At 39.0% G+C, this 72,089-nt stretch overlaps 1 protein-coding gene and 1 long non-coding RNA gene across 11 annotated transcripts; one reads left to right on the top strand and one right to left on the bottom strand.

The window, feature by feature from the left end:
* Nucleotides 1-16,268: 16,268 nt before the first annotated feature.
* Nucleotides 16,269-17,083, top strand: LOC116801225. Its single transcript, XR_004361860.1, has 2 exons — nt 16,269-16,762; nt 16,820-17,083. It is a non-coding gene; the product is annotated as an uncharacterized LOC116801225 (long non-coding RNA).
* Nucleotides 17,084-19,118: 2,035 nt separating this feature from the next.
* On the bottom strand, nt 19,119-54,180 carry LOC6620693. 10 transcript variants are annotated; one of them, XM_032717833.1, is made up of 9 exons: nt 54,048-54,178; nt 52,488-53,300; nt 52,260-52,432; nt 36,650-37,019; nt 36,422-36,594; nt 20,820-21,189; nt 20,592-20,764; nt 19,875-20,074; nt 19,727-19,817 (listed from the first exon to the last, which is right to left on the bottom strand). In XM_032717833.1, the coding sequence occupies exons 2-8, from the start codon at nt 52,883-52,885 to the stop codon at nt 19,947-19,949; spliced, it is 1,785 nt and encodes a 594-aa protein (XP_032573724.1). In that variant the 5' UTR covers nt 52,886-53,300; nt 54,048-54,178; the 3' UTR covers nt 19,727-19,817; nt 19,875-19,946. The 10 variants fall into 10 exon arrangements, with proteins under 10 accessions (XP_032573731.1, XP_032573727.1, XP_032573732.1 ...); XM_032717831.1 differs by lacking the exon at nt 19,875-20,074 and having other exon boundaries at nt 19,122-19,817; XM_032717832.1 differs by lacking the exon at nt 19,875-20,074 and having other exon boundaries at nt 19,122-19,817; nt 52,488-52,857.
* Between the last annotated feature and the right edge of the window lie 17,909 nt (nt 54,181-72,089).

Genomic DNA, 72,089 nt, shown 5'->3' with positions numbered 1-72,089 from the left:
CGGCTGTCTGCCCGCCAGTTGCCAATTCTTCGTGTTTCGGAAAAGACCAAACTTACGCAATTATCGCTATCGTAAAAGAATAACAATTCGCAAAATAAAAAATTGTCGTAATAAAAACAAACTTTCTTCGGTTTTTTATTATTCGCAACAGCTATTGAAAAAGCTCAATAGCTAAACATTTGGTGACCCCGACGTGATAGTGTTAATTTGCATGCATTAATTAATGCACTTATCCCGTTTATAAATAAATATAAATACATTAAATCGCAATCGGTTGGACAAGTGAGTGGAGATTTCGGTGATAGTGGCTGTGTTTAAGCGAGCTAGCATTGCATATATACATACATTGCTACATATATCGTTGCGTGCATTGACCTCGCTTGCATTTTCGGCATCTATTTTGTGCTCATCTTCCCGCTGAACCGAATCAAAGGCGATTTGTTGCTATGCCCGCTGAAGGTGAAAAAAACAGGGTGACCTTTTTAAAGCGCAAAGCCAATGCGCTGTTCAGCAGGTTGCAGAGGCTACAAACGTCGCTGTCTAATGAGACGCTAAGCGAATACGAAGAACCCACTCTTACGGTGAGGCTGGAGCAGATTGATGAGCTGCAAAGTGCCTTTAATGTTCTGCATACAGAACTGGAGGAATTGGACTTCGACGAAATTGGCAGTGAAATGAGCGAGTCTTTCGATGAATTCATCGTTGAATTCAAGGCTAGTGTGCGCGCGGAAATAGCCAAACGCAATGTGCATTTCGCGCCGCACTCAACGCTTGCGGAAGTTGTTGTGCCACACCAGTGTAGTGGTCCTCAAACGCAGCCGCGGCCGAGGCCGATGCCGTTGCCGCCTGTGCAGCTGCCAACGTTTGGCGGAGGCTACGCAAACTGGGCTGATTTTTACTCCATGTTCACGAGCATAACCGAAAGCCATCCGGACCTCTCCAACATTGAGAAATTTCAACATCTGCGGTCATGTTTGAGGGATTCAGCGCTGGAAACTATCCGATCATTGGAGATTTCAAACAGCAATTACGAAGCGGCTTTAGAGTTGCTTCAAAAAAGGTTTGATAATCGGCGTCTCGTTTTTCAGGCGCACATCACCGAGATTCTGGGTTTAAGGGTAGTACGGAATGGTTCAGTGGCATCGCTTCGGGAATTGTCGGACAAATTTAACGCTCACATTCGTGCGTTGAAGGGTTTGGGCACCACTGAGCAAATCGCTGGCTGCATCATAGTTCAAGTGCTGCTGCAAAAGCTGGATGCGGCGAGCCAAGCTAAGTGGGAGGAGCGCTTGGAGGATCCGGTCTTTGCCAACCTTATTCCGTCGTGGGAATCGATGGCTGCATTCCTGGAACAGCGATGTAGGACTTTGGAGGCCGTGGATTGCGCCATGGCAACCTATGCGCCAGGCGTTCAGGTGGGCAGAAATCGTTCGACGCTAGTTGCTACCACCCAAAATTCTCTTGGTTGCATGCTTTGCCATAGTGCAGAGCATGCCATATATTATTGCCCGCAATTTAGAGACTTAGCGCCAGTAGATCGGCTGCGCGAGGCAAAGAGACTAGCACTTTGCCTAAATTGCCTAAAGGCAGGTCATCAGTTACGGCAATGCAGCTCGAGCCGCTGCCGCACCTGTGGAATCAGGCATCATACGCTGCTCCATCTGGATGGTCCGCCTTCCTCGCAGCCACATGTTCCGGTGTCTTCAAGCTCCCACACTGAGCCTTCTGACCCGCTTTCGACTTCTTCTACTCTAATTGCCCAGGATCTCGGTAGTGACCTTGTGCTGCTAGCCACTGCAACCGTTCTAGTGCAGAATCGGTCGGGACTGTTCGTTCCCTGCAGGGCCTTGTTACATTCTGGCTCTCAACTGCACTTGGTCACCTCTCGGTTTGCAAATCAACTGCAACTCAAAAGGTCGAGGTCGTCCGGCTCCGTCACTGGAATCGGGGATTCCAATTTCGCGACTGATGGATTCTCGGTAGAAATTGCGATTCGGTCTGTCGCTTCGGATTTCTCAACGAGCATAACAGCAGTTATCGCTCCCAATATCACGGATCGCCAGCCAAGTTTTAATGTGGACATTGGGGACTGGAAGATTCCAGAAAACCTGCAGCTCGCCGACCCGCATTTTTATAAAGCTCAACGTGTTGACCTGTTAATAGGAGCTACCCTGTTTTATGAGCTGCTGTGCGTAGGTCAGATAAAGTTGTTACCAGGACTGCCTCTGCTTCAAACAACTCGTCTGGGCTGGGTTGTGTCTGGAGGCTGCGCGCCCCCTTGCGGTAGCGCCTTAATAGCTTCACGCGATCCTTCTTCAGCCAGCAAGGAAAACAGGATTTATGTTGAACTTGATTCACTTCTGCAGCGCTTTTGGGATGTAGAAAATTGTCCCGGCCCAATAGTTCAAGCCACTAAGGAGGAGCTAGATTGCGAGGCGAGGAGCTAGATTGCGAGGAGGCACCAAACCAGCCTCCTTCTTGTCCGTGAGGGCTATGCAGCAGTTGTCAATCGATGAGCAGGCATCGTTTCCCATTGGATCAGAAATCCTTCGGCGTGATTTCTACGTGGATGATCTTATCTCCGGCTCAGGCACGGTAAAGGATGCTATCAGCATAATGCAACAGACGGCTGGCATTCTTGCGAAGGGCAAGCTCAAGCTAAGGAAATGGTGCTCTAACATTCCGCTTGTGCTGGAGGGTGTGCCCGCCGAGGACAAGGAGTCATTCATGAAGTTTGAAGATGGTAGCGATTTCACCAAAACTTTAGGTCTCGCTTGGGATCCCGCATCCGACCAGCTATTGTTTTCGTTCTCTGCCTTTCAGTCGCCACTGAGACCCTGCAGGCGCTCTGTTTTGTCTGCGATTGCTAAATTTTACGATCCTCTCGGCCTGGTCGGTCCGGTAATTACAAGGTGTAAAATCTTTTTGCAGCAGCTCAGCAAGGAAAAGCTGTCCTGGGATGAAAGCCTCCCGGAAACTCATAACACGAAATGGCTTGATATATGTCGCAGTTTTGAAATAATAAGTCATGTGAGTTTCCCTCGGTTTGTGTTTAGCGCAGAGTCTGATCTTGAGGTGCATGGGTTTTGTGATGCAAGCATTGATGCCTATGGAGCGTGCGTTTATGTGGTTTCTAAAGGGAATCAAAGTTTTAGCCATTTGCTTTGTTCGAAGTCGCGCATAGCTCCGTTGAAGACCATAACAGTACCAAAGCTGGAGCTTTGTGGTGCGGATATTCTGGCTAAAATCATGAGGGAAATAGTTGGCTTGAAAGTATTTAAAGGACGCTACTATTGTTGGTGCGACTCGACGGTGGCACTTTCCTGGATCCGAGATGAGCCCGCCAGGTTCAACATATTTGTGGCAAATAGGGTTGCTGCCATTCAGGAGCTGACAGATGTCACGGCTTGGCGGTAGGTTCCAACAGCGTTAAATCCGGCTGACATCTTATCCAGAGGATCCCTGCCGTCTGAGCTTAGCGAATCGTCACTCTGGTCGCATGGACCCGCCTATCTTACGGGGCCTGAAAGAGATTGGCCAACAGCTGTTTGTCCTGACAAACCGGTGCTTGAGCTTCGTCGAAGTGTGTTCATCGTAAAGTCGCCGTACGTGGATGTAATTGCTAGCTCCAAATTCGCAAATTCTTACCCCTCACTGCAACGAGTATTTGCACACATTTACAAATTTTGTAATGGAATTCGTCATCCTGGGCTCACCGTCGCACACATTCAAGAGGGTACTCATATGATGCTGCGGTTGGTGCAGCGCGCGCATTTATGGGAGGACCTGCAGTCCCTAAAAACGCTCGGAAGAGTTTCCTCGTCTAGTCCCATATCATCGCCCTCGCCGTTCCTGGATCAATTTGGACTTCTTAGAGTAGGCGGTCGCCTCCGGAATTCGTCATTGGACTTTGATGACCGCCACCCGAAAATCCTTCCAAGATCCCATCTCTAGCAATTATCTCGCATTACCATGAAAGCAATCTTCATGCCAGACCTCGGGCTCTTCTGGGTGCAATTCGATCCCAATATTGGCCTATTGGGGGGAGGAAGACGGTTACCAATGCCGTGAACAGGTGCATCAGATGTTTTCGGAGTAAGCCGCGGCTGATAGAGCACATAATGGCGGACCTTCCCAAGGAGCGCTTGGAAGGATCTCATGCTTTTGAGGTGACTGGTATAGACTTCTGTGGACCCTTCTTTCACAAGTCGGATAGTCGCAACAAGCCCACGGTTTAATGCTACGTCTGCGTGTTTATATGCTTTGCAACCAAGGCAGTGCACCTGGAGCTGGTCAAGGATCTCTCGACAGTTGCGTTTCTGTGCGGACTCAAGAAGTTCATATGCACCCGGCGGAAGCCGAAGCAAATTTGGTCAGACAACGCCACCAACTTTGTCGGCGCCAAAAATGAACTTCTGGAACTTCGAAGGTTATTTCTCAGCAGCGAGCATCAAGGCTCCCTTCAGAATTTTTGCCTTTCGGAGACGATTGACTGGCGGTTCATCCCTCCACGGTCGCCCCATTTCGGTGGACTTTGGGAGGCAGCGGTGAAAACGGCCAAACATCATTTCTACCGCGCTGTGGGTACGGCGGTTCTGACCTTCGACGAGCTGAGGACGCTGGTGTGCCACATCTCGGCAGTTATTAACTCCAGACCTTTAGTTCCCATTTCAGAGAACCCTGCCGATCTGGATGTCCTCACTCCGGCGCATTTTCTCAATGGTGGTCCGCCTTCGTCGTTTGAAGAGCCAGTTGATTCCTGGCAGAGACGGCGTCGCGGCGTGACTCTTGACGCCGTGTTCGCTTGTACACTGTTGAATTCTGTTGAATTCGGTTGAATTTGCACGCCACTCACTACGAGAAAAAAACCACTTAAAAAAAAAAACAACAATAAAATTAATTCAAGAAAAATATTATACATATGTATTTAAAAAAAAATTAATAAAAACAAAATAAGAAAACAAAAAAAAAGAGAAACAAACCACAAACAACTTAACGCCTACTGTTGTCACATGTTCACTAACCTCTATAAAAAATTTACTATATTGAATACTTATTTAATTCATGTATTACAGTTAAAGTCGAAGACAAAAAAAAAACTACAAAGGTGTAAGGAAGCACAGCAGCACTACCATAACGACATACAATTAACACTAAGCACTGGGAAACAAGAAAAAGAAAAAACTGCGTAACGGACACACATTTACAGGTTTCCTTTTATTTTGGAAAGAATACACACATATAATACACATTTAAACAAATATACGTATACATAGTATCACAAAATATAATACAATATATTACTACATTAATATACAAACGAAAACAAAAAAAAAACCAAACAAACACCCAAAATTTCCCATATACAAAAAAAAAACGTTCATACATACATCTATATATATAAAAATGAAACCCGTTTCGCGTTGTCACGGCATCACGTGTGAACGGCTGAACCGATTTCGATAATTCTTTTTTTTAAATGTTTGTGGAAGTTCAAGGATGGTTCTTACTAAGAAAATCTCTCAGAAATATTGAAAAGTATATATTTAATTTTGCATAGTGTTGGCTAATGAATTTTCACCACCACATTTATGGGTGATCTTGCGACCAGCCGCGAACGGTCACACCATTGGCAAGCAAAACAAAATACGTACTTTTCTGCTAGAAGAATTACAAATCAGTTGATTCCGTTACTAATGAAGATGGAGTTGTGAATTATCCAACAGAATTTTTAAATTCGCTGGATTTGCCCTGGTTACCACCTCATAATCTGCAATTAAAAATCGGATCAGTAATTATTATGTTACGGAACAAAAACCAGCCACGTCTGTGTAATGGCACCCGGCTTGCGGTGAAGAAATTATTGAACAACGTCATCGAAGCAACAATTTTGAAAGGGAAGTACAAAGGCGAAGATGTTTTAATCACACGCATCCATATGATACCGAACGATATGCCATTCAGCTTTAAGCGTTTACAGTTTCCAGTGCGGCTTGCATTTGCAATGTCAATAAATAAATCACAAGGGCAGTCGCTAAGTGTATGTGGCATCAATCTAGAAAATCCATGTTTTTCACATGGCCAATTATATGTCGCCTGTTCCCGTGTCGGAAAACCATCAGCATTATTTATTTACGCGCCAGAACATAAAACTAAAATTATAGTGTACCAAAAAGCATTAGATTAAAGAAACAGCAGCATTAGAATAGAGAGAAAAAGTGAAGGGTATAGAGGCAATTAGTTCTTTTCTAGAGCGCGCGTGGTGTTAAGCTCAGTATTTACTTCAAAATGCCAAGTTGTTCAATAGCAATTTGTAAAAATATAAGTGGAATTACTGAATCCTATGGAATAAACTCTATTATGAAAATATATATTTTGTTTTGTATTTAATAAAATTAGGTCCTTTTCAGATATGGCGAGACCAGGGAAGTAGGGATTAATTTATATATGGAGGATAACATAGATTACAGTTTAAATTGAATAGGTACTTATACCTAAGATAGGTCAACTATACAAAATAAAGTAGTGCATCAAAGCTACGCTAAGGCGGTACGAAGTTCGCCGGGTCAGCTAGTACATAATAAAAATATACCTATTTATACCTCACATAAAATTACACATATCATAACCATACCCCAATATATAATTATTCGCGATTATTTGCAAAACAAAAATACAGTTCACGTAAAAGTTAAGGAAAAAAGCCAACACTAATAACACAGCTAGGAGCAGATTAGGGGTATGAAGCGGATTTAGTCTATCTGAGATAAGTCAAGCGACAGGAAAAGTTAAGGAAAAAAGCCAACACTAATAACACAGCTAGGAGCAGATTAGGGGTATGAAGCGGATTTAGTCTATCTGAGATAAGTCAAGCGACAGAACAGAAAGACCAGTCGGTTCAATCCCAAGTAATAATCTCACCAACGCTATGGAATCCGGTAACGCCACAGGGCCACTAAGTCCTACCGTTAATTCATCAACAAACACAAACCTGAATCTACAACAAATACTAACCCTTGTACATCAATTATCAACCTACAATCTTGATAGGTTTATAGAAATAGTAGATCATAGCCTCACCAGTGGACCAAACAACATGCGGACAGTACTTTTTTGGAACTATCCGCGACAAAATAAAAGGCAGGGCAGACGAAGCTCTGAATGTCTGCGATGTACTCCTTAGTTGGGATGACATCAAAGCAAACCTCAAGCGACTATACTCAAGCAAGAAAACAGAAGAAAGGCTTGTTAGAGAGCTAAACAATCTTCCGGACGGAAAATAGTATTACTCAGCCGGAAAAATAAGAAGCGAATTAATGACACTCACCAGAGAATCAGTCTGCTTCTAGTAGAAACTCTCTCGCGGACAAACGTGAACAATACAATGGATTCTGCCCAAATATATTATCACCGTGTTCCACACTCCAAGGGTTCCAACCGTAAATAAGGTGGACCCAATTACCATAAATCACAGGTCATTTTTAAAATTCGCTGTTCACTCCGAGTCACCTGTCCGATTAGTCTAAACTACGGCGTTTCCACTTCGTAAGTTCTACACCACTTAAAGTCTTGCCGTGGCCGGCATCACACGTAGTTGCACCGAAACAACCTCTGTTCCAGCAATTCAAGCCCTTCAAATCCTGCAAGGCCAATTTCCGCTAATCAGGCCAATTTCGTTCCAAATGAGCAAGCCGGTGTTCAAAATTATTTCAAGAGCTATCCTTCTTGGCACTGCCATAATCAATATCTCCCATCTTGGCACTAACTTTAAGGCACGCGCCCTGATCGACTCCGGATCAGAAGCGACATTCATAACCGAGCGACTGTTCAATCTAATTAAATTGCCATTCCAGGTGGTTCAAGCCCAAGTCTCGGGCTTAAACCAAACAGTAGCTGCTCAGTCCAAGAAGCTCTGCAGTTTCACCATCCGATCTCGGAATAGGCCCGCGTTGCAGTTGGAGACGACGGCCTATGTCCTCCCTCAACTAGCCGGAAATCTGCCTTCCTACCCAATTCCGCAAAATTTCCTTCGGGATCTTCCCGATTTTCCACTGGCGGATCCAAAATTCTATGAGAGCGCACAAATAGCTGTACTTATCGGAGCCGACATCCTGCCTTCGGTGCTTCTGAGTGGAGCAAAAACCAACATCTGTGGCTCTCTCTTGGGGCAAGAGACCATTTTCGGCTGGGTACTAACTGGGCCAGTGTCAGCCTCAGCCCAAAGCAGAATTTCCTCTTTTTCGACACAGATCACCCACGCGTACGATAATTCACTGGACAAACTCCTCACAAAATTTTGGGAGGTGGAGGATATACCAACAAAGTTGGTAAAAGAATCCGATTCCATATGCGAGAAGAATTTCCTTCTAACGACCACGAGAAACGAGTGCGGCAAATATGTCGTTACTCTGCCTTTTCGCGACCCAGAACATATCGGTTCCGGGCTACGGCATTCTAGGTCTTTCGCATTAGCTCAGTTCTTAAGAAATGAGCAGCGTCTAAAAAGAGATGAGGCCTTGAAAGCGAGATACGATTCGGTGATCCAGGAATATCTCGACTTAAAGCACATGCGACAAGTTCTTCCTACGCATGATTGCAATGCCTATTATATGCCACATCACGCCGTCTTAAAAAAGGAGAGCGTAACTACTAAACTCCGTGTAGTATTCAATGCCTCCAGCCCTTCATCGAATGGTACCAGTTTAAATGATATCCTTCATGCTGGCCCTGTCTTACAGTCCGACTTGACCATTCAAATTCTGAAGTGGCGCTATTTCCGATACGTGTTCAACGCCGATATCGAGAAAATGTATCGGCAGATCTGGGTAGATCCGAGACACACTCCATTCCAGCGAATACTTTTCCGTAACAATAGAGGGGAAATCAGAGATTTCGAACTGAAAACAGTAAACTTTAGAGTCAATTGCGCGCCTTTCCTGGCCATCCGAGTACTGCAGCAGCTAGCAGCTGACGTAGAACTCAGCCATCCAAAAGCTAGCAATGTCATTCGAAATTTCATGTATGTGGATGATGTTCTAGCCGGAGCGGACTCCACGGAAGACGCTCAGCTCATGGTGCTAGAGCTCCGAGACGCTCTGAATTCCGCCGGAATTCTCTCCCGCCCAGGCCACAAAAACAGAGAATTGGTCTCATGTTCAATCTGAGCATAATCCAGCAGACCTGGCAAGTAGAGGAGTTTCCCTCCAAGATCTAGCCGATAGCCAGTTATGGTGGCACGGACCGACTTGGTTGCAAAATCTACGTAACCAATGGCCAACTCAGGTCGACAACGCTCCGGTGACCGACCTGGAGAAGCGTGCTCTAAAAGTCCATCTCGCAGCTCCTTCTGAAGAGTTGTTGGCACGTTTCTCCAAGCTAGAGAAAGCTCTACGAGTCCTTGCTTATGTTTATCGCTTCATTCAGCGGTGCAGGAAGCAGACATCTCCATCTGATGTGCATCTACTAGCCACTGAAATCGCCGCCGCCGAGCGGTTCCTAATTTCAAACACTCAGCGCAGAGAATTCCCTGTGGAATATCACTGCCTAAGTGAAAAGCGTCCAGTGCCAAGTTCAAGTGCCATCCTAAGCATGAACCCGTTTCTAGATCCGCAAGGACTGATCAGGGCATGCGGCCGTGTGGCGGCTTACGAAAGCCTTCAATACAATGAACGCCATCCAGTGATTCTTCCGTATAACTGCCTGCTTTCTCGCCTCCTTGCGAATTTCACTCATCGCATAACTCTCCATGGTGGTAACCAGTTAATGGTGCGCCTCATGCGGTCGAAATACTGGATTCCGAGAATTAAGAACCTGATGAAAGCAGTAGTAAATTCGTGCAAAGTATGTGTGATCCACAAAAAGCGGTTGCAAAGCCAACTGATGGGTGTCCTGCCCAAAGAAAGAGCATCGTTCTCCCGACCATTCACGTATACTGGCATGGATTACGCCGGTCCGTTCGATATAAAGAACTATACGGGAAGAGCATGTCTTATTACAAAGGGGTATGTGTTAGTTTTTGTTTGTTTCTCCACCAAGGCCATCCACTTAGACCCTACATCTGACTTAACGACTGAAAAGTTTCGTGCCGCTTTCTCTCGTTTTGTATCCAGAAGAGGGTGTCCACCGCAAGTCCAGTCAGACAATGGCAAAACCTTTGTTGGCGCTGCCACCCTGCTTTCCCGCGATTTCCTTCAAGCCGTAAAAGAGTCGGTTACGAATGCCTATATTCATCAAGAGATGCAATGGCAATTTATTCCTCCGGGGGCACCCCTTTGGGAAGCAGGCGTAAAAAGCTTCAAGACGCTATTTTACAAATGCACTGCCACGCGAAAATACACGTTCGAAGAGCTCTCCACGCTCTTGGCAAAAATAGAAGCGTACCTTAACTCCAGGCCGCTCTCTCCTATGTCTGAGGATCCGACAGATTTGCTGGCTCTGACGCTAGGGCATTTCCTTGTCGGGGGACCCCTTATGTCCACGGTGGAACCCGAAGTAAAGGGGGAAACGAAATCCCTTCTTAATCGGTGGCAGCATATGAAGGCTCTCCATCAGCAGTTCCGTGTGCGATGGAAAGAAGAGTACCTCAAAGAACTCCACAAGCGTTCTAAATGGCAGGCCCCGTCCAAAAATCTCCGCATCGATGACATGGTCGTCATCAAGGACGACAACTTGCCCTCTAATGAGTGGCGGCTCGGCAGAATTGAGTCTGTTTTCCCAGGAGCCGATGGCAACGTCCGTGTAGTAAATATGCGTAGTATCTTTTGCCGACGGAGTCTTCCGAATCTCGACAATAATAGGCGCTCCTATCGTCCTTAGTTGTAGTTCACTAGCACTAATCATCCATTATTTTTCATTTCGTTTTCGATCTCCGTTCGACATTCGACTACGCGCATCATGGCCCCTCGTCAACAAAACGCACGCAGTGCTCGTGCCTTGGTGAGCAGACGTACCCGAGGTATTCAATCCTACCGATGCCGAGTCTGCCGCGGTATCCATCCTCTTCGGAAGTGCGCGAGGTTCCTAAAGCTCAGCGCTGAAAAGCGTTTGCGAGCAGTCCTCATTAACAAATACTGCGCCAATTGCCTCGTTCACGAGCATTCCACGGGAGACTTCCGAAGCGGTGATCGTTGCAAGAAGTGCGATCGATCCCACCACACGCTGCTCCACATGCACGAGCAGGTTAGCTCGTTGTCGCGGTCGCGAGCGCGCTCGCGTCTCCAAGCGGTGACAACCCGGCAAGCAGCTTCGGCCTCGTCCCACAGTTTCGGTCAAGTTGGAAACCGGGACGAAGACCTTCGAGACCGCAGCACTTATCGATCCGTGCAGCCCCATGAGCTGCATTGACGCTTCGTTGGCGTCAGCCTTAAAGCTTCCTATGACCAATGTTGGCGACGAGAAGGTCTGCACAACGACGATTCGCTCCAGGATCGACGGGAACACGAAGCTGGAGGTCGTGCTCAAGATCGAGCCCAGGGTGCGGATCCGCACACCAGGCCGGGCATTGAGCGACACCGTAGTGTCCAAGTAACGGGACATCATGCTGGCTGATGACGAGTTCCATCGGCCTGCTATCGTCTCCATGGTCTTAGGAGCAGATATTTATCCTAAGGTTATCCAATCCGGATTCCTGACCTTCGACGAGGGCATGCCGGTCGCTCAAAAGACCGTGTTTGGGTGGATCGTGTCCGGTGCCTGCAGCCTGCCGTAGGATGGCTATGTTGCAACCACAGTGATTTCCAGGGGGGGCGGAATGTTTAAGTTACGGAGTTTGGACTGTCACCCGCTCTCCGCTCCCTCTTACGCTCTCCACTCCCTCTTACGCTCTCCCGCTCTTCACCACAGAGTCTCCGAGGAGTCTTCGCTGCGCTTGGGAGAATTCAACTCATTAGAATAAGCTTTAGTGTAAGACTAACCACGAACAATAAAACATACGCCCGGTCGCGCCCGCGCCATTTCTACAAGTCTTCGAGTGTTTTTTCGAGTGTTCTATTTTCAGCAAACTAGGAATTTTCCAGGACCAGCAAACCCCAGCATCCTAACATTGGTTTTTCTTATATTTTTGTTTGGCAGAAATGTTTCTCCCAGTTCAACGTCTTCACAGTGTCTGCGTTGTGAGTTTTGAATATATTTCGTCTCAGGCTAAACCGCGTAGCTGCGCTGCCGGGTACGCCAGCGGCGGAGCGGCTTTCTTATGTATATCTTATATATCTAGGCTTATAGAGAGAGCGAGCTATGTATGTACTTATGTATTATGCATTTGGTCGGCGTGGGAATGCTGACCATGCACTTATACTTTGCACGAAATGAACCCGAACGCACTGAGAACGTATCTCCCAAGCTCTCCCCATTCCAAACGTTGTCAAGTTCTTTAGCTATCAGTACAGCAATCACGATATCTACTGCAACTGCACCTTTAGCAACAATAACTGCAATAACAACTGCAACAGCACCAACATCAAATCTATGCTCAAAACCGACAAAACAAAACAAAAATCTTTGTGAAACAGGGCTGGATCGCTACATCCAAATAAAGCGAAAGCTAAGCCCACAACACTAGCAGGCTGGTAATCAGCCGAAAAATAAATCGCGCCAATGCCTCCAATGACTCAAGTTCAAATAGGTTTGCACTTTTGGATGACTGCGAAGTGCAGGAGCAGGGGCAGAAGAAGATAAAGCCGCCACCAATATATATACGTGAGAAAACATCAAGTGCGCTGGTTAACAAACTAGCTGCAATTGTCGGAGAAAACAAGTTCCATGTTATACCTCTTACTAAGGGCAACATATAAGAAACGAAAGTGCAGACTCAGGATGAGTCTAGCCACCGATCAGTGACCAAGTACCTGGACGAAGCTGGGAAGAGTTACTATACCTACCAGCTGAAAAGTGCCAAAGGATTGCAGGTTGTCATTAAAGGAATAGATTCATCAGTGACATCATCCGAAATTATCACGGCACTAAAGGAGAAGAACTTCAACGCGAAAACGGTGATCAACATTCTCAACAGGAACAAAGTGCCGCAGCCACTCTTTAAAGTCGAATTGGAGCCATTTAGTCAGAAAAACAACAAAAATTAAGTACATCCTATATATAAGCTACAGTATTTACTGCACCGAAGAATAACCGTAGAAGAGCCACACAAGCGAAGGCAACTTCTGCAGTGCACCAACTGCCAAGAATATGGTCACACCAAAGCGTACTGCACCCTAAAATCCATCTGCGTCGTTTGCCGCGATGCCCACAGTACTGTAAGCTGTCCTAAGAATAAAAACGATAGTTCAATTAAGTTATGCAGCAACTCTGGCGAAAAACACACAGCCAACTGGCGAGGATGCATTGTTTACAAGGAACTCAAGAGTCGCCTAAGCAAACGAGTGGATTCAGCTCGAGATCTTTTCACATCAACAGCTCACAAAGCAATGGAACCGACTACATCTAACATCCCTTCGTCTGCCAGCCACCGAACAATGCCAAATTCTTCCTTTGCCAGTGTACTAAAATCAGGGATCAAAGAACCGACAGCAGTCACCTCCAGCGTGCAGCATAAAATTCACCAAATAAACACAAATAAACAAATAAACACACAGAACATGGAACAGCAGCCTATTGGCGTTGAAGCGATTATGCTCTCGATACAGCAAACCATGAAAGACTTCATGACCTGCAAGAAACTATGGAAGAGTTTTTAAGGAACCACAACATCCTTATTCAAATGCTCGTTTCTTCTAAAACAGGATAATGACTCCCTTAATAATAACTACCTGGAACGTCAATGGCGTTTCGCGGCACAAGCTAGAACTTGCTCAGTTCTTAGCCGACAGAAACATTGACGTTATGCTACTCTCAGAGACTCACCTTACCGAAAAGTACAACTTCCAAATACCAGGATATAAATTTTACTTTATGAATCACCCGGATAGCAAGGCGCATGGAGGCACTGGGATACTAATACGATTGCGAATTAAGCACCACTTTCTTTGTAATTGGCAAGAAGACTGCTGTACCTCTATAAACCTCCAATGCCATAACGGTGATCTCACTCTGGATGCTGTCTATTGCCCAACTCGCTTCACAATCTCTGAGGAAAAATTCATGCCAAGCACATGTACTGGGGATCCGGGATAGCGAACCCTAAAGGAAAACAGCTGTTCAACGCAATCATCAAACCGCAACACAAACTTAACTATGTTTCCCCGGGAGCGCCTACATACTGGCCAGCAGATCCCATGAAGCTTCCAGATTTTATTCCCTTTGCCCTTTGCCATCACAAAAAGGATATCCCAATCAATGATTACACTTCCAGAACTCTCATCTGATCACTGTCCGGTACTCTTTCATCTTTTGTACCAGCTACAACACATCAAAAGACCGTGCAGGCTTACAAGCAATAGGACCAACTGGGCGAGGTACAAAAAATATGTTTGTTCCCATACCGGCTTTTCTAGCCCCCTGGAAACCGAGCAAGACAGTGATCAATTTGCTGGTGATATAAAATCAATACTTGTCACAGCAGCAAAAGCGTCAACTCCACAAGACAACCATGCATGCAGTATAAAGTTTAACAGGACAAGTAGATTTATTGAACTGCTTGTGCTTGAAAAACGAAGACATCGAAGGGAGTGGCAGGAGCACAGATCACCTGGCGCAAAGAGTAAATTAAAAGCAGCTTCTCGCAGACTTACCAAAGCGCTTAAGAAAGAAGAAGCGAACGCTTCACTCCCATAGGCACTAAGAACTCGTTGTGGAAAGACCACAGGAACCTACAGGCACCAACAGAAACGTTTGTACCTCTCCGTAACTCTACAGGAAACTGGTCTCGCGGACAGAGCAAGAGTCTTCGCTGATCATCTTAAAAATCATCTTATCATCTTATGAAACGCAGGTCTACAACCACTAACCTCTTGGAGCTAACTTCTTTCGTAATACAGTGTTTCAAAAATAATCTTCAAACAGATGTCATCTACACTGATTTTAGTAAAGCATTTGACTCTGTTAATCATTACCTTCTAATAAGAAAACTTGATCTTATAGGTTTCCCTGTTGATCTTCTAAATTGGATTTCAAGCTATCTGAATGGCAGGACACAACAAGTCCTCTTTAAAAATTCTTTATCTTCTATTCTCAAGGGAGCCATCTTGGTCCGCTTCTTTTTACCTTATTCATTAACGACCTCCCCTTAATACTAAAACATTCGCGTGTACTTATGTACGCAGACGATGTTAAATTATGTCTCCAGTACAAGGACACTTCTTGCCATTTGGGCTTACAATCCGATCTAGACCGATTTCAAATATGGTGCCGTGATAACATATTAGACTTAAATGGGTCCAAGTGTAAAGTTATGACCTTTTGTCGTGCCAACCCAATACGCACGACTTACACTCTAAGTGGGTGCTCTGTGGACAGAATAACACGAGGTGTTCTGGACCCAAAACTAAAATTTTTTGAACATATTTCGTCTATTCTCAATAAGGCCAGGGGTGTGCTTGGTTTTATAAAAAGGTGGTCTAAGGAATTTGACCTTTACTTGACTAAAACCGTATTTATTTCGTTAGCCCGTCCGATTCTCGAGTGCGGATCACCTGTTTGAAGTCCACAATACGCAGTACGATACACGGCAGCGCCCCTCGGTCGGTGAAAACAAAAAGAAAAAAAAAAAAAGTATTTCAACCAAACCCACAGCCACTAAAATTGGATACTTACCTCAAAAGTGGAAAAAATCAATTATAATTATGATCCCTAAGCCTGGGAAAGACACAGCTATCATCATACAGGCCAATAAGCTTACTTACTTGTCTATCCAAGCTATTTGAAAAAGTGCTGCTGCTACGCATCAGCCCCCACCTCAAAACACACAACACACTCCCATCGTACCAATTTGGTTTTCGGGCAAAACATGGAGCCATTGAACAGGTTAACCGCATCACAACAGAAATTCGCACTGCCTTTGAACACCGTGAATATTGCACAGCTCTATTCTTAGACGTTGCAAAAGCATTCGATAGAGTATGGCTGAATAGACTTATGTTTAAAATAATCAAACTGCTGCCTCAAAACATACATAAGTTTCTAAAGTCTTACCTATATAAAATAGTGTTCGCTGTTAGATACAGTTCAGTCCCAACAAACTACCAGCTAACGATATCCACATTCGCTGATGACACTGCAATACTAAGTCGATCCAGATGATCAGTAAAAGCTACGATGCAACTAGCACGCCATCTAACTTGTGCAATAAAAAACAAGAGAGATTGCTATAGTCGAGTTCCCGGACTATCAGATACCCGTTACTCAGCTAGTGGGAATGCTAACGCAAATTCATAACTTTTCTGATTTGATATCAAAAGGTGAAAGGAGGGGCGTGGGCACAGTGTTTTTGGTATACCGATACAGTTGACAAGACAAATAATAAAACGAAGAAAAATCTATACAGTTTTAGTTCTGGGCGGTTCTGGGCGGCTTGTGGGCGTTAGAGTGGGCGTGGCAGTATGGATCAACAAACTTGCGTTGCGTCTATGTCTCTAGAATCTGTGTGCCTAATATAAACCTTCTGGCCTTTAAAGTTCGTGAGATCAAGGCGTTCATACGGACGGACGAACAGAAGGATATGGTCAGATCGACTGGACTATTGATCCTGATCAATTATATATACACTTCCTTCTGCCTGTTACATACTTTTACACGAATCTAGTATACCCTTTCACTCCACGAGTAACGGGTATAACAAAGGAGACTGCTATAGTCGACAGCAAGATATTTAAACGTAATTCTTAAAAAATTTGTTAATATAATCAAATTAACTATTTCAATAACATTGCAGATTTTACATGTGAACACTGTGTTCTGCAATGGCGTTATGTTGCAGGCAATAATTGGGGTATGTGTAGCAATGGTATAGGAGCTATTGGATGTGGTCCACAAGAAGAATTTCGTTCGTGCTCTGATATTGCCTTAACTACAGAATATTTGCACCCATATCTAGGTCCTATTAGCGCACCACCTACACAATCTAATGGAATGCCTGCGAACACGACACATAATTCTGTTAATACACAAAGTGACAAATTAAAGTATATTTTCATCATTTTACTGCTGTTAATACTAATATTAGTTTGCCTTGTTGTTATACGTTTGAAGTTCCACAATCACAACAGCTTTTGTATTCAACAATTTGTTAATAATCTTAAAAAATATTTATTTTGGAATTCATTTCAACACAATAATTTTATATGTGATGTATTTACCCCTGGCAATGATAAATTAGGTAGCCGACCCAGTCAACTTCCACGAAATAAGAGATTAAATAATGAAGTAAAAAATTTAGTAATAGAAACAAGCACAGTATAAATACCTGTAAGTTGTAATTATTTTTGCACGTTTTTAAACAAATTAATAAAATAGTTTACAATTTGTTTATGTTAAGAATGGTTATATATATCATGTGATTAAGTAAATATTTATTACAAATTGTTATTTTATGTTAAGCTGTGCACTATAAAAAACCAAATTCAACGTGTCCTCATAATTTTTGTATTTTACGCACTCAAAGGAGAATTTTTCGCATGGTGCCAATTGTTAAAAAATAATATAGATTTAAAGTCAACGAACTTCTAAGGTGAAGGGCATATTTTGTCAAATTTACAATGCATGAGCATACGTGTGCACACATACAGTTGTCTGCTATCACTGTATGCGTAGAAAAGAGCTGTTTGCTGTAGCGCTCTCCGCTCTTTCTCTATCGAACAAAAAACTCGAGAGAGCCTGGAGCCACCTCTAGAGCCACGGCCAAAAAATCGCGTGCCAAAAATTTGTATGGCGTTACGCATCTTGTTATTCTAGTGTCGTTGGTTCAAGAGTGGCTTGACCAAAAGATTATTAAGCACACTTTTTCGGAGTACACTTCACCTATCGTACGTGTGGCGAATAATAATGGAAAGAAAAGTTTGTGCTGCGACTATCACAACGAATTAATCGGATTGCTTTAAAAATTTTGTATCTGCCGATCATAGCAACATTTAAGGATTTGCTACAATCGACAACTGATTAAGTCCTTTTGTATTCTTTATAAAATCAAAGCTTATTTCGGGAAAAAGTGAAAGTGTTTGGAATATATCTTAGTGGATCATTATTTTAATTTATTTTTAGAGAATGCTATAGTCGAGTTCCCCGACTATCACATATCCGTTAGTGTGAATTCGAAATTTCATAATTTATCTGGGATATCGACAGATATTTAAAAAATTTTCAAAGGTGTGGACGTGACCGGTTTGGTCGTTTTGTAAGTGAAAGGAGGGGCGTGAATATGAATGAAAAATAAAACGATGGAAAATCTAAACAGTTTTCGAAAGTGTGGACGTGGCGGTTTTGGGCGGCTAAATGCGTTAGACTAGTCTTGGCAAAAAGTTTTTGGCAAACCGATAGAAACTTACAACACTAATAAAATTATGAAAAAATATCCAGCAATTTTTTAAAAATGAAATTTACAAGACTAATATCAATTCGTGGCATTTTTTTTGCGGTTCTTTAAAGCCAGCTATTAAAAATCTTATTAGCTCAACAAGCTCTTAGAAAAGATTTTTTAGTTTTAGTAGTTTTGTTTCCAAGAGAGTGTAGCGCCTTCACTATTTGGGCAATATAGGCCTTTGGAAAGCAGGCGTAGAATGTTATGTTTTATGTGTTCTATGTGCTTACGTGCATCAACTCCAGAGCGATCTGCTTATTACTGAGAATTCGACAGATTTGCTGACCCTGAAGGCAGGTCATTTATTTGTAAGACAAAGTAAAGCAACTAGCAGTGGTAAGCTCAGAAAGCTTGTGCATTCGGATCTTCGCCGACAACCCAAATCCAATAAGACCAAGGATGCTATGGTGGGCCGCACGATGTGTCGTCCGTTACTGTTCAAATTTCGTCCCAGTCATGGCCAAGTACTTATCTATCCTACTGCTGTCCGCGGCACTTGTTGGAGCTGCCAAGCCGACCAAGAAAGGGTTCGTTCGGCCCCATTGATTCTTTTAATTAAAAGGCTTTTTGTTCTAGTATGATATTTAAAACAATTAACTTACCCTTCGTATAAAACCGTAGATCGATCCTTTGAGTGCGTAAAATACAAAAATTATGAGGACACGTTGAATTTGGTTTTTTATAGTGCACAGCTTAACATAAAATAACAATTTGTAATAAATATTTACTTAATCACATGATATATATAACCATTCTTAACATAAACTAATTGTAAACTATTTTATTAATGTGTTTAAAAACGTGCAAAAATAATTACAACTTACAGGTATTTATACTGTGCTTGTTTCTATTACTAAATTTTTTACTTCATTATTTAATCTCTTATTTCGTGGAAGTGGACTGGGTCGGCTACCTAATTTATCATTGCCAGGGGTAAATACATCACATATAAAATTATTGTGTTGAAATGAATTCCAAAATAAATATTTTTTAAGATTATTAACAAATTGTTGAATACAAAAGCTGTTGTGATTGTGGAACTTCAAACGTATAACAACAAGGCAAACTAATATTAGTATTAACAGCAGTAAAATGATGAAAATATACTTTAATTTGTCACTTTGTGTATTAACAGAATTATGTGTCGTGTTCGCAGGCATTCCATTAGATTGTGTAGGTGGTGCGCTAATAGGACCTAGATATGGGTGCAAATATTCTGTAGTTAAGGCAATATCAGAGCACGAACGAAATTCTTCTTGTGGACCACATCCAATAGCTCCTATACCATTGCTACACATACCCCAATTATTGCCTGCAACATAACGCCATTGCAGAACACAGTGTTCACATGTAAAATCTGCAATGTTATTGAAATAGTTAATTTGATTATATTAACAAATTTTTTAAGAATTACGTTTAAATATCTTGCTGTCGACTATAGCAGTCTCCTTTGTTATACCCGTTACTCGTGGAGTGAAAGGGTATACTAGATTCGTGTAAAAGTATGTAACAGGCAGAAGGAAGCGTATATATAATTGATCAGGATCAATAGTCCAGTCGATCTGACCATATCCTTCTGTTCGTCCGTCCGTATGAACGCCTTGATCTCACGAACTTTAAAGGCCAGAAGGTTTATATTAGGCACACAGATTCTAGAGACATAGACGCAACGCAAGTTTGTTGATCCATACTGCCACGCCCACTCTAACGCCCACAAGCCGCCCAGAACCGCCTAGAACTAAAACTGTATAGATTTTTCTTCGTTTTATTATTTGTCTTGTCAACTGTATCGGTATACCAAAAACACTGTGCCCACGCCCCTCCTTTCACCTTTTGATATCAAATCAGAAAAGTTATGAATTTGCGTTAGCATTCCCACTAGCTGAGTAACGGGTATCTGATAGTCCGGGAACTCGACTATAGCAATCTCTCTTGTTTATTATTTTAATATAAAGAATATGTTACTTTATATACCATGTTTATATTTGAATATAAATTAATTTATATAGATAAAATTTATTTCATAAAATATTGATATTCTTTATTTTATGGTAAAATCTACTTAGACAGATTATAATTGCAGGTTTTTCTACCAAAGTAAGATTCTGATCTAGTGTTAAAATATATTCACCTGGTAACTGTGCCAAAATTTCATATATGCAACTTCCGTTCCGAGGATAAAATCGGTTATCTAGATCTGATTTATTTGGCTGAGAAGGAGATCCATTAAGAATTGACAATACATTTTTATCCAAGCATGACTGCTTAGCATTTGGATTTGGGCATATTCGAAACTCAAAATATCTGGAAATATAATTATGTATATACTGATTTTAAGCAACACAAAAAAATTAGTTACCCCATATGACTAGCTGTCAATTCTACACGAATCGTCATTTGAGATCCAGGCAAATAGCTTCGCACAATTAAGCCTTTTCCCCAGTGGCCACCATATTCGTGGGGTCGTGGTTCTGGAACATCCCACGCGTCTCCACATTCTCCACATTTACCGCCGTTTCTTTGCCATTGCCGGCTAAGCCCTCCGCAGTATAGTTCATGGTCATTATAGTCTGGTGGTGTTTGAAATCCAAAACGCCAAGCTGATGCTCTACTGGGTGGTTCGACCAGTCTGCCATGGCCACTACACGACATTACAAAAATTGAAGCAGCAAAAAAGAAGGCAATGTACCATTTCACTGCAAATACCATGTTCGTTCCCGGCATAAATGCTTTAAGTCGGGAATTCAAAATATTCATTTAAATATAAACAAAGCTTAATTATCATATAAATTTTTTTATAGTCTACGATTATTATCAAATATTAACGAGTTCATGAGTAAGTAATATAATCATAATTATTAATAATTATTAATTAATAATTAATTATAATTATAGGTAATAATGGTAATATCTTATAGGTAGCTTCTAAAAAATTGCGTATTTAAATCTGCAGAAATAAATAAGATTTACGTTATGCCTATAAATGTAATGATCTTCTATACCTTTCGTAAAACAACAGTTTTTTTTATGTTATGTTGGGTGCTTAGATTATGGATTCTGGAGAGTAAAATTACTCAAAGAATTTAAAATATAAAAGAATCTGTGGAAGTGGAAGTTTTTAAAGCTATTTATGTAGACTTATGGATATGTAACTCAAGCCGTTTCCAACTTCCTGGAAAAAGACATAAAAATATAACTCATTAAAAGTAGGTATGCCTTCCGAGGAGAAGAGTTTTCATAGAGTACAGATTTGAATGGTGCTTAACAGACTTAGTCAAAGCTGATCTAGGAGGATAGAATAGCTTCGTCCGTTGTAAAATATTTAGTTTAATCACGAAGCCCGACAGTTGCCAATTTTATTTAACAAGTTCTATTTGGAGCTTTGCAATATTTAAGCTTTTATACTGTAAATGGGATACTTTTCTCAGGGATCCTCCGTAACTACTTTTGATTTGTGAATCACCAATAAAACTATTAAGTCAAAGCATTCTCTACGTGATCTACAACATAAACAAGAGAGAACGCTATAGTTCAGCTCCTCCACTATCAGATACTTCTGTCGAGGCTAGTGGGATTGCTAAAAAGAAATTAGACGCGCTAATTTAGTCATAAACTGCTGAACATATCTGAATTTTTAGAGAATTGAAAGCCGTTGCATTTTTAGCCGGTGTATTTTGAGTTAATCCTTTATTTGGGGTCTCTCATTACAGAATATGTCTTCACTTAATTCAAATTCAAACTAAGAGAGGTTTTCGTTTAACATCAGAATGCATCGTTTTTAACTTTTATCGTTCATCAACGTTCATCTCAAATTGGTAAAAGTTTATTATTGGTGAATTTTTTATATATATTTGTTTATAATATTGTTTATTCTTTACTAGGTATTTTTTTCGCTAATTATCATTAAAGAATGACTTACGTGAAGATCGTTGTTAAGCTAAATAATGTTTGTTTGTATACTTCATGTCAACACGGTTCGTTAGGTTTAAACTAAAATTCGTGCTACTTTTTGTTATTTTCTATTCCATAAAATGGGATGAGCTTGAACTGGCTCTGCTCAATTGACGTCTACGTGTATATTTATAAATTATTGTATATTTAACAGCTCTCACTTACTTGAGATGTACCTATACATACAGTATTAATAATAAGGCTCGTTTTAAAAGTCACTCAGATCTTAAAACATATGTCGACTCAATTTTGAGTTTCAAGTCACTGCAAGGAGCGGATTCCCTCTATTTCCCTTTTTATAAAGAATGTTTTTTCTTCTGCTATATATTTTATGGGAGACCAGTATTTAAAATTTGTTTTTAATTGTTCAAAAATTGTTTAACTGATCTGGATTAAACTTTTTGAAGACAATACACATATTAAACCGACATTACGATTTTTAGTTTGATGAGCTGTTTACTTGGCAAATAATTGTCCTTAATGTTTTATGAATGTTCATATTGGCAAAGATAAGGACAGAATTGGTATATTAGTTTGATAAGAATCATTACAGACTCGATCTATTCATGTTAGTCAAGATCTTTAAACTAATAAGCTAGAAATAACAAAAGCTAAAATTTTATCGTGCACTATGTCTAATCGTCACACCGACTCTTACGTTTTGTGCAAATCCATAGAAATTTATTATTTTAAAATAATATGAAAAATATCAAAACATACTACATAGATCCGTTGAAAAGTATTAAACAGGCAGAAGGAAGCGTTTACAGCTATATGAAGGATATTTATGTACATATGTAGGAATCGGAACCAAGCTCGAAGAGCAAATATGCCGTGAGACGCGGAGTGGTCTTCGGTTCTAATAACGCCACAAGAGAGCATGAGAGAGAGAGAGAGATGAATAAAATTGATGGGGAGTCGGTGCCGAGATCTCAAGCGTAACACATGAACCACACATTGTTGTAAACTCTTTAAAGTTTAACCACACGTTATGCTAAATGTTAATAATAATATATTAAACAATTATAATAACACAACGTCGCCGTAGGAGTTTTATGCCATTAAACGGAACATTGGGCCACAATTTTGGGGCTCAACCAGGTTATTTGCAAAAATCAGTCATCAAACAAGGTTGTGTGTAAAAAGTATGTAAGCCTTTGTGCTATGCGGTGGTGTTGGCAGTAATTAAAGAAATTATAAAACTCTGGTGCAAAATTTGCAAAGAAAACGATTTGTGTGGGATCGAGAAGGCAAATTTGCGAATTGCATGATATTGTGAAATTGTCTTGCTGCAACGTGATGGAATGACAGAGAAACCGACTCTAAGAGAATTGATGTGAGCAACCTAGAAGGCGATTGATCAGCGAGAGTACCAAATCGGAGAGCAGCGTAACGACTTTGTGGTGGACGTCAAAAATCTAGAGACAGGATTGTGGACGTAGTCAACTGGACAAGGTGCAAGGTGTTAATCAGTTTTGGTGGATGGCGGATAGCAGAAGTTGTGCATCAGCAGAGAACTTCAAGTGGCTAGTAAAAGCAAGTAAAGGAAGCGGAGCGATAACAAGGCGGTAGCGATCTACAAGAATGTTGGGAAAGTTGTCACTAGTCTACAAGAGGATCTGAAGAGGTGGCGCTTGGATATGCAAAGTGGCAGCTAAGATCGAGAAGGCCAAGGTAGAGCAGTATTGGTAACGCGCTGTGTAGGGAAAGAGAAGGAGAAGAACGAGTTACAAATATATCTGGAGAAGTATTGGTGACGCCGAGTAGCTGGAAAAAAGAAAGATCTGGAAAAAAACGAACTCGTCATATAGGGAGAAGTATTGGTGAGACAACGAGACCGAATTTGTATTTGTGAGTTGGCGAGACACTCAGATAGTTGCAACATTGGCAACTGGCAGCAAACTTAACGAGTGGCGGTAAACGATTGCCAGCGAAAGACGCCACAAAAAGAAGACAGAACTGGATGATACCATGTTAACGGATGAATATTACGTAATTGCGATGTTGCATTAACAGAAGTTCAATTTTAAGTAGTGTTAAGAGTTGCAGTATTTTAAATTAACATTTCTTAGAGTTAAACTGTATTATTTCATTGGCCAAGTGGCATTTTTGATTTAAACTGTTATGTTTGATACCTTACATTACCTTGATATTTAATATAATATTCTAAAGGTATTTTCTAGAACTATAGTTAAGTTTGAGAATGAACAGGCAAGATTTAGGCACTGCCAGTTGGAGAGGTTCGAGAAAAATTAACAGAATTGGGACTTAGCAGAGATGGAAGGTGTAACGTGTAACGAAATAAAGGGATGGAAGACGAGAGTACCTGTACTTGCTGGTGTACGCTTTAGAGGCTGGCTCTAGCTCATGGCGTTGGGTGTGGTGGTCTTGCTTGTACAGATATCTTTTCGTTGCATACATTAATGATTAAGATCAAGAAGTTGAGCGTGCTTACAACAAGAAAAGAGCGTAAGAAAGTTAAAAATAGAATTTGCTTGCTTGTGTGAGTAAAAACAAGAGACGAGAACGCATATATGTGTGCATGTTGTGCTAGAAGACGATTTTCGGGCCGAAATCAATTCTGATCGAAGAAACGAATTTACATATTTGAAGTTTTGGCCAATTTCGTAGCAATATGATGAAATAAAATAAAAATTCACGCCCTGACTATTATAATTTAAAAATTTTTAAAATTCGTTTGTTAAGATCGCCGCTCGAATTAGCTACCTTTTACATATTTATATAGTGACGTATTTGGGTGGTCCAAACCAGCCACTTCTATTATTTCAAAGAAATCAGTAATGCACTCTAGTAATTTTCCATAATGTATCCCAGCTGCGCAGCATTCGTTTATCTTTGGCAGCGCAGCCGTTCTTGTAAACATCCTAAAGCCTGACCTAAGCAGATTTGACTGCCCTCTTTCAACGCTACCTAATCTTAAGGACCCAAGAGCGAGGCTCTCCCGAAATACAAATATTGTTCAAATACTGAGGCTTCTCCTCAATCCAATTTGCATTTGATTTTTAGTCTTAAGCTGAGATCCAAAGAATAAAGTCGTGAAACTATTTCTCCTAAAAACTATTTTTTATTTCTTGGCGTTGTCCTTAGTCAACTGACGGGACATTAGTTCGACTCAAAAATAAAACAACAATTTTACTGGCGCAGTCGGTAGGATACAAAAGTATCCGAAAAAAAGAACCTTCGAGTGGAAATAAGTTAAATTGTATAGTCCAGTGCTCGAAACATCTCCCAAAATAAATTCGTGAAAAGTCTTCAACTTGGATTATAATTCCAATTCGGTTATCCAATAATAAGTGGAAGTGAAATACGAAACAAAAACATTAAGTCCAAAGGCAACTAAGTTTTAAAACCAACATATAAAAATAAAAAATAAAAACAATATAGAATTTTAATAATACAACACAAAAATTTACAAAAAAAAAAAAAGTGAAACTAGAAAGCTTAAAAATAATAATAAAATTGAATCCGAAACAAAACAAAAAAATAAAACACAAATTTTAAAAATTTTACAATAAAAATGTCACAACCAATTATTGCCGCACCCCAAATTGTTGCGCTGAGCGACATCAACCTTGCCGAAGCCCGTCGGCAGCTTAAAGACATTATGCCATTCAAGGGTGATCCAGAAACCCTTCACACCTTTATCAGCAGAGTGGATTACGTAATTTCGCTCTACCAAACAAATGATGTCCGACAACAGAGGATTCTACTGGGAGCCATCGAAAGGAACTTGGACGGACAGATTACACGATCTTTGCGACTTCCGAACATCGAAGATTGGTCTACCCTTAAAGCAAGACTCATCGCGGAATTTAAAACTCAAACACCAAACTACAAACTTCTGGAGAACTTCAGGGAGACACCATACAGAGGAAACCTAAGAGCATTATGCGAAGAAGCGGAAAGACGACGTCAATTACTAATTTCGAAACTACACCTGGAAGGTAACCAATCGGATTTTCTTATTTATATTCAGGCTATTAAAGAATCTATTAAGATACTGATAAGGAAACTACCAATACAATTATTCACTATTTTAGCCCATCACGATATTACAGACTTAAGATCCTTAATTACCATTGCACAAAATGAGGGAATTTATGAAGAACACATTAATTTTGAATTTTATAAAAACCCAGAATATCGTAATAAAAATTCAAATTCTAATCAGAATTCGAAAGCACAAAAATTCAATACAAATGTTCAAACTCAATATCGACCAAGTTACTCACAATATTCCCAACCCTTCCAACCTAATTTTAATCAATACATTCAACCATTTAGACCTAGCTATACACAGCAGATGACTAACAACCCACCCATGTGGCACGCACCTAATTATTTCAGACCCAACCAATACATAAACCCACAACCCATTATTCAAAAAAATCATTTCCAACAATATCCCAACAAAGCTCAAAATCCCCAAACAACGCATTTTAGAGGAAATACATACCCTCGACTACAACAACCCTCTACATATAAAAATACTAACTTCCCGATTACTAAACGACTAAGACCATCGGACAGTGAACAAACTAAAATGTCTATTGACGAAATTAGATTCCAAGACGGGCATGAATTCGAAGAAGTCCAACCTAATTATTACGAGCAACAGTATTATAACCAAAATCAATACAATCCGCATCAAAATCATAGCTTCATTAATGAAGGGCAACAACAAGTCCAATCTGTACAACAAATTAATAACAAACAAAACCAAAATAATTCTGAACTAAACGAAAATTTTCGGTTAACAGCCCCGGAAAAATACGAATTCATAAAAATAGTATACAAATGCCTTCTAGACACAGGATCAACAATTAATATGATCAATGAAAATATATTTTGTCTTTCCGTTCAAAGTAGTAGATGTGAAGTTTCAACATCAAATGGCCTTATTACCTTGAACGACTTGATAATGTTGCCCAGAAATAGTATTTTCAAAAAAACCGAACCATTTTATGTGCACAGATTTTCTAATAATTACGATATGCTAATTGGCAGAAAATTGTTGAAAAATGCTGAATCAGTTTGATCAAACATACAAATTAATTACTTCAGAATCCGAAAGAAACCAAAATTTGTATATCCAAAGGACACCAGAATCAATTGCAAGCTCAGATCAGGAATCAATAAAGAAATTAGATTTTTCACAGTTTCGATTAGATCACCTAAATCAGGAGGAAACTTTTAAGTTAAAAGGCTTATTAAATAAATTTAGAAATCTTGAATATAAGGAGGGAGAAAAATTAACATTTACAAATACAATGAAACACGTACTAAATACAACACATAACTCCCCAATTTATTCGAAACAATACCCACTTGCGCAAACACACGAAATCGAAGTAGAAAACCAAGTACGGGAAATGCTGAATCAGGGATTAATTAGGGAAAGTAATTCGCCATACAATAGTCCTACTTGGGTCGTACCAAAGAAACCGGATGCTTCTGGCGTAAATAAGTACAGGGTAGTAATTGATTATAGAAAGCTAAATGAAATAACCATACCTGACAGATATCCAATTCCAAATATGAACGAAATTCTTGGCAAACTGGGTAAATGCCAATATTTTACAACGATCGATCTGGCAAAGGGATTTCATTAAATAGAAATGGACGAAGAATCAATTTCTAAAACTGCATTCTCCACAAAAAGCGGTCATTACGAATACCTTCGAATGCCATTTGGCCTTAGGAATGCACCCGCTACTTTTCAAAGATGCATGATTAATATCCTTCGAGTAAATGAGAAGGTTCGTAACAATACGCACCTGACAAAGTGGATAAAGTGAAATTAGTTTTCGCGGTAATAAACTTATGGACAAGTCCAGAATACTGGCACATATCGCAAATAGTGACCCACCAAGTCACTAACAGTGAAATAATAGTGAAACGAAAACATTTTCATTCAAAAATACAAAGTTAAGTTACTCGAACTGGGGCTCCGCTGCCCAGCTGCCACGCGATCGCACAAACAGCTGTTTGCGAGCTTAAAGCTTCTCTTGCCCAGGGTTCAAGTTCTGGCTAGAACCCTGGTGGTTTGGTGCACACTTCAGTATGAACTTTTTAAATGAAACCGCTGCGGCTGATGAATCATTGGATACTGCGGTTCTCTCGAGCCCCTAATGTGCTGCCCCGCAGCGCTTTCAAAAAATAAAGCGAAAGTCTCATGTTTCTCCGGAGACTGAAAGGAAAAAATCCAAATCAAGCATCGGCAAACAAGGGGAAAACCATTAGTCTACAGAACCTAGATATGGCGGCAACTCAAACCGATTTGGTTTACTTGCGCATCTCTTTGTGCTTTGTGCTGGTGTTCCACGAGGTAGTGTACTCGGCCCCCTGTTCTACTGCCTGTATAGCCACGACATGCCGCAGCCGGATGTAAGCTTTTACGGGAAATCTATGTTGGCCACATTTGCCGATGACGTGTGCGTCACCTACAGGTCCCGATGCGAGCGCGACGCAGCCGGTGGTATCCAGGACTTTGCATATCAATTCTCGGAATGGGCAAGACGTTGGAACATTGGCATCAATAGCAGTAAATCCAACAACGTCTGCTTTACTTTAAAGCGGAGAACGCCACCGCCCGTCTACATCGAGGAAGCCCCCGTACCACAGCCGAACGCAGCAAAGTACCTTGGAGTGCTTCTGGATCGCAGACTCACATTTTGCAAGCATGTGACCGACATCAGATCGCGCCTACGTGCTAAGGTGGCGAAGCACTACTGGCTACTTTTTTCTCGCAGTAAATTGTCGCTATCCAACAAGCTGACAATTTACAAACAGATCTTAGCACCAAACTGGAAGTATGGGTGCCAAATCTGGGGCTTGGCATGCGACAGCCAAATCAAAAGAATCCAGGCTTTTCAAAATAAGGTAGCAAGACTCATCACCGGCTGCGAGTGGTTTGTTCGAAACACCACTCTGCACAGAGACCTGAAACTAGCAACGGTATTTGACGAAATAAACCAGCACTCGAGCAGATACCATGACAGGCTGGAGCGCCACAGAAATCGGCTGGCCAGCGCTCTAAACAGATCTCGCCCACCAAGGAGGCTCAATAGAAGGCAACCGAGGGATCTCATTACCCGATCTCCTTTGACAAGGGTCAGCAGAAGCTGACCCTTATCTTAAATCCTATTTCTTATATGTGATTGTTATGTAATTGTAGTAAAATTACTGTAAATTTGAAAAAGCTAACTATAGTTAGCCGGCGAGCCAAAATGGGCTGAATTATTAGATAAGAAGGATACAAAGGGGCTCCAAGACTTCCCCGTATGCCTTAATAAATAAATTAAATAAAAAAATATCCTTCGATCGTTGCTTAACAAACACTGTTCGGTGTACCTGGATAATATTATATTTCTTCAACATCCCTTACAGAACAATTAAATTCAATACAATAGTTTTTTCAAAGCTTGCAGATGCAAATTTAAAATTGCAACTAGACAAATGTGAGTTCTTAAAAAAGGAAGCTAACTTTCTTGGTCACATAGTTACCCCTGATGGTACTAAACCAAATCCTATTAAAGTTAAAGCCATAGTTTCATACCCAATCCCGACAAAAGTAAAAGAGATTAAAGCTTTCCTCGGACTAACAGGGCTGTCCTTTCTCAAAACGGTCATCCTATATCTTTTATTAGTAGAACACTTAACGATCACGAATTAAATAACAGTGCTATAGAAAAATAATTACTCCCCATAGTTTGGGCCACTAAAACTTTTCGACATTATTTAGTAGGGCGACAATTTCTCAATGCTAGTGACTATTAACCTCTGAGATGGCTTCATACCTTAAAGAAACCGAATGATAAGTTAGAAAGGTAGAGAGTTAGATTAAGCGAACACCAATTTAAAATAGATTATATTAAAGGAAAAGAAAATTCAGTTGCCGATGCATTATCAAGAATTAAAATTGAAGAAAATCATCAAAGTGAAGCAACTCAACATAGTGCAGAAGAAGACAATAGCAACCTTATTCATTTAACAGAAAAACCAATAAATTATTTCAAAAAACAAATAATCCGTATTAAATCCGATAAAAATAAAGTAGAGCATTCAAAAATATTCGGTAACTCCATTACCACAATTCAATATGATGTAATGACACTTGAAAAGGCCAAACAAATTTTACTCGATCACTTTATCCATAGAAACATTACCATTTATATTGAGAGCGATGTAGATTTTGAAATTATTCAAAGAGCACACATAGAAATTGTTAATACCACCTACACAAAAGTAATTCGCAGTCTTTTCCTATTAAAGAACGTTGGTTCATACGCCGAATTCAAAGAAATCATACTTCAATGACATGAAAAACACCCTGGTATACAGAAAATGACAAAATTATTTAAAGAAAATCACTTCTTTCCAAATAGCCAACTATTAATTCAGAATATAATAAACGAATGCAACATATGCAATTTGGCCAAAACAGAACATAGAAACAACAAATGCCTTTAAAAATCACACCCAACCCGGAACATTGCCGAGAAAAATTTGTAGTAGATATTTATTCATCTGAGGGAAAACGTTACATCAATTGCATTGATATTTATTCTAAATTCGCTACACTTGAGCAAATTAAAACTAAGGATTGGATAGAATGCAGAAACGCATTAATGCGCATTTTTAATCAATTAGGTAAACCAAAATTACTAAAACCAAATTACTAAAGAGACGGAGCTTTCTCCAGTTTAGCTTTGAAGCGATGGCTTGAGGAAGAAGAAGTCGAATTACAGCTCAATGCAGCAAAAAACGGGGTAGCAGACGTCGAAAGATTACACAAAACAATAAATGAAAAAATTCGTATAATTAATTCATCTGATGATGAAGAAGTAAAATTAAGCAAGATAGAAACAATCCTCTACACATACAACCATAAAATTAAACATGACACTACTGGACAGACACCTGCTCAAATTTTCTTATACGCTGGGCATCCAATATTAGACACTCAAAAAATTAAAGAGAAGAAAATAGACAAAGTAAATGAAGACAGACAGGAATTTAATATTGACACTAATTACAGAAAAGGTCCACTACAGAAAGGCAAATTAGAAAACCCATTTAAACCAACCAAATATGTAGAACAGGCAGACCCTGACCATTACAAAATCACTAATAGAAATAGAGTTACGCACTACTACAAAACACAATTCAAAAAACAAAAGAAAATTAATAAACTCTCAAATAAAATGTGAACAGCCAAAATATTTTAAACATTAAAACATCCTCTTGGATAACTACAATGATAACCATTTATTAGTCATATGCCACATACCCATTTACTTTTCACTAATAAACACAATTAAAATAACCCCTTACCCAGACTCCAACGGCTATGAGCTAGATTACACAGACACACAATCATATTTTGAAAAAGAAAATAAAGTTTATAATGCCGAAAATAAAGAAATAAAAAATTAATGTGTCACCAATGTTATTAAACACTTAAAACCAATTTGTAATTTTAAGCCAGTGCACACGAACGAAATAATAAAATACATAGGACCAAACACAATTGTAACCTGGAACTTAACCCAAACAATTCTTAACCAAAATTGCCAAAATTCAATTAATAATATAAAAATAGAAGGAAACAAAATGATAAGAGGAACGCAATGCAAAATATAAATCAATAGTATAATTTTAAGTGAAAATCTTTTGAAACCAGAAATAGATTTGACACCACTATACACACCACTTAATATAACAAAAATAAAAATTATAAAACTCAACGTCATTGTTGAGATGATTTCATAGAGCAATATTACACTTTACATACTAATGATCATTGTAATAATTGCACTAATTTTATTGTACTTATATTTAAGATATGTATCATTTAAGCCATTTATGATGCTGTATGTAAAACTTAAAATAAGATAAAATCAAAATCAAAACACACCACAACAAAAAAAAACAGAAGAAACTCCATTTCCCACACTATATCCATCAATCCCAGCCCAAGTATAGGCTTCTCTTTAAGGGGAGGGGAGTGACGTATTTGGGTGGTCCAAACCGGCCACTTCAATTATTTCAAAGAACTATACCATAATGTATCCCAGCTAGATCCGTTTCTAATAAAAAATTCATTGGCAGCGGCCCTAAGCCGTTCTTGTAAAAATCCTAAAGCCTGACCTAAGCAGATTTGACTGCTCTCTTTCAACGCCACCTAATCTTAAGAACCCAAGAGCGAGGCTCTCCCGAAATACAAATATTGTTCAAATACTGAGGCTTCTCCTCAATCCAATTTGCATTTGATTTTTAGTCTTAAGCTGAGATCCAAAGAATAAAGTCGTGAAACTATTTCTCCTAAAAACTATTTTTTATTTCTTGGCGTTGTCCTTAGTCAACTGACGGGACATTAGTTCGACTCAAAAATAAAACAACAATTTCACTATATTTATGTTGATAATTAATTATGTGTAATATATATACACTACTTTTATTTGTGCACTAATGCTCAACAAAAAATTTTTTTATACACATTTGTTTTTTATTATTTTTAAAAATAATTCAAATAATAATAATAATAATTAATATTTTACAAATATTAATAAAAAGATCAGATGGTGCCTTAGTTTTCCGAAATATTTAAAATTTAAGTAATAAAAATTAATAAAATAAATAAAAATATGAAAACATATCTGTAAGCACGAAGTGCGGACACAAGCACTCAACAATCACTGCCTTATTTATTTTTCTCACGTCGCAAGCTGAATACCCTAATGACAAGTATTCTAATATAAAGTCATTTTCGAAATTTATTTTGTGATGTACATAGATTCGGCTATTACTATTTCTAAGCATTATTTAAATAATAATAACGTTAAGGCAAGGCAAAACAAGAATTTTTCGCATGGTGCCAATTGTTAAAAAATAATATACATTTAAAGTCTATGAACTTCTAAGGTGAAGGGCATATTTTGTCAAATTTACAATGCATGAGCATACGTGTGCACACATACAGTTGTCTGCTATCACTGTATGCGTAGAAAAGAGCTGTTTGCTGTAGCGCTCTCCGCTCTTTCTCTATCGAACAAAAAACTCGAGAGAGCCTGGAGCCACCTCTAGAGCCACGGCCAAAAAATCGCGTGCCAAAAATTTGTATGGCGTTACGCATCTTGTTATTCTAGTGTCGTTGGTTCAAGAGTGGCTTGACCAAAAGATTATTAAGCACACTTTTTCGGAATACACTTCACCTATCGTACGTGTGGCGAAAAATAATGGAAAGAAAAGTTTGTGCTGCGACTAAAACAACGAATTAATCGGATTGCTTTAAAAATTTTGTATCTGCCGATCATAGCAACATTTAAGGATTTGCTACAATCGACAACTGATTAAGTCCTTTTGTATTCTTTAAAAAATCAAAGCTTATTTCGGGAAAAAGTGAAAGTGTTTGGAATATATCTTAGTGGATCCTTATTTTAATTTATTTTTAGAGAATGCTATAGTCGAGTTCCCCGACTATCACATATCCGTTAGTGTGAATTCGAAATTTCATAATTTATCTGGGATATCGACAGATATTTAAAAAATTTTCAAAGGTGTGGGTGGACGTGACCGGTATGGTCGTTTTGTAAGTGAAAGGAGGGGCGTGAATATCAATGAAAAATAAAACGATGGAAAATCTAAACAGTTTTCGAAAGTGTGGACGTGGCGGTTTTGGGCGGCTAAATGCGTTAGACTAGACTTGGCAAAAAGTTTTTGGCAAACCGATAGAAACTTACAAGACTAATAAAATTATGAAAAAATATCCAGCAATTTTTTAAAAATGAAATTTACAAGACTAATATCAATTCGTGGCATTTTTTTTGCGGTTCTTTAAAGCCAGCTATTAAAAATCTTATTAGCTCAACAAGCTCTTAGAAAAGATTTTTTAGTTTTAGTAGTTTTGTTTCCAAGAGAGTGTAGCGCCTTCACTATTTGGGCAATATAGGCCTTTGGAAAGCAGGCGTAGAATGTTATGTTTTATGTGTTCTATGTGCTTACGTGCATCAACTCCAGAGCGATCTGCTTATTACTGAGAATTCGACAGATTTGCTGACCCTGAAGGCAGGTCATTTATTTGTAAGACAAAGTAAAGCAACTAGCAGTGGTAAGCTCAGAAAGCTTGTGCATTCGGATCTTCGCCGACAACCCAAATCCAATAAGACCAAGGATGCTATGGTGGGCCGCACGATGTGTCGTCCGTTACTGTTCAAATTTCGTCCCAGTCATGGCCAAGTACTTATCTATCCTACTGCTGTCCGTGGCACTTGTTGGAGCTGCCAAGCCGACCATCAGCTGCAGTACACCAGGGCAGTCCCCACCGTAGTTAATAAGGATATTGTGGTACTCTTCTACCCACTTGACTTCACCCCAAGAAAGGGTTCGTTCGGCCCCATTGATTCTTTTAATTAAAAGGCTTTTTGTTCTAGTATGATATTTAAAACAATTAACTTACCCTTCGTATAAAACCGTAGATCGATCCTTTGAGTGCGTAAAATACAAAAATTATGAGGACACGTTGAATTTGGTTTTTTATAGTGCACAGCTTAACATAAAATAACAATTTGTAATAAATATTTACTTAATCACATGATATATATAACCATTCTTAACATAAACTAATTGTAAACTATTTTATTAATGTGTTTAAAAACGTGCAAAAATAATTACAACTTACAGGTATTTATACTGTGCTTGTTTCTATTACTAAATTTTTTACTTCATTATTTAATCTCTTATTTCGTGGAAGTGGACTGGGTCGGCTACCTAATTTATCATTGCCAGGGGTAAATACATCACATATAAAATTATTGTGTTGAAATGAATTCCAAAATAAATATTTTTTAAGATTATTAACAAATTGTTGAATACAAAAGCTGTTGTGATTGTGGAACTTCAAACGTATAACAACAAGGCAAACTAATATTAGTATTAACAGCAGTAAAATGATGAAAATATACTTTAATTTGTCACTTTGTGTATTAACAGAATTATGTGTCGTGTTCGCAGGCATTCCATTAGATTGTGTAGGTGGTGCGCTAATAGGACCTAGATATGGGTGCAAATATTCTGTAGTTAAGGCAATATCAGAGCACGAACGAAATTCTTCTTGTGGACCACATCCAATAGCTCCTATACCATTGCTACACATACCCCAATTATTGCCTGCAACATAACGCCATTGCAGAACACAGTGTTCACATGTAAAATCTGCAATGTTATTGAAATAGTTAATTTGATTATATTAACAAATTTTTTAAGAATTACGTTTAAATATCTTGCTGTCGACTATAGCAGTCTCCTTTGTTATACCCGTTACTCGTGGAGTGAAAGGGTATACTAGATTCGTGTAAAAGTATGTAACAGGCAGAAGGAAGCGTATATATAATTGATCAGGATCAATAGTCCAGTCGATCTGACCATATCCTTCTGTTCGTCCGTCCGTATGAACGCCTTGATCTCACGAACTTTAAAGGCCAGAAGGTTTATATTAGGCACACAGATTCTAGAGACATAGACGCAACGCAAGTTTGTTGATCCATACTGCCACGCCCACTCTAACGCCCACAAGCCGCCCAGAACCGCCCAGAACTAAAACTGTATAGATTTTTCTTCGTTTTATTATTTGTCTTGTCAACTGTATCGGTATACCAAAAACACTGTGCCCACGCCCCTCCTTTCACCTTTTGATATCAAATCAGAAAAGTTATGAATTTGCGTTAGCATTCCCACTAGCTGAGTAACGGGTATCTGATAGTCCGGGAACTCGACTATAGCAATCTCTCTTGTTTATTATTTTAATATAAAGAATATGTTACTTTATATACCATGTTTATATTTGAATATAAATTAATTTATATAGATAAAATTTATTTCATAAAATATTGATATTCTTTATTTTATGGTAAAATCTACTTAGACAGATTATAATTGCAGGTTTTTCTACCAAAGTAAGATTCTGATCTAGTGTTAAAATATATTCACCTGGTAACTGTGCCAAAATTTCATATATGCAACTTCCGTTCCGAGGATAAAATCGGTTATCTAGATCTGATTTATTTGGCTGAGAAGGAGATCCATTAAGAATTGACAATACATTTTTATCCAAGCATGACTGCTTAGCATTTGGATTTGGGCATATTCGAAACTCAAAATATCTGGAAATATAATTATGTATATACTGATTTTAAGCAACACAAAAAAATTAGTTACCCCATATGACTAGCTGTCAATTCTACACGAATCGTCATTTGAGATCCAGGCAAATAGCTTCGCACAATTAAGCCTTTTCCCCAGTGGCCACCATATTCGTGGGGTCGTGGTTCTGGAACATCCCACGCGTCTCCACATTCTCCACATTTACCGCCGTTTCTTTGCCATTGCCGGCTAAGCCCTCCGCAGTATAGTTCATGGTCATTATAGTCTGGTGGTGTTTGAAATCCAAAACGCCAAGCTGATGCTCTACTGGGTGGTTCGACCAGTCTGCCATGGCCACTACACGACATTACAAAAATTGAAGCAGCAAAAAAGAAGGCAATGTACCATTTCACTGCAAATACCATGTTCGTTCCCGGCATAAATGCTTTAAGTCGGGAATTCAAAATATTCATTTAAATATAAACAAAGCTTAATTATCATATAAATTTTTTTATAGTCTACGATTATTATCAAATATTAACGAGTTCATGAGTAAGTAATATAATCATAATTATTAATAATTATTAATTAATAATTAATTATAATTATAGGTAATAATGGTAATATCTTATAGGTAGCTTCTAAAAAATTGCGTATTTAAATCTGCAGAAATAAATAAGATTTACGTTATGCCTATAAATGTAATGATCTTCTATACCTTTCGTAAAACAACAGTTTTTTTTATGTTATGTTGGGTGCTTAGATTATGGATTCTGGAGAGTAAAATTACTCAAAGAATTTAAAATATAAAAGAATCTGTGGAAGTGGAAGTTTTTAAAGCTATTTATGTAGACTTATGGATATGTAACTCAAGCCGTTTCCAACTTCCTGGAAAAAGACATAAAAATATAACTCATTAAAAGTAGGTATGCCTTCCGAGGAGAAGAGTTTTCATAGAGTACAGATTTGAATGGTGCTTAACAGACTTAGTCAAAGCTGATCTAGGAGGATAGAATAGCTTCGTCCGTTGTAAAATATTTAGTTTAATCACGAAGCCCGACAGTTGCCAATTTTATTTAACAAGTTCTATTTGGAGCTTTGCAATATTTAAGCTTTTATACTGTAAATGGGATACTTTTCTCAGGGATCCTCCGTAACTACTTTTGATTTGTGAATCACCAATAAAACTATTAAGTCAAAGCATTCTCTACGTGATCTACAACATAAACAAGAGAGAACGCTATAGTTCAGCTCCTCCACTATCAGATACTTCTGTCGAGGCTAGTGGGATTGCTAAAAAGAAATTAGACGCGCTAATTTAGTCATAAACTGCTGAACATATCTGAATTTTTAGAGAATTGAAAGCCGTTGCATTTTTAGCCGGTGTATTTTGAGTTAATCCTTTATTTGGGGTCTCTCATTACAGAATATGTCTTCACTTAATTCAAATTCAAACTAAGAGAGGTTTTCGTTTAACATCAGAATGCATCGTTTTTAACTTTTATCGTTCATCAACGTTCATCTCAAATTGGTAAAAGTTTATTATTGGTGAATTTTTTATATATATTTGTTTATAATATTGTTTATTCTTTACTAGGTATTTTTTTCGCTAATTATCATTAAAGAATGACTTACGTGAAGATCGTTGTTAAGCTAAATAATGTTTGTTTGTATACTTCATGTCAACACGGTTCGTTAGGTTTAAACTAAAATTCGTGCTACTTTTTGTTATTTTCTATTCCATAAAATGGGATGAGCTTGAACTGGCTCTGCTCAATTGACGTCTACGTGTATATTTATAAATTATTGTATATTTAACAGCTCTCACTTACTTGAGAAGTACCTATACATACAGTATTAATAATAAGGCTCGTTTTAAAAGTCACTCAGATCTTAAAACATATGTCGACTCAATTTTGAGTTTCAAGTCACTGCAAGGAGCGGATTCCCTCTATTTCCCTTTTTATAAAGAATGTTTTTTCTTCTGCTATATATTTTATGGGAGACCAGTATTTAAAATTTGTTTTTAATTGTTCAAAAATTGTTTAACTGATCTGGATTAAACTTTTTGAAGACAATACACATATTAAACCGACATTACGATTTTTAGTTTGATGAGCTGTTTACTTGGCAAATAATTGTCCTTAATGTTTTATGAATGTTCATATTGGCAAAGATAAGGACAGAATTGGTATATTAGTTTGATAAGAATCATTACAGACTCGATCTATTCATGTTAGTCAAGATCTTTAAACTAATAAGCTAGAAATAACAAAAGCTAAAATTTTATCGTGCACTATGTCTAATCGTCACACCGACTCTTACGTTTTGTGCAAATCCATAGAAATTTATTATTTTAAAATAATATGAAAAATATCAAAACATACTACATAGATCCGTTGAAAAGTATTAAACAGGCAGAAGGAAGCGTTTACAGCTATATGAAGGATATTTATGTACATATGTAGGAATCGGAACCAAGCTCGAAGAGCAAATATGCCGTGAGACGCGGAGTGGTCTTCGGTTCTAATAACGCCACAAGAGAGCATGAGAGAGAGAGAGAGATGAATAAAATTGATGGGGAGTCGGTGCCGAGATCTCAAGCGTAACACATGAACCACACATTGTTGTAAACTCTTTAAAGTTTAACCACACGTTATGCTAAATGTTAATAATAATATATTAAACAATTATAATAACACAACGTCGCCGTAGGAGTTTTATGCCATTAAACGGAACATTGGGCCACAATTTTGGGGCTCAACCAGGTTATTTGCAAAAATCAGTCATCAAACAAGGTTGTGTGTAAAAAGTATGTAAGCCTTTGTGCTATGCGGTGGTGTTGGCAGTAATTAAAGAAATTATAAAACTCTGGTGCAAAATTTGCAAAGAAAACGATTTGTGTGGGATCGAGAAGGCAAATTTGCGAATTGCATGATATTGTGAAATTGTCTTGCTGCAACGTGATGGAATGACAGAGAAACCGACTCTAAGAGAATTGATGTGAGCAACCTAGAAGGCGATTGATCAGCGAGAGTACCAAATCGGAGAGCAGCGTAACGACTTTGTGGTGGACGTCAAAAATCTAGAGACAGGATTGTGGACGTAGTCAACTGGACAAGGTGCAAGGTGTTAATCAGTTTTGGTGGATGGCGGATAGCAGAAGTTGTGCATCAGCAGAGAACTTCAAGTGGCTAGTAAAAGCAAGTAAAGGAAGCGGAGCGATAACAAGGCGGTAGCGATCTACAAGAATGTTGGGAAAGTTGTCACTAGTCTACAAGAGGATCTGAAGAGGTGGCGCTTGGATATGCAAAGTGGCAGCTAAGATCGAGAAGGCCAAGGTAGAGCAGTATTGGTAACGCGCTGTGTAGGGAAAGAGAAGGAGAAGAACGAGTTACAAATATATCTGGAGAAGTATTGGTGACGCCGAATAGCTGGAAAAAAGAAAGATCTGGAAAAAAACGAACTCGTCATATAGGGAGAAGTATTGGTGAGACAACGAGACCGAATTTGTATTTGTGAGTTGGCGAGACACTCAGATAGTTGCAACATTGGCAACTGGCAGCAAACTTAACGAGTGGCGGTAAACGATTGCCAGCGAAAGACGCCACAAAAAGAAGACAGAACTGGATGATACCATGTTAACGGATGAATATTACGTAATTGCGATGTTGCATTAACAGAAGTTCAATTTTAAGTAGTGTTAAGAGTTGCAGTATTTTAAATTAACATTTCTTAGAGTTAAACTGTATTATTTCATTGGCCAAGTGGCATTTTTGATTTAAACTGTTATGTTTGATACCTTACATTACCTTGATATTTAATATAATATTCTAAAGGTATTTTCTAGAACTATAGTTAAGTTTGAGAATGAACAGGCAAGATTTAGGCACTGCCAGTTGCAGAGGTTCGAGAAAAATTAACAGAATTGGGACTTAGCAGAGATGGAAGGTGTAACGTGTAACGAAATAAAGGGATGGAAGACGAGAGTACCTGTACTTGCTGGTGTACGCTTTAGAGGCTGGCTCTAGCTCATGGCGTTGGGTGTGGTGGTCTTGCTTGTACAGATATCTTTTCGTTGCATACATTAATGATTAAGATCAAGAAGTTGAGCGTGCTTACAACAAGAAAAGAGCGTAAGAAAGTTAAAAATAGAATTTGCTTGCTTGTGTGAGTAAAAACAAGAGACGAGAACGCATATATGTGTGCATGTTGTGCTAGAAGACGATTTTCGGGCCGAAATCAATTCTGATCGAAGAAACGAATTTACATATTTGAAGTTTTGGCCAATTTCGTAGCAATATGATGAAATAAAATAAAAATTCACGCCCTGACTATTATAATTTAAAAATTTTTAAAATTCGTTTGTTAAGATCGCCGCTCGAATTAGCTACCTTTTACATATTTATATAGTGACGTATTTGGGTGGTCCAAACCAGCCACTTCTATTATTTCAAAGAAATCAGTAATGCACTCTAGTAATTTTCCATAATGTATCCCAGCTGCGCAGCATTCGTTTATCTTTGGCAGCGCAGCCGTTCTTGTAAACATCCTAAAGCCTGACCTAAGCAGATTTGACTGCCCTCTTTCAACGCTACCTAATCTTAAGGACCCAAGAGCGAGGCTCTCCCGAAATACAAATATTGTTCAAATACTGAGGCTTCTCCTCAATCCAATTTGCATTTGATTTTTAGTCTTAAGCTGAGATCCAAAGAATAAAGTCGTGAAACTATTTCTCCTAAAAACTATTTTTTATTTCTTGGCGTTGTCCTTAGTCAACTGACGGGACATTAGTTCGACTCAAAAATAAAACAACAATTTTACTGGCGCAGTCGGTAGGATACAAAAGTATCCGAAAAAAAGAACCTTCGAGTGGAAATAAGTTAAATTGTATAGTCCAGTGCTCGAAACATCTCCCAAAATAAATTCGTGAAAAGTCTTCAACTTGGATTATAATTCCAATTCGGTTATCCAATAATAAGTGGAAGTGAAATACGAAACAAAAACATTAAGTCCAAAGGCAACTAAGTTTTAAAACCAACATATAAAAATAAAAAATAAAAACAATATAGAATTTTAATAATACAACACAAAAATTTACAAAAAAAAAAAAAGTGAAACTAGAAAGCTTAAAAATAATAATAAAATTGAATCCGAAACAAAACAAAAAAATAAAACACAAATTTTAAAAATTTTACAATAAAAATGTCACAACCAATTATTGCCGCACCCCAAATTGTTGCGCTGAGCGACATCAACCTTGCCGAAGCCCGTCGGCAGCTTAAAGACATTATGCCATTCAAGGGTGATCCAGAAACCCTTCACACCTTTATCAGCAGAGTGGATTACGTAATTTCGCTCTACCAAACAAATGATGTCCGACAACAGAGGATTCTACTGGGAGCCATCGAAAGGAACTTGGACGGACAGATTACACGATCTTTGCGACTTCCGAACATCGAAGATTGGTCTACCCTTAAAGCAAGACTCATCGCGGAATTTAAAACTCAAACACCAAACTACAAACTTCTGGAGAACTTCAGGGAGACACCATACAGAGGAAACCTAAGAGCATTATGCGAAGAAGCGGAAAGACGACGTCAATTACTAATTTCGAAACTACACCTGGAAGGTAACCAATCGGATTTTCTTATTTATATTCAGGCTATTAAAGAATCTATTAAGATACTGATAAGGAAACTACCAATACAATTATTCACTATTTTAGCCCATCACGATATTACAGACTTAAGATCCTTAATTACCATTGCACAAAATGAGGGAATTTATGAAGAACACATTAATTTTGAATTTTATAAAAACCCAGAATATCGTAATAAAAATTCAAATTCTAATCAGAATTCGAAAGCACAAAAATTCAATACAAATGTTCAAACTCAATATCGACCAAGTTACTCACAATATTCCCAACCCTTCCAACCTAATTTTAATCAATACATTCAACCATTTAGACCTAGCTATACACAGCAGATGACTAACAACCCACCCATGTGGCACGCACCTAATTATTTCAGACCCAACCAATACATAAACCCACAACCCATTATTCAAAAAAATCATTTCCAACAATATCCCAACAAAGCTCAAAATCCCCAAACAACGCATTTTAGAGGAAATACATACCCTCGACTACAACAACCCTCTACATATAAAAATACTAACTTCCCGATTACTAAACGACTAAGACCATCGGACAGTGAACAAACTAAAATGTCTATTGACGAAATTAGATTCCAAGACGGGCATGAATTCGAAGAAGTCCAACCTAATTATTACGAGCAACAGTATTATAACCAAAATCAATACAATCCGCATCAAAATCATAGCTTCATTAATGAAGGGCAACAACAAGTCCAATCTGTACAACAAATTAATAACAAACAAAACCAAAATAATTCTGAACTAAACGAAAATTTTCGGTTAACAGCCCCGGAAAAATACGAATTCATAAAAATAGTATACAAATGCCTTCTAGACACAGGATCAACAATTAATATGATCAATGAAAATATATTTTGTCTTTCCGTTCAAAGTAGTAGATGTGAAGTTTCAACATCAAATGGCCTTATTACCTTGAACGACTTGATAATGTTGCCCAGAAATAGTATTTTCAAAAAAACCGAACCATTTTATGTGCACAGATTTTCTAATAATTACGATATGCTAATTGGCAGAAAATTGTTGAAAAATGCTGAATCAGTTTGATCAAACATACAAATTAATTACTTCAGAATCCGAAAGAAACCAAAATTTGTATATCCAAAGGACACCAGAATCAATTGCAAGCTCAGATCAGGAATCAATAAAGAAATTAGATTTTTCACAGTTTCGATTAGATCACCTAAATCAGGAGGAAACTTTTAAGTTAAAAGGCTTATTAAATAAATTTAGAAATCTTGAATATAAGGAGGGAGAAAAATTAACATTTACAAATACAATTAAACACGTACTAAATACAACACATAACTCCCCAATTTATTCGAAACAATACCCACTTGCGCAAACACACGAAATCGAAGTAGAAAACCAAGTACGGGAAATGCTGAATCAGGGATTAATTAGGGAAAGTAATTCGCCATACAATAGTCCTACTTGGGTCGTACCAAAGAAACCGGATGCTTCTGGCGTAAATAAGTACAGGGTAGTAATTGATTATAGAAAGCTAAATGAAATAACCATACCTGACAGATATCCAATTCCAAATATGAACGAAATTCTTGGCAAACTGGGTAAATGCCAATATTTTACAACGATCGATCTGGCAAAGGGATTTCATTAAATAGAAATGGACGAAGAATCAATTTCTAAAACTGCATTCTCCACAAAAAGCGGTCATTACGAATACCTTCGAATGCCATTTGGCCTTAGGAATGCACCCGCTACTTTTCAAAGATGCATGATTAATATCCTTCGAGTAAATGAGAAGGTTCGTAACAATACGCACCTGACAAAGTGGATAAAGTGAAATTAGTTTTCGCGGTAATAAACTTATGGACAAGTCCAGAATACTGGCACATATCGCAAATAGTGACCCACCAAGTCACTAACAGTGAAATAATAGTGAAACGAAAACATTTTCATTCAAAAATACAAAGTTAAGTTACTCGAACTGGGGCTCCGCTGCCCAGCTGCCACGCGATCGCACAAACAGCTGTTTGCGAGCTTAAAGCTTCTCTTGCCCAGGGTTCAAGTTCTGGCTAGAACCCTGGTGGTTTGGTGCACACTTCAGTATGAACTTTTTAAATGAAACCGCTGCGGCTGATGAATCATTGGATACTGCGGTTCTCTCGAGCCCCTAATGTGCTGCCCCGCAGCGCTTTCAAAAAATAAAGCGAAAGTCTCGTGTTTCTCCGGAGACTGAAAGGAAAAAATCCAAATCAAGCATCGGCAAACAAGGGGAAAACCATTAGTCTACAGAACCTAGATATGGCGGCAACTCAAACCGATTTGGTTTACTTGCGCATCTCTTTGTGCTTTGTGCTGGTGTTCCACGAGGTAGTGTACTCGGCCCCCTGTTCTACTGCCTGTATAGCCACGACATGCCGCAGCCGGATGTAAGCTTTTACGGGAAATCTATGTTGGCCACATTTGCCGATGACGTGTGCGTCACCTACAGGTCCCGATGCGAGCGCGACGCAGCCGGTGGTATCCAGGACTTTGCATATCAATTCTCGGAATGGGCAAGACGTTGGAACATTGGCATCAATAGCAGTAAATCCAACAACGTCTGCTTTACTTTAAAGCGGAGAACGCCACCGCCCGTCTACATCGAGGAAGCCCCCGTACCACAGCCGAACGCAGCAAAGTACCTTGGAGTGCTTCTGGATCGCAGACTCACATTTTGCAAGCATGTGACCGACATCAGATCGCGCCTACGTGCTAAGGTGGCGAAGCACTACTGGCTACTTTTTTCTCGCAGTAAATTGTCGCTATCCAACAAGCTGACAATTTACAAACAGATCTTAGCACCAAACTGGAAGTATGGGTGCCAAATCTGGGGCTTGGCATGCGACAGCCAAATCAAAAGAATCCAGGCTTTTCAAAATAAGGTAGCAAGACTCATCACCGGCTGCGAGTGGTTTGTTCGAAACACCACTCTGCACAGAGACCTGAAACTAGCAACGGTATTTGACGAAATAAACCAGCACTCGAGCAGATACCATGACAGGCTGGAGCGCCACAGAAATCGGCTGGCCAGCGCTCTAAACAGATCTCGCCCACCAAGGAGGCTCAATAGAAGGCAACCGAGGGATCTCATTACCCGATCTCCTTTGACAAGGGTCAGCAGAAGCTGACCCTTATCTTAAATCCTATTTCTTATATGTGATTGTTATGTAATTGTAGTAAAATTACTGTAAATTTGAAAAAGCTAACTATAGTTAGCCGGCGAGCCAAAATGGGCTGAATTATTAGATAAGAAGGATACAAAGGGGCTCCAAGACTTCCCCGTATGCCTTAATAAATAAATTAAATAAAAAAATATCCTTCGATCGTTGCTTAACAAACACTGTTCGGTGTACCTGGATAATATTATATTTCTTCAACATCCCTTACAGAACAATTAAATTCAATACAATAGTTTTTTCAAAGCTTGCAGATGCAAATTTAAAATTGCAACTAGACAAATGTGAGTTCTTAAAAAAGGAAGCTAACTTTCTTGGTCACATAGTTACCCCTGATGGTACTAAACCAAATCCTATTAAAGTTAAAGCCATAGTTTCATACCCAATCCCGACAAAAGTAAAAGAGATTAAAGCTTTCCTCGGACTAACAGGGCTGTCCTTTCTCAAAACGGTCATCCTATATCTTTTATTAGTAGAACACTTAACGATCACGAATTAAATAACAGTGCTATAGAAAAATAATTACTCCCCATAGTTTGGGCCACTAAAACTTTTCGACATTATTTAGTAGGGCGACAATTTCTCAATGCTAGTGACTATTAACCTCTGAGATGGCTTCATACCTTAAAGAAACCGAATGATAAGTTAGAAAGGTAGAGAGTTAGATTAAGCGAACACCAATTTAAAATAGATTATATTAAAGGAAAAGAAAATTCAGTTGCCGATGCATTATCAAGAATTAAAATTGAAGAAAATCATCAAAGTGAAGCAACTCAACATAGTGCAGAAGAAGACAATAGCAACCTTATTCATTTAACAGAAAAACCAATAAATTATTTCAAAAAACAAATAATCCGTATTAAATCCGATAAAAATAAAGTAGAGCATTCAAAAATATTCGGTAACTCCATTACCACAATTCAATATGATGTAATGACACTTGAAAAGGCCAAACAAATTTTACTCGATCACTTTATCCATAGAAACATTACCATTTATATTGAGAGCGATGTAGATTTTGAAATTATTCAAAGAGCACACATAGAAATTGTTAATACCACCTACACAAAAGTAATTCGCAGTCTTTTCCTATTAAAGAACGTTGGTTCATACGCCGAATTCAAAGAAATCATACTTCAATGACATGAAAAACACCCTGGTATACAGAAAATGACAAAATTATTTAAAGAAAATCACTTCTTTCCAAATAGCCAACTATTAATTCAGAATATAATAAACGAATGCAACATATGCAATTTGGCCAAAACAGAACATAGAAACAACAAATGCCTTTAAAAATCACACCCAACACGGAACATTGCCGAGAAAAATTTGTAGTAGATATTTATTCATCTGAGGGAAAACGTTACATCAGTTGCATTGATATTTATTCTAAATTCGCTACACTTGAGCAAATTAAAACTAAGGATTGGATAGAATGCAGAAACGCATTAATGCGCATTTTTAATCAATTAGGTAAACCAAAATTACTAAAACCAAATTACTAAAGAGACGGAGCTTTCTCCAGTTTAGCTTTGAAGCGATGGCTTGAGGAAGAAGAAGTCGAATTACAGCTCAATGCAGCAAAAAACGGGGTAGCAGACGTCGAAAGATTACACAAAACAATAAATGAAAAAATTCGTATAATTAATTCATCTGATGATGAAGAAGTAAAATTAAGCAAGATAGAAACAATCCTCTACACATACAACCATAAAATTAAACATGACACTACTGGACAGACACCTGCTCAAATTTTCTTATACGCTGGGCATCCAATATTAGACACTCAAAAAATTAAAGAGAAGAAAATAGACAAAGTAAATGAAGACAGACAGGAATTTAATATTGACACTAATTACAGAAAAGGTCCACTACAGAAAGGCAAATTAGAAAACCCATTTAAACCAACCAAATATGTAGAACAGGCAGACCCTGACCATTACAAAATCACTAATAGAAATAGAGTTACGCACTACTACAAAACACAATTCAAAAAACAAAAGAAAATTAATAAACTCTCAAATAAAATGTGAACAGCCAAAATATTTTAAACATTAAAACATCCTCTTGGATAACTACAATGATAACCATTTATTAGTCATATGCCACATACCCATTTACTTTTCACTAATAAACACAATTAAAATAACCCCTTACCCAGACTCCAACGGCTATGAGCTAGATTACACAGACACACAATCATATTTTGAAAAAGAAAATAAAGTTTATAATGCCGAAAATAAAGAAATAAAAAATTAATGTGTCACCAATGTTATTAAACACTTAAAACCAATTTGTAATTTTAAGCCAGTGCACACGAACGAAATAATAAAATACATAGGACCAAACACAATTGTAACCTGGAACTTAACCCAAACAATTCTTAACCAAAATTGCCAAAATTCAATTAATAATATAAAAATAGAAGGAAACAAAATGATAAGAGGAACGCAATGCAAAATATAAATCAATAGTATAATTTTAAGTGAAAATCTTTTGAAACCAGAAATAGATTTGACACCACTATACACACCACTTAATATAACAAAAATAAAAATTATAAAACTCAACGTCATTGTTGAGATGATTTCATAGAGCAATATTACACTTTACATACTAATGATCATTGTAATAATTGCACTAATTTTATTGTACTTATATTTAAGATATGTATCATTTAAGCCATTTATGATGCTGTATGTAAAACTTAAAATAAGATAAAATCAAAATCAAAACACACCACAACAAAAAAAAACAGAAGAAACTCCATTTCCCACACTATATCCATCAATCCCAGCCCAAGTATAGGCTTCTCTTTAAGGGGAGGGGAGTGACGTATTTGGGTGGTCCAAACCGGCCACTTCAATTATTTCAAAGAACTATACCATAATGTATCCCAGCTAGATCCGTTTCTAATAAAAAATTCATTGGCAGCGGCCCTAAGCCGTTCTTGTAAAAATCCTAAAGCCTGACCTAAGCAGATTTGACTGCTCTCTTTCAACGCCACCTAATCTTAAGAACCCAAGAGCGAGGCTCTCCCGAAATACAAATATTGTTCAAATACTGAGGCTTCTCCTCAATCCAATTTGCATTTGATTTTTAGTCTTAAGCTGAGATCCAAAGAATAAAGTCGTGAAACTATTTCTCCTAAAAACTATTTTTTATTTCTTGGCGTTGTCCTTAGTCAACTGACGGGACATTAGTTCGACTCAAAAATAAAACAACAATTTCACTATATTTATGTTGATAATTAATTATGTGTAATATATATACACTACTTTTATTTGTGCACTAATGCTCAACAAAAAATTTTTTTATACACATTTGTTTTTTATTATTTTTAAAAATAATTCAAATAATAATAATAATAATTAATATTTTACAAATATTAATAAAAAGATCAGATGGTGCCTTAGTTTTCCGAAATATTTAAAATTTAAGTAATAAAAATTAATAAAATAAATAAAAATATGAAAACATATCTGTAAGCACGAAGTGCGGACACAAGCACTCAACAATCACTGCCTTATTTATTTTTCTCACGTCGCAAGCTGAATACCCTAATGACAAGTATTCTAATATAAAGTCATTTTCGAAATTTATTTTGTGATGTACATAGATTCGGCTATTACTATTTCTAAGCATTATTTAAATAATAATAACGTTAAGGCAAGGCAAAACAAGAATTTTTCGCATGGTGCCAATTGTTAAAAAATAATATACATTTAAAGTCTATGAACTTCTAAGGTGAAGGGCATATTTTGTCAAATTTACAATGCATGAGCATACGTGTGCACACATACAGTTGTCTGCTATCACTGTATGCGTAGAAAAGAGCTGTTTGCTGTAGCGCTCTCCGCTCTTTCTCTATCGAACAAAAAACTCGAGAGAGCCTGGAGCCACCTCTAGAGCCACGGCCAAAAAATCGCGTGCCAAAAATTTGTATGGCGTTACGCATCTTGTTATTCTAGTGTCGTTGGTTCAAGAGTGGCTTGACCAAAAGATTATTAAGCACACTTTTTCGGAATACACTTCACCTATCGTACGTGTGGCGAAAAATAATGGAAAGAAAAGTTTGTGCTGCGACTAAAACAACGAATTAATCGGATTGCTTTAAAAATTTTGTATCTGCCGATCATAGCAACATTTAAGGATTTGCTACAATCGACAACTGATTAAGTCCTTTTGTATTCTTTAAAAAATCAAAGCTTATTTCGGGAAAAAGTGAAAGTGTTTGGAATATATCTTAGTGGATCCTTATTTTAATTTATTTTTAGAGAATGCTATAGTCGAGTTCCCCGACTATCACATATCCGTTAGTGTGAATTCGAAATTTCATAATTTATCTGGGATATCGACAGATATTTAAAAAATTTTCAAAGGTGTGGGTGGACGTGACCGGTATGGTCGTTTTGTAAGTGAAAGGAGGGGCGTGAATATCAATGAAAAATAAAACGATGGAAAATCTAAACAGTTTTCGAAAGTGTGGACGTGGCGGTTTTGGGCGGCTAAATGCGTTAGACTAGACTTGGCAAAAAGTTTTTGGCAAACCGATAGAAACTTACAAGACTAATAAAATTATGAAAAAATATCCAGCAATTTTTTAAAAATGAAATTTACAAGACTAATATCAATTCGTGGCATTTTTTTTGCGGTTCTTTAAAGCCAGCTATTAAAAATCTTATTAGCTCAACAAGCTCTTAGAAAAGATTTTTTAGTTTTAGTAGTTTTGTTTCCAAGAGAGTGTAGCGCCTTCACTATTTGGGCAATATAGGCCTTTGGAAAGCAGGCGTAGAATGTTATGTTTTATGTGTTCTATGTGCTTACGTGCATCAACTCCAGAGCGATCTGCTTATTACTGAGAATTCGACAGATTTGCTGACCCTGAAGGCAGGTCATTTATTTGTAAGACAAAGTAAAGCAACTAGCAGTGGTAAGCTCAGAAAGCTTGTGCATTCGGATCTTCGCCGACAACCCAAATCCAATAAGACCAAGGATGCTATGGTGGGCCGCACGATGTGTCGTCCGTTACTGTTCAAATTTCGTCCCAGTCATGGCCAAGTACTTATCTATCCTACTGCTGTCCGTGGCACTTGTTGGAGCTGCCAAGCCGACCATCAGCTGCAGTACACCAGGGCAGTCCCCACCGTAGTTAATAAGGATATTGTGAAGCTGTCGCTGTGCCAGTATTTGGGAAAGTATGTGGTGGTACTCTTCTACCCACTTGACTTCACCCCAAGAAAGGGTTCGTTCGGCCCCATTGATTCTTTTAATTAAAAGGCTTTTTGTTCTAGTATGATATTTAAAACAATTAAATTTGAGTGCGTAAAATACAAAAATTATGAGGACACGTTGAATTTGGTTTTTTATAGTGCACAGCTTAACATAAAATAACAATTTGTAATAAATATTTACTTAATCACATGATATATATAACCATTCTTAACATAAACTAATTGTAAACTATTTTATTAATGTGTTTAAAAACGTGCAAAAATAATTACAACTTACAGGTATTTATACTGTGCTTGTTTCTATTACTAAATTTTTTACTTCATTATTTAATCTCTTATTTCGTGGAAGTGGACTGGGTCGGCTACCTAATTTATCATTGCCAGGGGTAAATACATCACATATAAAATTATTGTGTTGAAATGAATTCCAAAATAAATATTTTTTAAGATTATTAACAAATTGTTGAATACAAAAGCTGTTGTGATTGTGGAACTTCAAACGTATAACAACAAGGCAAACTAATATTAGTATTAACAGCAGTAAAATGATGAAAATATACTTTAATTTGTCACTTTGTGTATTAACAGAATTATGTGTCGTGTTCGCAGGCATTCCATTAGATTGTGTAGGTGGTGCGCTAATAGGACCTAGATATGGGTGCAAATATTCTGTAGTTAAGGCAATATCAGAGCACGAACGAAATTCTTCTTGTGGACCACATCCAATAGCTCCTATACCATTGCTACACATACCCCAATTATTGCCTGCAACATAACGCCATTGCAGAACACAGTGTTCACATGTAAAATCTGCAATGTTATTGAAATAGTTAATTTGATTATATTAACAAATTTTTTAAGAATTACGTTTAAATATCTTGCTGTCGACTATAGCAGTCTCCTTTGTTATACCCGTTACTCGTGGAGTGAAAGGGTATACTAGATTCGTGTAAAAGTATGTAACAGGCAGAAGGAAGCGTATATATAATTGATCAGGATCAATAGTCCAGTCGATCTGACCATATCCTTCTGTTCGTCCGTCCGTATGAACGCCTTGATCTCACGAACTTTAAAGGCCAGAAGGTTTATATTAGGCACACAGATTCTAGAGACATAGACGCAACGCAAGTTTGTTGATCCATACTGCCACGCCCACTCTAACGCCCACAAGCCGCCCAGAACCGCCCAGAACTAAAACTGTATAGATTTTTCTTCGTTTTATTATTTGTCTTGTCAACTGTATCGGTATACCAAAAACACTGTGCCCACGCCCCTCCTTTCACCTTTTGATATCAAATCAGAAAAGTTATGAATTTGCGTTAGCATTCCCACTAGCTGAGTAACGGGTATCTGATAGTCCGGGAACTCGACTATAGCAATCTCTCTTGTTTATTATTTTAATATAAAGAATATGTTACTTTATATACCATGTTTATATTTGAATATAAATTAATTTATATAGATAAAATTTATTTCATAAAATATTGATATTCTTTATTTTATGGTAAAATCTACTTAGACAGATTATAATTGCAGGTTTTTCTACCAAAGTAAGATTCTGATCTAGTGTTAAAATATATTCACCTGGTAACTGTGCCAAAATTTCATATATGCAACTTCCGTTCCGAGGATAAAATCGGTTATCTAGATCTGATTTATTTGGCTGAGAAGGAGATCCATTAAGAATTGACAATACATTTTTATCCAAGCATGACTGCTTAGCATTTGGATTTGGGCATATTCGAAACTCAAAATATCTGGAAATATAATTATGTATATACTGATTTTAAGCAACACAAAAAAATTAGTTACCCCATATGACTAGCTGTCAATTCTACACGAATCGTCATTTGAGATCCAGGCAAATAGCTTCGCACAATTAAGCCTTTTCCCCAGTGGCCACCATATTCGTGGGGTCGTGGTTCTGGAACATCCCACGCGTCTCCACATTCTCCACATTTACCGCCGTTTCTTTGCCATTGCCGGCTAAGCCCTCCGCAGTATAGTTCATGGTCATTATAGTCTGGTGGTGTTTGAAATCCAAAACGCCAAGCTGATGCTCTACTGGGTGGTTCGACCAGTCTGCCATGGCCACTACACGACATTACAAAAATTGAAGCAGCAAAAAAGAAGGCAATGTACCATTTCACTGCAAATACCATGTTCGTTCCCGGCATAAATGCTTTAAGTCGGGAATTCAAAATATTCATTTAAATATAAACAAAGCTTAATTATCATATAAATTTTTTTATAGTCTACGATTATTATCAAATATTAACGAGTTCATGAGTAAGTAATATAATCATAATTATTAATAATTATTAATTAATAATTAATTATAATTATAGGTAATAATGGTAATATCTTATAGGTAGCTTCTAAAAAATTGCGTATTTAAATCTGCAGAAATAAATAAGATTTACGTTATGCCTATAAATGTAATGATCTTCTATACCTTTCGTAAAACAACAGTTTTTTTTATGTTATGTTGGGTGCTTAGATTATGGATTCTGGAGAGTAAAATTACTCAAAGAATTTAAAATATAAAAGAATCTGTGGAAGTGGAAGTTTTTAAAGCTATTTATGTAGACTTATGGATATGTAACTCAAGCCGTTTCCAACTTCCTGGAAAAAGACATAAAAATATAACTCATTAAAAGTAGGTATGCCTTCCGAGGAGAAGAGTTTTCATAGAGTACAGATTTGAATGGTGCTTAACAGACTTAGTCAAAGCTGATCTAGGAGGATAGAATAGCTTCGTCCGTTGTAAAATATTTAGTTTAATCACGAAGCCCGACAGTTGCCAATTTTATTTAACAAGTTCTATTTGGAGCTTTGCAATATTTAAGCTTTTATACTGTAAATGGGATACTTTTCTCAGGGATCCTCCGTAACTACTTTTGATTTGTGAATCACCAATAAAACTATTAAGTCAAAGCATTCTCTACGTGATCTACAACATAAACAAGAGAGAACGCTATAGTTCAGCTCCTCCACTATCAGATACTTCTGTCGAGGCTAGTGGGATTGCTAAAAAGAAATTAGACGCGCTAATTTAGTCATAAACTGCTGAACATATCTGAATTTTTAGAGAATTGAAAGCCGTTGCATTTTTAGCCGGTGTATTTTGAGTTAATCCTTTATTTGGGGTCTCTCATTACAGAATATGTCTTCACTTAATTCAAATTCAAACTAAGAGAGGTTTTCGTTTAACATCAGAATGCATCGTTTTTAACTTTTATCGTTCATCAACGTTCATCTCAAATTGGTAAAAGTTAATTATTGGTGGATTTTTTATATATATTTGTTTATAATATTGTTTATTCTTTACTAGGTACTTTTTTCGCTATTTATCATTAAAGAATGACTTACGTGAAGATCGTTGTTAAGCTAAATAATGTTTGTTTGTATACTTCATGTCAACACGGTTCGTTAGGTTTAAACTAAAATTCGTGCTACTTTTTGTTATTTTCTATTCCATAAAATGGGATGAGCTTGAACTGGCTCTGCTTAATTGACGACTACGTGTATATTTATAAATTATTGTATATTTAACAGCTCTCACTTACTTGAGATGTACCTATACATACAGTATTAATAATAAGGCTCGTTTTAAAAGTCACTCAGATCTTAAAACATATGTCGACTCAATTTTGAGTTTCAAGTCACTGCAAGGAGCGGATTCCCTCTATTTCCCTTTTTATATACAATGTTTTTTCTTCTGCTATATATTTTATGGGAGACCAGTATTTAAAATTTGTTTTTAATTGTTCAAAAATTGTTTAACTGATCTGGATTAAACTTTTTGAAGACAATACACATATTAAACCGACATTACGATTTTTAGTTTGATGAGCTGTTTACTTGGCAAATAATTGTCCTTAATGTTTTATGAATGTTCATATTGGCAAAGATAAGGACAGAATTGGTATATTAGTTTGATAAGAATCATTACAGACTCGATCTATTCATGTTAGTCAAGATCTTTAAACTAATAAGCTAGAAATAACAAAAGCTAAAATTTTATCGTGCACTATGTCTAATCGTCACACCGACTCTTACGTTTTGTGCAAATCCATAGAAATTTATTATTTTAAAATAATATGAAAAATATCAAAACATACTACATAGATCCGTTGAAAAGTATTAAACAGGCAGAAGGAAGCGTTTACAGCTATATGAAGGATATTTATGTACATATGTAGGAATCGGAACCAAGCTCGAAGAGCAAATATGCCGTGAGACGCGGAGTGGTCTTCGGTTCTAATAACGCCACAAGAGAGCATGAGAGAGAGAGAGAGATGAATAAAATTGATGGGGAGTCGGTGCCGAGATCTCAAGCGTAACACATGAACCACACATTGTTGTAAACTCTTTAAAGTTTAACCACACGTTATGCTAAATGTTAATAATAATATATTAAACAATTATAATAACACAACGTCGCCGTAGGAGTTTTATGCCATTAAACGGAACATTGGACCACAATTTTGGGGCTCAACCAGGTTATTTGCAAAAATCAGTCATCAAACAAGGTTGTGTGTAAAAAGTATGTAAGCCTTTGTGCTATGCGGTGGTGTTGGCAGTAATTAAAGAAATTATAAAACTCTGGTGCAAAATTTGCAAAGAAAACGATTTGTGTGGGATCGAGAAGGCAAATTTGCGAATTGCATGATATTGTGAAATTGTCTTGCTGCAACGTGATGGAATGACAGAGAAACCGACTCTAAGAGAATTGATGTGAGCAACCTAGAAGGCGATTGATCAGCGAGAGTACCAAATCGGAGAGCAGCGTAACGACTTTGTGGTGGACGTCAAAAATCTAGAGACAGGATTGTGGACGTAGTCAACTGGACAAGGTGCAAGGTGTTAATCAGTTTTGATGGATGGCGGATAGCAGAAGTTGTGCATCAGCAGAGAACTTCAAGTGGCTAGTAAAAGCAAGTAAAGGAAGCGGAGCGATAACAAGGCGGTAGCGATCTACAAGAATGTTGGGAAAGTTGTCACTAGTCTACAAGAGGATCTGAAGAGGTGGCGCTTGGATATGCAAAGTGGCAGCTAAGATCGAGAAGGCCAAGGTAGAGCAGTATTGGTAACGCGCTGTGTAGGGAAAGAGAAGGAGAAGAACGAGTTACAAATATATCTGGAGAAGTATTGGTGACGCCGAGTAGCTGGAAAAAAGAAAGATCTGGAAAAAAACGAACTCGTCATATAGGGAGAAGTCTTGGTGAGACAACGAGACCGAATTTGTATTTGTGAGTTGGCGAGACACTCAGATAGTTGCAACATTGGCAACTGGCAGCAAACTTAACGAGTGGCGGTAGGCGATTGCCAGCGAAAGACGCCACAAAAAGAAGACAGAACTGGATGATACCATGTTAACGGATGAATATTACGTAATTGCGATGTTGCATTAACAGAAGTTCAATTTTAAGTACTGTTAAGAGTTGCAGAATTTTAAATTAACATTTCTTGGAGTTAAACTGTATTATTTCATTGGCCAAGTGGCATTTTTGATTTAAACTGTTATGTTTGATACCTTACATTACCTTGATATTTAATATAATATTCTAAAGGTATTTTCTAGAACTATAGTTAAGTTTGAGAATGAACAGGCAAGATTTAGGCACTGCCAGTTGCAAAGGTTCGAGAAAAATTAACAGAATTGGGACTTAGCAGAGATGGAAGGTGTAACGTGTAACGAAATAAAGGGATGGAAAACGAGAGTACCTGTACTTGCTGGTGTACGCTTTAGAGGCTGGCTCTAGCTCATGGCGTTGGGTGTGGTGGTCTTGCTTGTACAGATATCTTTTCGTTGCATACATTAATGATTAAGATCAAGAAGTTGAGCGTGCTTACAACAAGAAAAGAGCGTAAGAAAGTTAAAAATAGAATTTGCTTGCTTGTGTGAATAAAAACAAGAGACGAGAACGCATATATGTGTGCATGTTGTGCTAGAAGACGATTTTCGGGACGAAATCAATTCTGATCGAAGAAACGAATTTACATATTTGGAATTTTGGCAATATGATGAAAAAAATTAAAATTAATAATTCACGCCCTGACTATTATAATTAAAACTATTAAATTTTATTATACACATGTCGGGAATATACTTGGTTTATAAGATTTAATGTTAATTACAAGTCTTTCTATTCGCTATGGAAATAAATTATGATGAAAAGGAATGAGAAGAGAGAGAGAGCGCTATATTGAGAGAGCGCGTGTATGAGAGTTTCTGTATGAGAGCGCTGTGGGGAAGGAAAGCGAAAATCCCTGTTGATCGTGGCGCAATGGGAGGTGAGGAGGAAGAAGAAACAGGAAGATGAAAGACAGTTCGAATTGGCCTCCAAGAAGAACAGAAGTGACCATTGCGACTCGCTGCGTGTGCCGTGAAATAAATCATAAAATATGAACGACGCTAACGAAAATACATCTCCGACATCAGAAGTGGGATCACCACATCTAAAAAACAATTCGGAACAAAGTTTACGCGCGATAGTCGAAAGGCAAAAAAAAGTGATAGCTGAATTATTAAAAGCGTCGGTGCCTGGCGCACGTGCTGTTGCAACATAAATGCCTTTCGGTGTACTCCAGCCGTTTGGTTACAACTTTACTGACCAAGTGGAAGTGGAAGGCACGAGGAGATTGCGGTATCATTGGCCCTGGCACATACATCGCAAATAGACCCCAGACTTCAGCATTTGGTTTTCACAACGAACGTAAAGACACGAGCGGAGCTACAAGAACAACTCAGAGCCCACTCGTTCGTCAGAAATGCCGAATTCGCTGGAATCGAGCAAGGTCCCGAAAAGAAGAGGCACAAAATGCAAACAGCGATTAGATGCCATAGTTGTGGTAAACTCGGACACAAGGCAATGGAGTGCCGAAAGAGAAGAGCAGAAGAAAGGAACGAGAGAAACGAGACGAGACCAGGCGATAGCAGCGGCAGATCTACAGTTACGTGTTTCAAATGTGGCGCGAACAGCAACAGCGAATATAACCATAGAGAGGAGAGTCGACACGTGTGCGGTAATTCAGCAGAACGGGACAGCAATATAGTTTGGTGAGCGGTTTCCATTTTTCTTTGATTCTGGTTCCGAATGCTCGTTAATAAAAGAGACTATTGGCGAGAAGCTTGCCGGCAAGAGACGCCATAATCTTGTAGTTTTGAGAGGCATAGGCGACAATGTTGTCAAGAGTAATTTGCAAATTCTGTCCACTGTAAAAATTTCTGAATTTAATCTTGAATTGTTATTTCACGTAGTTGATAATAAATGCTGTTCACACTATATACTTGTGCGTACACTTAATGAGTTCAATTCGGGTGTTTGAATCTAACTGTCTCGCTGCTGCGAGGGCTTCGCCTTTTATTCATTCTTACCGTCATTTTTTCAACATTGGATTGGTTGGGTGTGTGAGAGACTCGTGATCTGTGAATATCTCTATTTTGGTTGGACCATACAAAAAATTTCGAAGAGTTTTTATTGCCCAAATTATGGCCAGCATTTCTTTTTTGTTCGGTGCGTAACTTTCTTCTGCCTTACTTAAGGTCCTAGAAATAAACATTATTGGTTTGTCCTCCAGAGCTAATACGGCTCCTATGGCATAATCGGAGGCATCGGTGGTCAATTGAAATTCTTTACTATAATCTGGATAAGCCAGCATGACTTCTTCGGAAGCTAGATTTTGTTTTAGTTTATTGAATGCTTCCCTAGCGTTTTCGTCCATGTAGATTAGCGTTCTGTTTGAGACATTTTTTGAAATATGGCCTCGGCCCTCTTCCCCTCTTAAAAGGGCTGTAAGGGGCTTTGCGAGTTTCGTATAATCTTTGATAAAGCGACGGTAAAACCCTGAGAGTCCTAAAAAGGAACGAAGATCTTTGATGGACTTTGGCTCGGGAAATTCTTTGATAGTCCTGACTTTTTCAGGATTCTTTTTTATTCCAGTATCGGCCACTAAAAACCGTAAGAATTCCACTTCTTTTTTGAAGAATTCACATTTGTCAAGCTTAATTCGCATATGTGCTTCTTCTAGTATTCTAGAAAATATTATCTTGATGTCTTTTAGATGGTTTTCCTCATTTTAACTAAAGATGATGATGTCATTGATGTATACGAAACACCTTATTCCTATATGTTCTCTAAGGATATCGTCCAGCGTCCGTTGAAAAATTGAAGTAGCGTTTTTGAGCCCAAAAGGGTAGTCTGGTAAACTCGTATTTTCCCTGGTTAAACGAGAATGCCGTTTTTTTAATATCGCATTTTCTTAGTGGGATTTGGTGAAAGCCACTTTTGAGGTCAATGACTGAGAAAAACTTATTCTGTCCTAGTTGTGCAAGTACGTTGCTAATGTCCGGTATGGGGTATCTGTCTGGAATGGTAACCATGTTAAATTTCCTATAGTCAATTACCATTCTGTGCATTCTCTGTCCTGATGCGTCCATTTTTTTTGGGACAATCCATATTGGGGAATTGTATGGAGATCGTGAGGGTCTAATTATGTCGTTTGCGAGTAGCTCTTGTATTTGTTTTTCTAATTCTGGTCTAAGAGCCTCTGGGTAGTGTCTTGAGTATATTGGGCTCTCGTATTCTGTATTGAAATATACCCCTTTTGCATATTAATTTGGGCTTTTACTTCGCGCAAAAAAGTATTTTTTAGGTCGAAAGGATTGGCGATTGTATGGTGTGTTATAAGAATTTTTCCGCCCATAGAGTTAACGAAAAAGGGTTGGTTGCTTTTGATTGGTTTCTTAGCTAATCGTGGTTGGATGTAATTTTTGTTGGATCCAGTGTATATCAGAATGTTGATCATCTCTCCATTACCTTCTTTACATGGGAAGTAGGGTAACGAAGAGTAGGGTAACAAAGATATGAAAATTTCTCTGTTTTTCTGCTGTCCAAATCTGGGTCTGTTCATGTAGTTAACTTGTTTTGTCTGCATACTTCTATCTATGTCCATAGGCTCTGGCCTCGGTTGTGGCCGATGGTCTTGGTGGCTGTGTTGGTAGGTTGCCATAGTGTAGATGATAATTCCCTTCATATTGTTGCTGTGGTACATAATGAGTTATTCTAGGGGTCTGTGGAACATAAGCCAAGTGTGGAATGAATGGTTGTCGACCTGCGTTTGAGAATTGTTGTACGGGTTTTCTTGGTAGGGGTGGTCCTCTACCAGGGCCTTCGAATTTTCTTAAATGGGTTTGGCTATTATTTGCGTAATTGGTCCTAAATTTTTGGTTTTCTAACTTCTCGCATAGCTGAAGTGCTGATGGGAGATCTGCGGGCTCTTTGGTTCCCAACAGTCTGGGCAAGTCGCCGTTCAGGCCTCTGACGAAGGTGTCAAGTGCCTTGCCTCTGTAGGATTTGGAAAAAAGATCTATTGATTCTTTTCCCATTTCCATGCAAGTAATTTTTTTCAAAATATGGGATAAGTGGGTATAAACTTGCTGGTAGAAATCTGCTGTACTTTGATTTCCTTGCGTTTATCCGCATAGTGTGCTGTCAAACATTTCGAGATAGCTGTCCAATTTAGTGGGGTGTTGTAAGACTCCAGGACTGAGTCTGCGTTGCCTACAATTTTGTTCCTGATAACGTTAAGAATTCCGTAATATTTGGGTAATCCTGCTAATGTTGAATATATGTTTAATATTCTCTACGCTTTTTCTCCATGAGCTAAATTCTCCTGCTTGGCCAGAAAATTCCATTAAAAACTTTACTACTACTATTTACTACTACTATACTGGGACTCGTTCTAATTCACTCATATTAACATTATTGATATGGACTGCTTGATCAAATAGTGGTGCAGTGTCTGAGTTTAATTTTTGGTTCAAAATTCCTCTGTTATTTCCTGAATTTGTCCCTGCATATTGGCTATGTTAAGGGCTTAAGGGCGTTTACTTCGGGGCCTGTGTTATTATTAAGTAGGGCAGACCTAATTAGATTGTTTGTGTTTGCCATGATTATTTATAAAATATTTTTTCTTAATATTTTTTCAGTGTTTCTCGTATAGATTTTAAATGTTTTTCAAATATTAAAAAAAAAATTTTAGTTCTTATAAATTTTGTATGTTTCAAATATTTGTTCCTTAAATTTTTGTTAGAAAATTTTAGATTTTAATTTTAATTTTGTGTGTCTTATAAATATTTTTTCCTTTACTTTTTGTTTTATATTTTATAGTTTTAGATTATTTTTCCTATAGATTTTTGCACTTGTGTTTTTTTATTCTTATCTCTTAACTTGCTTAACTTACATTGTAAAATACATCCTGAACCGGTTATTTGGTATTCTTCCTTTTTGCTCCTGGGGGCTACTGGGGTACCTTTGTAACACTCCCGTCCAGTCGTCTGCGGCGATAGCCTTCAGGCCGATGTAAGTGAGTACTTTCTTTGCAGGATCCGTCCCACGGTGATCTTGGCAGCCAATTGGGTGCTCTTACAGATTTGTTGTTTTTGTTTGTTTTTGTTGTTTTATCGTTCGCGAACCGGGGCAGCCTATGGGGTGCTCTTACGGGATTGCGTTTTCGCGTATCGTAATTAGGGCAGCCTATGGGGTGCACTTACTGGATTTTTGTTACGATGAAGGATTTTTTTTCGCGGCAGGACCCTTTTAACGTTGGGCGCCAGTTAAAGTAAACGTTTGTTTATTTTCACAAAAAGGTAATTAGGACCGGTGGTACGTCTTTATTTTGACAAAAATCGGAACTAAATTTAAAGTACAAAATTGGGTGGTATTTATACCCCCCAGCACCGTCGCTGCTTCTGCTAGCGTCAGTGCCAACTCCGTTGCTGGCTCTGCCATCGTCGCTCCCACGGAAGTTCTCCAGAAGTGCTCCAGACGCTGATCTTGCATTTATTGGCTACTGCAGGTGCAAGGCCGGATGCGCGTGTAAGCCTTCGCAGATTGTTGTTGCTAATTCTTTTGGTGCTATCTTATACAATATTATTTGCATTTATTAGAATGGCACTTTCTTGAATGATATCTATATTCATATTTTTTCTCGTATTTTAGTGCAAATGATTTCCTTCCATTTAGTAAGCTGGTAAAACAAGTATTATTTTTACTTAAAATAACAAAGTTACCAAAAAGTTTTTTGTGATTTGTGCAGTAAATCTAAAATTTCTGAGCGTGCAGGATGCTCTCTTGCTCTCTTGGTTCTTTAACAGCTCTCTTGAATGTTTTGATTTTGTGTTTTCGTGCACAGTGGTCTGATTTTAGACAAATATGGAAACAGTAAATGTTGTCTGCTTTTATAAAAATTGCTGCCAGGTTATAAAACCTGAGCAGCCAAAAATGATTTGTTGGCTATGTGATAGAATGGTGCATGACCTAGCAAAGGGTCAAAATCTAAATTACTGTTGTGTTGCATGCATTGTGGTTGCGAACGAGATGAAATTGTTTATGCGCCAAACTAATGGTGGCTTGAAAGAACTGATCAACAGTTTTGGCGTAGCTAGAGATAGTTTTCGTCGAGCCGATGACATTCTTTCCGCTCTTAATTCACAGTTTGGCCTTGAGCTATTAGATGAATCATAAAAGCGCAAAAAAGCCGTTGTTGGTAGGCTGCGTAAGGTCCAGCAACCACGTGCAAATGATCAACAGGACTCCACAACTGATCAGCTGTCAATCCCAGCAAATCCGCATATGTTGTTAAGATCGGCAGCTAAAAAAGAACATTGAGTCCGGACTACCGGCACAAGTTGGCACTTCAGAAATACAATCTGCAGGGCCAAAACCGCTCGTGGTGGTTCCACTAAAGAAACAAATTTTCGTTTCTCGGCTTTCCCCTGATCAAACAACATCTGATGTATTGTCTTATATACAAGACAAAACAAAAGCCGATGATATAAAAGTGGACAAATTTAACTTCTCTTACGCTAGGGACACATCATCTTTCCAGATAACTGTCCCAAACGAGCTTTTTTCGACCATATGTTCGGGTGATATTTGGCCGGATAGTATGGTATAGTATAGATCGAAATAGGAAAAATGGGTCCGTGGGAATTAAACTTATCTCACTTGGCCAGACCACTGCACCATCCGCCTCTTCATCTTCTCCCTCTTCTTCAAAAAACTAAAAACGAATCTTACTATTTCCTATCAAAATGCTAGAGGCTTGCGTAGCAAACTAACGAAATTGTATTGTGATAGCCTTTCCTTTGCATCCCATATAATAGTGTTCACAGAGACTTGGTTAAAGCCGGAGATACTTAACTCCGAAGTCTTCCCAGGTATGTACACTATATATAGGTTTGACCGTCCCTCCAGACGGGGAGGTGGAGTCTTAATTGCGGTTAGATCTACCCTCGCGTCGGAGGAGTTACTTTTGGACGATTTCCGTAACTCGGAATTCTTATGTGTGGAGCTGTCTTTTTTAGACAGATCAGTTTATATTACGTGCTCCTATATTTCGCCATCTTCTGAATTCCCAGAATATCAGAATCATCTGTCCGCTATCCAGTCCATCTTGAATAAACTTTCTGACAGGGACCAATTGGTAGTTCTAGGTGATTTTAATATACCTGGCACAATGTGGTCCCCAGAAGAAAATTCGAATATCCTTCTCCCTTTAGCACAACATGACTTTATTGACGGCTTTCTCGATTTATCGTTGTCGTAAGTTAATTATATTCGAAACCCTCTTGTATCTATGTATTGTAACAAGTCCTGAAAGTACTCAACCTGAAGATCCATATCATCCTACTATCGAGGTGGCAATCGACATAGGTACGGTATTAAAAGTAAATTCAGTGAAATCAACAAAGCGAATTCACTGTTTTCGCAAGGCAAATTTTCGGAGGCTAAACAATTTTATTGCTGGCTTTAATTGGTCCGATCTTTACTCCTGCAACATAATGACGGATGCCATTAATATTTTTTATACCACAATTAAATCATTTTTGACTGTTGTAAGCCGATGTACTATCCGTCAATCTCAAAACCTCCTTGGCTTAATAAAGAGTTGACACACCTAAGAAATGTCAAGTCCAGACTTTATACAAAATTTAAAAATACCGGTTCTCAGTCCATCCTTTCTAAATATGTAAGCGCTCGGTTAAACTTTACCGAGCTTAATGTTCAGTGCTACAGGAATTATTTAAACCGTTGTAAGTTCCAGTTAGCACAGGATCCGAAACAGTTTTATAATTTCGTTAACACTAAGCGAAAATCAAGTTCTTACCCTTCCTCGCTATTTTTTGAAAACTCAACGGTAGCATCGAATCAGGCAATAGCCGATCTATTCGCCAAGTTTTTTTTAACAACATATTCTACTTTACCTTATTCCGAACAGCCATCTAATATTCTGCCCCACTATAAACGAAAGCTCAGTGCTTAACGATCTTCAGCGTGCTAAACCGGTCTATTCGCCAGGTCCCGATGGAATCCTTGGCTGTGTGCTCAGACTCTTTGCGGAAGCCTTGTGCAAGCCTCTACTGAAACTGTTTACCTTATCTCTGGAATCTTAACAGTTCCCTCATATAGGGAAGGAGTCCTTTGTGATTCTTCTTCATAAAAAAGGTAGCAAACTGGATGCAAGCAATTACAAAACTTTTTTGAAAATGTTATCACTCCTCATTTCCAGCACCTTTGTAGATCAATCATATCACCGTGTCAGCACGGTTTTATGAAACGCAGATCAACAACCACCAACCTCTTGGAGCTAACTTCTTTTGTAATACAGGATTTCAAAAATAAACTTCAAACAGATGTCATCTACACTAACTTTAGTAAAGCATTTGACTCTGTTAATCATTACCTTCTAGTAAGGAAATTTGATCTATTAGGATTCCCTGTTGATCTTCTAAATTGGATTTCAAGCTATCTGAATGGCAGGACGCAAAAAGTCCTCTTTAAAAATTCTCTATCTTCTATTCTCCGAGTCACATCCGGTGTCCCACAAGGGAGCCACCTTGGTCCGCTTCTTTTTACCTTATTTATTAACAACCTCCCCTTAGTAATAAAACATTCGCGTGTATTTATGTACGCAGACGATGTTAAATTATGCCTTCAGTACAAGGACTTTTCGCGCCATTTGGACTTACAATCTGATCTAGACAGCATTCAAATATGATGCCGTGATGTAAGATGTAACGAACTGATTTTCTTATTTCGCTCGCTACGGATTGCAGCGGCTAGCTCAGAGAGTTTGTGCGTTCGTCCCACCAAATGTATGATTTGTGTGATTACCCGACCAAGGAAAAGCAATGGGTTCTTAGTATAACCGTTTATTATATACTGTTTATACTGTTTCATATATTATTTCTTCGGAGATCTCACTACTCCTGCGGTGTTTCTCCTGCAACGCCTTGCCTCCGTGGTATTGATTGCTCCTTGACGTGGACGACGAGTCGGCCCGGCCGGGACTAGGATGTTATGGGGCACGGTGTATCGTCCTTGGGCGAGGCAACGCTTGTCCTGGGACCACCTGTACCGACCACTGTCTCCACTGACACTTACGGACACGCCAAGTTCTTGCCTTCCCTTCTGAAGGTCCTTCTGCCGGCCGGAACGGACTTACGATGTTATGGTGCAGGCTGTATCGTCCACGGGCGAGGCAACGCTCGGCCTGGGACCACCTTTGCTGGCCACTGACTCCACTGATCCTTCTGGCGATACGCCAGATCCTTCTCCTCCACTCCCAGGATCTCTACTTGCTTGTGGTGACCGTCCTTCCGTGTCCTTCGGACTTCTTGCCGCCCGATGCTTGCACTGTTTCTTTCCTTCTGACTTGACCGTGCGTTCTCACTTTCGAGCTCCTTCCGTTAACACTCCGACGCTCGGTCTTCTTCCGTACGCGATCGTGCTGTCTCACTAACTGTCTCCTACTCCTCCGCCTTCAGACCCCGTTCCGACTGCGCGCTGACCGCGTGACTTGCGCCGGTACTCTCTTCGTGCTATAGAAGTAACTGTAATGAAACCGGGAACCCCGATCATCCAAATAACGCCAGTAGAAGTTGAACGTCTAAATTTTCTATCACTTGAAGCACTCGAGGCACTCCACATCAACAACACTGAACATCTAAATCACCTTAATGTTCAAACCACCATAAATCGGGTCACCCTCATCTCGCTATTTGGTTTTGTTTTATTAATTATTTGGATATTTCGCGCCTACGGTCGAAAAAAGAAGAATATTATACTAAAGATGGCCCCTAGTTCGGAGATCAAGGACCTTGACCAAGGCAATAAACCAAAGGAGGTACAACCAAAAAAACTTCCGGAGCTTGATCCACAAATACAGTTCAACAACATTCCATATTTCTGATGGCTGCTTGAAGACAAGCAGAAATTAAGGAGGGAGGAGTTAACTACAAAAATTGCACAACAACAACTCAGCTCGCTACATTGTAATAAAAAGCTGATCTTGCGTCTGGATAACTTCCTCACCAAGGCACGTGCAACCGAAATTCCGCTTCTACTGCCTCTGCAGCGAACACGTCATCCGCTGCTGACCATTTGCCAAAACTTCTCACTCAGCAGTTTCTTGTAATCTGCAGCTTTGTCGCCGCTACAACTGTCGCCGACGCCGGCGCAGCCAACTCAGCTTAGCTTAGGGATAGCATTGATCTAAGTAATCAATCACAATCTTACATCTAAATAAAGAACACCGAAATTACTTTGAAGGGTTTCATTTATAAAGTATTAACTTACATAAGTCATTGTGGAGAGCCCACTTAACTTTTCGCCCACCTACTGAAACCGTATGCTTGAATTCTAAGGAATTCTTTAGGCGGCTGGTCCCGTAGTGATGCAGATAGAGCCACCATATTTGTCGCCTACAAAATATATTTACGGCAAACGAGGCTTCGAGCATATTCACGCTACCGTCTTCACTCGTAAAGTGCCACACCTCAATTGAGTTTCGGCCAAAAGAAACGAATAAAATAATTAATAATCCACCGTCTGTGACCGTATAACACCTGATACGATCATATTCTGGAGTTCGCTGAAAACCCAGCTAAAGCGCTTAAAGACTCAAGCCCTGCGCTCACCGTAAGTAGGAGGCTTGCATTGCCTTGTTATTTAAAAAAGAATTGTTCAAAAAATCATCGACTCATTTGCCATATAAAGATAAACGGCCGGCGATCGTACCCGTAGTTCGGGTGCAAACAGCTTCTTCTGGCTCGAGCTTGCTCCTACTGGTTTCCTTTTCTGTTCGCGAGTTGAAGGTTGTGATACTCTGTATCGTCTTCCCCCTCCCTTCTTTAGAAGTCGTCTCCGACCTAACGCTCCTCCTGCTCCTTGGGCATGAATTGGTCTCCTCGTGCTGCCTCCTTGATCAGGACAATTCCGTTGTGCGCCAGATGTAACGAACTGTTTTTCTTGTCTCTGTTCGCTACGAGTTGCAACGGCTAGCTCAGAGAGTTTGTGTGTTTGTCCCACCACATTTATGATTTGTGTGATTTCCTGACCAAGGAAAAGATAGAAGTTCTGATTATAGTCGCTTTATTGTGTTTTCACGGCTGACTCCTCCGCTGATCGCGGATCGCGTAGCCGGCTCGAATTTTATTATGATGTCATCATCCATACGTTAAGGCAACTCTCGGCCTGGGACCACCTTTTCCCACCACTGACTCCACTGTCCCTTTCAAACTCCACTGATCCTTTCAACCACGCCAGGTCCTTGTTCCTCCACTGCAAGGATCGATATCCACCTCGTGTTGCTCGTCCATCCTTCTGTGTCCTGACCACGATTTACCTTCGGGGAGTCAAACGGTAGGTATTAATGCAGTGTATAGGTGGGTCTAATTTGACTTGGGCTTCGCTTTTCTTAATGTCGCTGTAAAGTTTTCGAGAAGGAAAAAGGTCTGGCTGTTGTGTTTGATGTGGGCTATCGACTGCCTGCTGTCTTTATTCTTCGTGACAGCGCGACAACGCTGTCGCCTCACTCGTAACGGCACTTTGGCGCCAGTCATATTCTACGTATTAGTCAAATTCTAAGAAGGACCTCACAATTTACCAAACTCATTGCGCAGCAGCGTCTTGAAAGCGCCGTGGTCAAAACATGTTAATAATATGACAGGCATGTAGAGTGGTAAAAATACATTCACAATGCGAAATATATTTGTATGACAATGTTGTGATTCTTAGGAATTAACTTGATACAGCAGAAAGTGTTTATATGTACGTAAATTAATGTTGACTAAATTTTCAATATATTTATTAGTGTAGGTTTATTAATTATAATAGGGCTTGTGCGGTCTGCACTTAATGAGGCGAATTGTAAGTACGTGGCGATGACCGACGCTTCTAATCTCCCAAAATCGACTGACTTAAGTATAGCAAGAGTTATTATCTCTAAAGCTTAATCTACTAATAACAAGGTACAGTTTTTTATAGGTAAAGCTCAATCTATAAATAGGAAAAACACTTGAGGCTTACGACTATATTTCGTCTGTTTGGTGATTGTGTTAACTCCTCCCCTTCTAAGACGAAGGCTGTCCACAGACTTTTTACAATTGGCAAATCTATTTGAAAGCGGATCTTACGGGTAACGTAGCGAACTTGGAAAAATCTTTATTGTAACCGTCGACTTTTTGACGACGATGATGCTGATGTTGGATGGTCAACTAGTTCGACCATCAAAACGTATTTGTTGAACGCACTCTGGATGGCGTCTGATGGCAGATATTATTCAGTTCGTCGTTTCAGTACCCAGGCGCAGAAATAGTTGCCGCATCTTTACGTCTTTAGCAGATACTACGTTGATAGATCTTAATTCCCTCTTCTACTCTTCTCATCTACTTAAGAGGTAGTTACAGTTTTTATACTAAAGTTTTGACAATAATTAAGTATAACAATTATAATTTTATAATAAAGTTCATTCAGATATTTTTGATATTAAAGTATGTAGTAAAACGCTTATTGATTGCAAGTATTGATTTTCCTATTTAGTTGAACAATCGGGAATTCGAAATCTTATTAGAGTGAGTGCGCTATACTGTTATTATTCCGTTTTGGTTATGCATTTATTTTCTATGGTAGTTTTAGGAAATATTTGTGGTTGCGTGGATTTTAAGTTTTCAAATCATTCGGGTCTAGCATTTCATCACATACCTTTAAACTTTTCTAAAGAGGATGAAGCGGAAATAATACAAAATGTTTACAGATTAAATAAGTGGGATTTGACAAATATTTAATCGAAAAACTTTTGCAAACTCTTTTACTAGTGTCCAGATTTTACGTTTGTATTTTGCTAACTTGGCGATGGTCACAAAAGGAAAAGAAATAATAAACCTAGCGTAGATTATCTTTATGAACGACCCTCCAAGCAGTAGGTCAGAGTTTATAGTTTTTGTTCGTGAATTTATAAACTAAAATCAAATCCAAAATAGTGGCACAAATTGTTAATAGTGACCCTTAAGTCGCTATCAGTGATATTGTAGTGGAAATTAACGTCTTTAACTTATAATAAAGACTGTGAATTTGTTTGCACGAAGTGGGGCTCCGCTGCCCAGCGGTCGCTTGTCTTAGACACTCTGCTGCTTGAACTGTAAGCTTTTGGCTGGTTAGAGTCGTCGCTAAGCAGTTTTTGAATATGGATAACGATCCACAGCAAAAATCTATCGATTATGAGTCGATGAAGCTAATTGCTGGCGCTGCCCCTAAAGAAATACGGAAGCAATTGACAAAGAGCTGGCAAAGTGAAGATCCAGCCTTCGCTACTACCAGTATTTCTAATACCTACTGCAGCTCGACCTTCACACTGACCACCACCAGCTCGACTATCTCGTCTGCGTACATATTCACCTCCTCCTTGAGCGGCAACGTATGCTCTACTGCCGCCAGTACAACTCACAACAGTGCATCTGTCAGCTCAATTGCGAAGCCACAATCTGGCACCGGCTGGCAGGATGTCTCCTTTAAATCTAGGAATAGAGGAATTATAAAGAGAGCAGGTGCGGTCCTCTCCCCTAAAATGGTAAAAAAGGTGGCGTCTGATAAGCCGGCAAAAATCACTGCCAATCGCTTCCAAGCCCTTAGCGACGAGGAAGATATGGTCCTGGGCGAGGTATCTTCGAGTGACAACGACGAGCCATGCTCCTCGAATACCGCCCTCAACCGTTCCGCAAGGAAAGCAGGACAAAAACAACAGCTGAAAGGTGCTCACCAAAATGTACCAGACCCGAAATCAAGCCGTCACTCTAAGGTACCTAGAATGATGTTTCCCAATGTGGTGAACTTCACATCATTTCGCGGCGAGCTGGACTCTCTTGTGGGAGACTCCTATACAATCAAGGCCCTGAATTCGGGATATTGCGCTGTTCAGTGCAACTCCCCAGAAAGCTACAGGCTGGTGGCCCGGCACTTTCTCGACAAAGGATCCCTTTTCCATCACCATCAGCTACCGGAGGACCGACCCTACAAGATTGTCATGCGCAATATTCACCACGGAGTCCCATCGGAGGATATCATCGCAGCCCTCCAGAACGAAGGACATATCGTTGTACGGATTTATACTCCGCGCAACAAGGCTACCTCTCTTCCTCTTAATATGAGGTTCATTGACCTCAAAAAAGCTGAGAACAACAACCAAGTAAAGGGCATTCCGATTGTCTGCAGGCACAGGGTAACTTGGGAGAAACCCCGTAAGCAATCGGAACCGATTCAATGCCACAGGTGCCAAGGCTATGGTATGACCATGGCATATTGTTCTCGGCACTATATATGCAGAGAATGCGGAGAAAATCACCCCACTGCAGAGTGCAAGTTGGAACAGGACGAGGCCAGATTCTGTTTTCACTGTGGCGGCCCCCATGCAGCCAACTTTAAAGGTTGCAAAAAATACCTGCTAGAGGCTTCTAACCGCAAACATCAACGGAAAGTCAATGAACCCTCTGTTTCTGGTCGTGCAAGAGGAGTACACCAACCTAGTCCACCAGTCCACATGTCTGGAAAGCCTTCCTTTGCTAGTATAGTCAGAGGAAGTCAGCCCGTCGACAAGCCTGCCGTTACTGTCCCCCCTGCAAGCGCCAACCTTGAGTCCAAGCTGGAACAGCTATTTTCTAGGCTTGACAGGATGATGTCACTAGTTGAAACACTAATGCAACTGCTCCTGCAAAATCGCACCTTCCCTCCTGCTGCTCAAAATGGGTCCTCTTAAGATAGCAGCTTGGAATGCCAATGGGGCCTCCTCGAAGACCAATGAGATCCTTGCCTTCATCGAGCTTCACGAAATCGACATCCTCCTGCTGTTGGAAACCCATTTCGTTTCCCGGTCCACTTTCAGAGTTCCTGGCTTTACCCTCCACACTGCCAACCACCCGGATGACAGCAAACGCGGAGGTGCGGCGATCCTTATTAGATCACTCATCTCCCATCAACTCTTCTCCACCCTGTCGGAAAATCACATCCAGGCAGCAGTTATCCAGCTGACGGCAAGCAGGGGTACTTTTAACATTTGCCCTAGTATACTGCCCTCCTAACCTCAGGTGGACGGAGGCTGACGTTGAGCTGATCATCGCTCAATTTGGCACTAAGTTCCTAGCGGCAGGTGATTGGAACGCAAAGCACAGATGGTGGGGAAACTACAGGATGTGCACTAGAGGCAGGGTGCTATTCTCCGCTCTGGCGGGCAAAGGTATCGACATCGTTGCAACTGGAGAAGCTACTTGCTATCCCTTTCGAACCAGTGTCACTCCAAGTGCCATCGATTTCGGGATCTTCAAAGGATTCAGACAGCAAGAAATCAACGTGCAAACCCTGACAGAACTGTCGTCTGACCATCTCCCCCTGCTGTTTGTGCTGGATGAAGACGCCCAGCTTTTCAAAGGTGTCACTAAAATGCTGTCACCTACTGCAAATACTGTGGCCTTTAAGGAGAGGAAGAGAGGTAGCCTTGTTGCGCGGAGTATAAATCCGTAGAACGATATGTCCTTCGTTCTGGAGGGCTGCGATGATATCCTCCGATGGGACTCCGTGGTGAATATTGCGCATGACAATCTTGTAGGGTCGGTCCTCCGGTAGCTGATGGTGATGGAAAAGGGATCCTTTGTCGAGAAAGTGCCGGGCCACCAGCCTGTAGCTTTCTGGGGAGTTGCACTGAACAGCGCAATATCCCGAATTCAGGGCCTTGATTGTATAGGAGTCTCCCACAAGAGAGTCCAGCTCGCCGCGAAATGATGTGAAGTTCACCACATTGGGAAACATCATTCTAGGTACCTTAGAGTGACGGCTTGATTTCGGGTCTGGTACATTTTGGTGAGCACCTTTCAGCTGTTGTTTTTGTCCTGCTTTCCTTGCGGAACGGTTGAGGGCGGTATTCGAGGAGCATGGCTCGTCGTTGTCACTCGAAGATACTTCGCCCAGGACCATATCTTCCTCGTCGCTAAGGGCTTGGAAGCGATTGGCAGTGATTTTTGCCGGCTTATCAGACGCCACCTTTTTTACCATTTTAGGGGAGAGGAGCGCACCT

This window comes from Drosophila sechellia, chromosome 3L (assembly GCF_004382195.2).
Source record: "Drosophila sechellia strain sech25 chromosome 3L, ASM438219v1, whole genome shotgun sequence".
Classification (NCBI taxonomy): Eukaryota; Metazoa; Arthropoda; class Insecta; order Diptera; family Drosophilidae; genus Drosophila; species Drosophila sechellia.
The sequence above is the reverse complement of the archived record's forward strand: the minus strand, read 5'-3'. Positions and strand labels throughout refer to the sequence as shown.

Bases quoted from the DNA above. Each gene is read 5' to 3' on its own strand.
- LOC6620693 (XM_032717831.1), bottom strand. From the start codon at position 52,885: ATGAATATTTTGAATTCCCGACTTAAAGCATTTATGCCGGGAACGAAC. The intron at 37,020-52,259 runs GTGAATATATTT...CCCGACTTAAAG, and splicing joins AATTTTGGCACAGTTACCAG to CATTTATGCCGGGAACGAAC. The intron at 21,190-36,421 runs GTGAATATATTT...CCCGACTTAAAG, and splicing joins AATTTTGGCACAGTTACCAG to CATTTATGCCGGGAACGAAC.